Source organism: Lottia gigantea (genome assembly GCF_000327385.1).
Source record: "Lottia gigantea unplaced genomic scaffold LOTGIsca_73, whole genome shotgun sequence".
Taxonomy (NCBI): Eukaryota; Metazoa; Mollusca; class Gastropoda; family Lottiidae; genus Lottia; species Lottia gigantea.
Window position 1 is genome coordinate 175,951 of NW_008710453.1, and position 72,089 is coordinate 248,039.

At 34.3% G+C, this 72,089-nt stretch overlaps 4 protein-coding genes across 4 annotated transcripts; 1 reads left to right on the forward strand and 3 right to left on the reverse strand.

The window, feature by feature from the left end:
• Positions 1 to 3,721: 3,721 nt before the first annotated feature.
• Positions 3,722 to 6,859, reverse strand: LOTGIDRAFT_235983 (hypothetical protein; the record flags this gene model as incomplete). Its single annotated transcript, XM_009066062.1, has 7 exons — positions 3,722 to 3,750; positions 4,383 to 4,466; positions 4,801 to 4,875; positions 4,955 to 5,026; positions 5,646 to 5,720; positions 6,045 to 6,116; positions 6,736 to 6,859. 7 exons carry the CDS (start codon positions 6,857 to 6,859, stop codon positions 3,722 to 3,724), a joined length of 531 nt encoding a protein of 176 aa, XP_009064310.1.
• A 4,713-nt stretch (positions 6,860 to 11,572) lies between these two features.
• Positions 11,573 to 17,122, forward strand: LOTGIDRAFT_168178 (hypothetical protein; the record flags this gene model as incomplete). Its single annotated transcript, XM_009066063.1, has 8 exons — positions 11,573 to 11,704; positions 12,381 to 12,502; positions 13,263 to 13,326; positions 14,248 to 14,364; positions 14,732 to 14,792; positions 15,726 to 15,814; positions 16,532 to 16,642; positions 16,943 to 17,122. 8 exons carry the CDS (start codon positions 11,573 to 11,575, stop codon positions 17,120 to 17,122), a joined length of 876 nt encoding a protein of 291 aa, XP_009064311.1.
• A 668-nt stretch (positions 17,123 to 17,790) lies between these two features.
• On the reverse strand, positions 17,791 to 18,720 carry LOTGIDRAFT_74267 (hypothetical protein; the record flags this gene model as incomplete). The annotated part of the gene is made up of 1 exon (XM_009066040.1): positions 17,791 to 18,720. A coding segment is annotated over one exon (930 nt), but the record flags the coding sequence as incomplete, so codon positions are not given.
• A 6,219-nt stretch (positions 18,721 to 24,939) lies between these two features.
• Positions 24,940 to 43,190, reverse strand: LOTGIDRAFT_131225 (hypothetical protein; the record flags this gene model as incomplete). Its single annotated transcript, XM_009066064.1, has 15 exons — positions 24,940 to 25,119; positions 25,514 to 25,752; positions 26,100 to 26,281; positions 26,548 to 26,708; positions 27,023 to 27,243; positions 27,867 to 27,992; positions 28,285 to 28,462; positions 28,708 to 28,840; positions 29,234 to 29,448; positions 30,096 to 30,225; positions 31,102 to 31,288; positions 31,641 to 31,774; positions 32,227 to 32,343; positions 36,030 to 36,214; positions 42,981 to 43,190. 15 exons carry the CDS (start codon positions 43,188 to 43,190, stop codon positions 24,940 to 24,942), a joined length of 2,598 nt encoding a protein of 865 aa, XP_009064312.1.
• Between the last annotated feature and the right edge of the window lie 28,899 nt (positions 43,191 to 72,089).

Consider the following 72,089-nt stretch of genomic DNA (forward strand, 5'->3'; position numbering starts at 1 on the left):
AGAGAAATGGAGAAGGCATGTATGCGATGAAGTGTCCACAGGGGTATTGAGAAATGGAGAAGGCATGAATGCGATGAAGTGTCCGCAGGGGTATTGAGAAATGGAGAAGGCATGAATGCGATGAAGGTTAGACGGGGGTATTGAGAAATGGAGAAGGCATATATGCGATGAAGTTTAGGCGGGGTATTGAGAAATGGAGAAGGCGTGTATGCGATGAAGTGTTCACGGGGATATTGAGAAATGGAGAAGGCATGTATGCGATGAAATATGCGCGGGGGTATTGAGAAATGGAGAAGACATGTATGCGATGAAGTGTAGGCTGGATATTGAGAAATGGAATAGACATGTATACGATGAAGTGTCCGCGGGGGTATTGAGAAATGGAGAGGACATGTATGCGATGAAGTGTAGGCTGGATATTGAGAAATGGAGAAGGCATGTATACGATGAAGAGTAGGCGGGTTATTGGGCACACCTCCCTTCCCCAAACAATATACCATAACAAGTTACTTTAATTTATGATTTCTCTTTGGGGTTTCCTGTAATCCCTTTTATGTCGATAAATATAGCCCGAATGAGTAGAACGACTTAAAACTTATAAAGTTCAAAACATGTTTGCTGGACTAGAAATGACCCATTACCCATGTGTTAAAGGGACAGGTTCGCCATTACGGGGGTTGATTTGGGTCTTGATTATATATAAATAGTCTTCAGAAGTATTAGAAATCTAAAAAAATTGCATAATCCCTTATAAATAACTGAAACTAGGAATTTCTCTATCTATTCCCATTATGCCTTTTCTATATATGACAGTCTAAAGAAAAGACGAGTCGCAGATAATTTTGGACACACATGGATTTTCAAGCTCAAATTTTATGGTGAGCTGTGAACATTATTACTGATTCGCTTAGCTAAAAAAAACTCAGTTTCAGATAATAAGGTACGATTGGCCAAACAGATGGCGAACCTATCCCTTTAAAAAAAACATTGGTGACCTTGTACATTCACGAGATCCTGTCGGCTTATATAAATGGCCGTTTTGGACATGTAAACACCAGAATATATTTTGCTTGTTTCAGTTTGTATTATATTATTATATGTCTGTAAACGGCTAATACACAGTAATTCTATGCTAGCATCAAATCAGGTATACTTTCATTTTTCATTGTTCGGTGTGCTTTTTTTTATTGTTAGCTCATTAACACCTAGCGTCCCACAATTAGAACTTCAGTCATAATAATCACAAAATTCTCTCATTCAATTTTCTTTTTTTGATGCTTTGTGTTTTGATGACATATCTCCCTTTAATCTTTACTGCCTCATCTGTGCTTTTAAGGAAATGTTTTGGATAAACATTTACCTGAAAGAATGAGTGGAAATATGTTCCCATTTTTATGTAATTTTGTTTACCAACGCCAAGTCATTCCAAGAGTTGTAATTTTAATGATATACCTCTTCACTTTAAAAAAATATATCAATAAAACAAACTTTCCATCAGTTACCTTATTAACATTTCAGACGCCAAGGTCGACAGAATTTAAAAACAAAATCTCGAGATCTAAAGACGAGATGAAGCTCATAATTTGCCTTTTGTTGTTGGTTGGGTTAGTGATTGTTAACGCAAATGATTTTCCAAAAGGTCCTGCTGGTCGTCAGCGTCGTAATGTTGACTCTGTTGGTGATGTCGAACATGCAAAAGGTATGTTTCTATCAAATCATTTACATTGCTATACATCATTAAAGGAATACAACCTCTTAAAATGGATATAAAATTGAAGGTCTATAATTTGGTTATCAAGAGTATATCTTGGACTTACCAGGTACCATGCCTATAGAATAGAAATCTGTATGCTATAATGCATGCCCATTAAACTAAACAATTATTGAAACACGCCTCTAAGCTTCAAAAAGATTCGTTTACTGGATTATTACCCAGCTTTATGGATTTATTGGGTTATAGAGGGATTCCGTCGTATAGTTTTTCGGGTGCTTACACCACGTAAGTCCAGTGATAAACAAAGACTTATTTTGGCTAAGTTTAAAAATTCAATTTTTGACCAGTTAAATATATACTTTTAACTATGGCTACTGTAAATACCAAGTGACAAAATTAACAAAGTGTAATCATAATGTGCAAGAACTTTTCTAATTTTTTTTATACGTATCGGAGCTATTTATGTCTGCTATTTGCTTCATTTTCCGTTTGGAGTGTATCGGTGTCTTAAACCTTTTAGCAACAACAAAAAAGATCACATGTATTCGTTTGAAGCCATCGCGATTTAACAACGTTATAATGTATAGTTTATTAACAACAAAACGAGGTCGCCCATTGATCCGCCATTTCATATAAAAAGAATTAGATTAAGCTAACAAATTGTCTTTTGTTGTTGGTTGATTTAGGGACATTTAATACTGGTCCTCCTACTGGTCGTCGACGTCGTAATGTTGACTCTGTTGATGAAGAAGAGGCACAAGGTATGTTTCAAATCATGTACATTGTTTTATCAGGTGTAATTACCAGGAAAGGACACACCATTTTTCTAGTTTTTTTTCCTATGTGCGCGTTTTTATCTTTTTTATCAACGCTAAATAAGTATATGACAATCCGTGTTAATATCAATATTAATGATATTCTAAAAAATATAAAATATACAATGAAGCTAACATTTTGTTTTTTGTTGTCGGTTGGTTTAGCAGCTCTTAATGGTTATATGGTGTTCCTTTAATTTGTTAAAGCTATCATACTATAATAACGTTATTTTGTTTTTTTTTTGCAAAAACTTATGAAAACTATACACCAAAATCTAGAGAAATGTGCCCCATAACTGATCTGAGCGTTTTTATCGTACCTGAAGCCGACAAAATGATGTTGTACTTTCACTTAGTGATATAAGTAGCTTTTTAAAATATCTTCAAATTCGAAATTGTTATTTTTTCAGATACATTGACCTAGCCGAACAGATTCCGCTTGACAAATACACTACATCATACATTCTTTTGTTAGCTAATGCCACAGCATACATTCCTTTATCCATTTCTGACTTAGCTCAATTGTAGTTTGTTTAAATGATCGCTGAATTTGTTCTTCATTTAGATCTTTACTGAATATTATGTTGTTAGTTCAGATCATTGTTGAATTTATCATTCCTTCAGACGTTTGCTAAATACGCTATGTTATACTATAGTCATCTTTAGTGTAGTATTCACCTTTCACATGCAGATTGTTGTAAAAACATGAAAGTACTTGTGAATTTAAAAGAGAAGCCTGTGTTATGCATTATCCGGCAATATGGGACTTTTTTTTGTCTATATACTCAAGACTTGTAACAATTCGATGTATATATATAATTATATTATATTATTTTTGTTATAATAGTATAGTTTTGCCTACCACAAAATGTATAAATTTTCTAAAAAAAAAAAACTTTTGTGTTATTACTACCTTTGTGCTAGACCATCTTGTGAACCTACCCAATGAAATCACCAGAAATGGACAAAACTGGCTAAAGGCCAGTCATGTGGACTTAGTGTCCACTTAAGAGAGGGCATCTCTCATTTTATATCCTTTCATCGTTCATAGATGAATACATTTTTTCAATACGTTTCAAATGACTGATTTATTTTGGGGCGGAATAGATTTGGAAGAACTCTTTGGGAGAGGAATGGTCCGACTGAGGTTGAGAAGCAGTAATTAAATTAAAGAAAACCATCGACAGGTCTTTCACACATAGGCTACCAACCCTCGCACATCTAAAATACAAATACGACATGTATGGTATAAGTATATTTATTCAAATACATCAAGTAAATTCTGTTCACCTTGGTCAATGGAATATATCTGAAAAATAATTTTTTTTAATTTAAATAGATGTTTTATGACGTCACTAATAATATAACCAAGGACCTAAGAGATAATGACGATATGAAATATCAAGAACCACACACGTCTACCTGAAATTTGAAAAGGTGCAAATCGATGCTATCAGTATCCCAAATGATTACAAACAATTTAGAAAACTTCTTTTTAATCGAAGGTCGTGATAAAACGTTATGCCACTTTAATAGTTTGACTGACATGTAGATGTTTGTGGAATTATAGATCACACTAGTTGCGGCGCGGGGGTACACATAGGGGTTTCAGATTACATAATTATGTGGGATCGCTGTTGAACCACCATAGGCGAAGGCTTTTTTGGGTCGAGTTAATACTTTCACTTCATATTACTGTTTCAGGACAGTATCCTATTTATTCATGTCACCAGGTAAGTCCATTAATAAATATAAAGGGCATGTTTGGGGCTTCGAATTTTATAATTCTATGTCCATTCTTAGGGGTAGTATTAATGCTGTAAAATAATGTGCATGATTTGATTGAAACATACCTTGTGCCAATTCTTCATCAACAGAGCCAACATTACGACGTCGACGACCAGGAGGTCTTAGATCAACATTTGCGTTTACAGCCGCTAAACCAACCAACAACAAAGACAAATTATAAGCGTCAGCTCATATTTTATATCATAATAAGAGAAGACTGTAACATTTTTTAATAAATTGATAAAGTTAGTTTGTTAGTTAGCTTTAATAATATAAAATCTTTCTTGGTTTCAAGGAAAAAGATACTGATACACACTGAATGAGAAATTAAAAGGTGCGAATTCAAGCTTTAAATGCCCACGATACACATCCAAAAACTAGAAAAATTCTTGCGTATTTCTTTGGTATACTGTCCTACTTTGGAAACTACATCTGATATAGTTAAAACTCTAAAACAATGTACATGATTTGATTGAAACATACCTTGTGCCAATTCTTCATCAACAGAGTCAACATTACGACGGCGGCCTGCATTAGGAGGACTAGCATTAAATGTCACTAAACAAAACAACAACAAAGACAAATTATAAGCGTCAGCTCATATTTTATATCATAATAAGAGAAAATTGTAACATACCTTGTGCCAATTCTTCGTCAACAGAGTCAACATTACGACGTCGACCACTAGGAGGAGCAACATTAAATGTAACTAAACCAACCAATAACAAGACAAATTGTAAGACTGAGCTCATATTTTATATGATAATAAGATAAGATAATACTTTAATTGATAAATCTAATAAGTTTTGAATGATAGTTTTAATAACATAAAATCATTCTTGTTTTAAAGTGGCATGTTCGCTATCTGTTTATCATGTCCCTTTTGGGTTAAAGATACCGATGACATCCGAACAAAAAATTGTGCAAATGAGAAGCTATAAACGCCGCTGATACAAATACAAAAACTGAAAAGTTCTTGTGCCTATCTCTAATTATATTGATCTATCTTGGTATTTACATATTACATAGTTAAACTACCTCTCAGCTAGGATAACCAAAAAATACTTGTTTCAAAATGAGTCTATATTCGTAAGTGGAGTTACCTGGTGTTATAGTTATACAATAAATCTATAAAACTAAGTAATAGTCCATTAAACTAAGTAATTCTTAAAAATGCTTCTTATCGTTTAGTCATTTCACCAGGTAACTCCTAAATGAATATATATTGGCCATGTTTGAGACTTTAAATTTTGTAATTTTATGTCCAATTTAAAAGGTAGTATTCCTTTAATGCTGTAAACAATTTATATGATTTGATTGAAACATACCTTGTGCCAATTCTTCATCAACAGAGTCAACATTACGACGGCGGCCTCCATTAGGAGGACTAGCATTAAATGTCACTAAACAAAACAACAACAAAGACAAATTGTAAGCGTCAGCTCATATTTTATATCATAATAAGAGAAGATTGTAACATTTTTCATAAATTGACAAATTTAAAAAGTTAAGCACCTTAGCTTTAACAATGTAAAATCATTTTTTTTAGTAAGGAAAAAAGTAAACACCGAATGAGAAATCAAAATGATGCGAATAGAAGCTTTAAATGCCCACGATACACCTACAAAAACTATAAAAATGTTTCTAGTATATTGTCCTATCTTGGTATTAACACATGATTTAAGTTAAAACTCTAAAACAATGTACATGATTTGATTGAAACATACCTTGTGCCAATTCTTCGTCAACAGAGTCAACATTACGACGTCGACCACCAGGAGGAGCAACATTAAATGTAACTAAACCAACCAATAACAAGACAAATTGTAAGACTGAGCTCATATTTTATATCATAATAAGATAAGATAATACTTTAATTGATAAATCTAATAAGTTTTGAATGATAGTTTTAATAACATAAAATCATTCTTGTTTTAAAGTGGCATGTTCGCTATCTGTTTATCATGTCCCTTTTGGGTTAAAGATACCGATGACATCCGAACTAAAAATTGTGCAAATGAGAAGCTATAAACGCCGCTGATACAAATACAAAAACTGAAAAGTTCTTGTGCCTATCTCTAATTATATTGATCTATCTTGGTATTTACATATTACATAGTTAAACTACCTCTCAGCTAGGATAACCAAAAAATACTTGTTTCAAAATGAGTCTATATTCGTAAGTGGAGTTACCTGGTGTTATAGTTATACAATAAATCTATAAAACTAAGTAATAGTCCATTAAACTAAGTAATTCTTAAAAATGCTTCTTATCGTTTAGTCATTTCACCAGGTAACTCCTAAATGAATATATATTGGTCATGTTTTAGACTTTAAATTTTGTAATTTTATGTCCAATTTAAAAGGTAGTATTCCTTTAATGCTGTAAACAATTTATATGATTTGATTGAAACATACCTTGTGCCAATTCTTCATCAACAGAGCCAACATTACGACGTCGACGACCAGGAGGTCGTAGATCAACATTGGCGTTAACAACCGCTAAACCAACCAACAATAAAAGACAAATTGTTACCTTCATCCCGAGATTTTGTATTTAATTATGTCGACCTTGGCGTCTGAAATGTTAATAAGGTGACTGATGAAAAGGTACTCTTGTGGGTACAGTTTACTTTAATTGACATTTTTTTTATTTGAATTGGGGTAAGATTAAAAATAGTACTTTGAAAGTATTTAAATGAATTGATTAAATAAAGAAAAATATCCACTTAGGCACATATTAAGTTATATATGTTACATTTTAACTGACAAAACTTTATATCATTTTTCTCAGACACGGTCTTTCTAGACTATCAATACCTGTCTACTTGTTTAAAGGGACAGATGCGCCATTTTTTTTACTTATAATACTTTTTTAGCTAAGTCAATCAGTTAGGTTCACAGCTCACCGTCGACATTTAAATCCACGTGTGTCCAGAATTATCCGCGTTGAAAGTTTAAAAGACGAGCAGTATTTTCTTGAAACACTGCCAAATATAGAAAAGACATCTATAGAAATACCAAAATAAATTCTTAGTTTGAGATATTTTTAAAAGAATAATGCGATTTTCATACATTTCTAGTACTTCTGGAGACTATTTAAATAAATTCAAGACTAAAACAACCCCAAAAATGACACACATGTCCTTTTAGAAATAAAACAAGTAATCAAGTTAGTAAAGTAACATTAAACTAAATCAAAATAATAAAAAAAAATCACGGTTAATGTATAGAGATGACATCTACATCATAAAATTTTGAGCATTTTTAGAAACCTAAGTTGAATTTTTTCAAATAAGTTATCTAATCAGCATTTAGATTTTTATCCCAATCGGCACCAAAAATATACGTCCACTGTGTATAACCATAACGAATCTAATCAAATTAATTTGTTCAATGTCTAAATACATGAACCATATAGAAGTAAAAATCAGAAAACAATATCGTCTTACAACGTATGTAGGTTTGAAATCTACCATTCTACATTCTTTCGAAATCAATATCGTTTACATTTGTTATTATGAAATAGTTAGAGAAAAAAACTGCGAAAGAGATGAGAAAACGAGGAAAAAAAGCGAGAAAACTTGGAAAATAGCCAAAAAAAACACAAAAAAGGAACATTTTACTCTGCCACCTCAATTCCTATTTTATGGCCTCACGATTTCGATTTCACTGATAGCCAGTTTTTCCAAAAAAAAAAAAAAAAAAAAAAAAATCAAAATCAAATTAAGCTTATTGTGAAATAGAAGGTTTTACTAAAATTACGAATAAAAAAAAAAATCACGAAGCAAAGCACAATTATTAAAATCCAACGCAATCTGAAACAGTTTTGCATGTCATTACATTGCGTATAAGAATAAAATAGTACACAAAAGGGTGACTGTCATGAAAAACTAAAAGCATACCTGATTTGCTGCTTAGTTTACTTACTGGTAGTACCATTAATAGTGGTCATATATATAGGCGAAAAGAGACAATAACAAAATATTTTCACTATTCAAAAAATATAAACAGATAAGAGATTAGATCTACTGTATATACAGCCATAGTCTGTAGCATACAAATACAAACAGGACAATGGTTTGCATTAAAATGTAATAGTGGCTGCCAATCAAGATACGCCAACCTACCGAATATATCTAGAGCTGTCGTTAATATTTGTCGAATCGTATTTGTCCAGAACTTTGAGGATATAGTCCAACACCACCAATTCTTACAAAAACTGTTGCCTCTATCCATTCACAAGCTTCTTTTAATGTATTTTCAGTATTTTAGAAATTGAAAGTCCGTCCGACATATAGATAGGCCTACACACAAAATTTGATAAAATTCTGAGGTAAAGTGTGGCTTCTATCGCATATCACAGAACACTTTTGACATATTTTCTGTGTAGCAAGGCCTGGAACTCCTTGAAATTTTCTCGAATGATCCGCAATTTCGAATTATTCAAGATCTTATGGATATGATCTACCTTCGGTTGAAAACGTTGAGCTCTATTGCGTTCACAAGGTAATTGTGAACGGGTGAATGGACGGACGACAGCAATTAACGTCCACACCAGAATGTAGGTATATAAAGATGAAATACTGATAACTGACAAAAAATACAACGAAGAGTTCAATTTAAAATAAATGAATGCGTTTGAAAGGAAATAAAAGTCGCAAAATAATTTCCTTCTTACTTATTCGTTTATTTATTTGTATCTAACTATAGAACAATACAATCTATAAAATAAAATAAAAATATATAAAATGAAGATACCATCTGACGACAGCCCATTTGAACATTCATCCTTTTAACCTTAACCTTTTAACCTAACTCGGTGACGTCTGCTTTATCCAAACAAATTTCTATCCAGCGCTGGTTAAATGGCGATATTAAAAATAAAAGCAAAAAAAAAAAATAAAAAAATAACAAAACAATAAATAACAAAAAAATAACAAAAATGGATCGAAAGTTTAGTCTAATTTTGATTAGAATGGCTTTTTTCAAAACTCTTTTAGCTAAGCCAATCAGTAATAGTGTTCACAGCTCGGCGTCGAAATTTGAACCTTTAAATCCAAGGGTGTCTAGAATTATCCGCGATTGAATGTTAAAATGACGACTCGTCAATTTAAGATACTCTGTGATATATAGTAAAGACATATAGAAATAATGAGTAGAATTCCTAGTTTGTGATATTTTTAAAGGAATTATGCGATTGTCTTAAATTTCTAGTACTTCTGAAGACAATTTACGTATATTCAACGCCCCAAAATGGCACACATATCCGTTTAACAACACATGGTCAAAAGGTATGTCAATGACCGATCAACTAATAAAGGTGCATAGATAATTTTAACAGATATATTACCATTAGTTTTGTCTGGTGATAAATAGAAAGTATCATTTCAAAGCAATGGTCATCAAAGAGACAAATATTTATTTTACCGTTTATCAGCCAAAGCATCTTTTACCTTGTGTTCTTCTATCACAAAGACTATGACCTCAAATATTATCATGGACTAAAATGATCTTTGTGAAATATTTAACAAAATCCATTATCAAAGATGGGTTTCCTAATTTTTAGTGTCAACTATTTGATTAATTGGTGTTTGTAATGAATTATCATGTATTCTTAATCATATCATTATGTTCTTATTGCATATAATTAAGAGTTTTAACCAATCATAAATGCCCATGTCTGTACAGTCTGGATTAAAAAAAAGACTTTTTGAGCTTTCGCTCATTGGAATTCTGCTGGTAATTCTCTTCTAATTTAGCTAATTATGAATTAAACATGTGGGACGAATTGGTATTTTTCCAAGTCATTAGAATCCCTCTACTTTCTATTCATATAATTATTAGCATTTTCATTTTCATGATTGAAAATAAGGGAACCTATCTTTAATATTATACAAGAATAGTGGGTATACCCAGATCGCCTACCGTGGCGATGTAAGAATTTGGGGTGAGTTGCCTGTGTACAACCTCTTCAGTTAACATAATATCACATTTATATCTAAATTTTTCAAACAAAATATATTCATGTAACTATTTATTCGACCCTTCTCCAAGAAAGACAACGGTGGTGTCTTCGGTTCCATTTTTCAAAGTCTTGAATCATTCAATCAGCGTCAGTTGTTCCGGTTGTTTCCGTTCAAATTACGCAATGTATATTTTAATTAGTAAATGAAAGATAACAAAGTATGTCGACCGTTTGTGAATCTTTATTTATTTATTTATTATCATATAATAGCGGTTACTCTACGTAATATACATTAATATAACAACCAATAATTATTCATGAAATATTCCAGTTTTTGGTGAATTTTTGTTTTAGTTATGAAAACTATTCATACAAAACTATGTATGATTCTTACATGTAAATAACACACACGAACGTAGTTCACTGATATTTTGAATATCTTCCTCGACTTAACAAGTCGAACTTTAAAACAGGCTTTAATATTCTTATCGAGCTTTCAAATCACGTCATTTAAAGCCATTTCTAAGCCTTTAAATGTGATTTTAAGGCCTTGCTGGAACATAGCAACATTTGAAAAAAAATTCGACTCATTAAGTCGAAGTAGAGATTCAAATGGTCGTAAACTACGTTCGTGTGTGTTATTTCAAGTTAAGAAGCATGAATAGTTTCGCATGGAAATTTTTTTTCAGCCGCCTAAAAATCACTGCGCTATTCCAGCCAATCGAAATCAATCTTCATATTGGAGAGTATGCATTCAAAGTAGGTCAATTATTTTTCAATTTTATTTTAGCTTTGACCTGGTCCAAGTATTGAACAGATTTTCACTTAAGAGAAAGGAATGATTTTAACGAGATTTTTAACAAATTAATAAAAATTTTTATACTTAAAGGAACAAGTTCTACATATTGCGGGGTTGATTTGGGTCTTGGATATATGTAAGTAAACGTACTAGAAATGAACAAAAATCGCATAATTCCTTCAAAATATCTCAAAATAGGAATTTCTCTTTCTATTTCTATAGATGCCTTTTCTATATATAGCAGAGTCTCAAAAAATGACGAGTTGTCATTTTAACTTTTAAATTCGGATGATTCTGGACACACATGGATAATAACAGTAAGCTGCGAATATTATAACTGATTGGCCTAGCTAATAATTTTTATTCTCGTTTCTGAGACTGAGGTACAATTTGTCAAATGGGTGGCGAATCTGTCCCTTTAAGTGACCTATATCGAATGACATTTCGAGTCTTCTCGAGTCATTTTATCTTACATTACACACTAAATAATGATTGTGTCGGCCCTACACACAGCAGTTGATGAAAATGAAAATTTAAAGAAGATTGGAGATAAACTTATTGCGGCGTTCGATTCTATTGGATTCTGTTATATTATAAATCATGGAATACCACAAGATTTGGTAAGCACGTCTATACATTTCTTCATATATCGTGTTTATTGAAGTTCACTCAACCTCCGAGAGCATGTCTAAAATCCTGTTCAATTCTGTCTTACATCAATCTATGACGTTGCTTAAGGCAATGCTTCGCAACCTCAGTGAGGTTATTCCTCCCTGGAAGAGTTTTTTTCAAATCTTTTCCTCCGCGAAATAAATCAGCCATTTTGAAACATATTTCACTCCAAAAATGTTTTCAACGATTAATTATGATATAATATCATACTCTACATATCGAGATCATTCAATGTGACCTTGGCGTTTACTAACAGAGATAACATTATTAGGCAATAACATAAATTATATCAAATTTAAATTATATTACATTATTCTTATATGAACCTGACAATTTAGTGCAGTTCTGGCATCATGACAAATGTTTTTAATAAAAATCTTTTAAATAGTATACCCAATTGAATGTACAACCAGCTATCCAAAAGTGAACTGTTTCGAAAGCATCGGGAGAGCTCTAGCTTCTAGTCGTTTGGCTAGGATGTTTGGTTAATCCACGTTATAGATCTATCAACAAATGGAAGGCTTGTGACCAGCCATTAACAGACAGTGTAGGACGTAAAACTTAATTCCATTTCATTCATAAGATGCGAAATCTAACAACATTCTTTATATTACACTATTTCAGATTGATCAGATGTTTGGAGTCTCAAAAATATTTTTTGATTTACCAACAGAAGCGAAATTGAAATGTAGTCGTCCTAAAGACATTGCTGACAACAATGGATATGTAGAGATGGGACGAGAAAGGTATTCTAGACATGCATTGAAAAAAACTCTAAATGGACTGGCCCTATTTATAAGTTTTTTTGCTTTGGTGGATATATGATCTCGGTCAAAGTGCAAATTCCCACAGATCTTAAAAAATGCCATCTTCTCTTAATTTAGTTTAACGGGGTTTAAATGTAAACGGGAGTCCGTTAATCCAGTAAGAAATGAAATGAAATGAATGGAGTTTTACGTCCTACTTTCCTGCACCATGTGGGCTAATGAAGACGTAATCCAGTAGGAGACACTGCCATGACGTTTGTCCAAAAACTAAACATACGTTAACCTGGCGACACAGAAACCATTTCAAACATCAAATTTGAGAATTGCTGTATTAAATAATATATGACATGACTTTTGGACAGAATATTTCGAAGTACGGAATCTGCAACTCTTTACTTTCGGAAGTACGTATTATGAGAAATTATTGCTGATTGCCAGTATAGTGCTCGAAGGATTCAAAAATACTTACGTGACCGGTTAATAATCTTTTTTGGTTGTTTGTGACTTAATATTTAGATATATTTTAAGTTGAAACTTTCACAAAAGGTAAAGGACATTTTCTTCTGCATGTTTGTATTTAATTTTATGTATTTCACGCTCCAAACCACAAAAACGGAATGCCACTTTAAAGCGAACCATGCCCACGAAACTGTGTCTGATACTTATCCCCGTAGTTATTGTTCGAAAAGTTATAACAGTTAAATAATGTGTGGACTTGACGGTTGTTGATTAATTTCAGTTTAAATCCAGAACGACCAAGTGATCTGAAAGAAATTTTTAACTTTACACCAAATTATGCTGAGGTAAATGATAAATAAGATAACTAAAGTTGCGTTTCGACGTGTTTCCCTCGTTGTCCTCAGGCACATAAAGAAGTGATGGGCAAACTATATATACATTAAAGGTTTCGCCATTCTTTTTGACCAATCATACTTTAATTTGAATAATGTGAATTTTTTAGCTAAGTCAATCAGTAATAGTGGTTAAAGCTCATTGTCGAAATTTGAGCCTTCAAATCCATATAGGTCAAGAATTATCTGCGTTTGAATGTGAAAATGACGACTCGTCATGTTCAGATACTCTGTGATATATAAAATAGACATATATAGAAAAACTGAGTAAAATTCATAATTTGAGATATTTTTGGATGAATTGTGCGATTTTCGTATATTTCTAGTACTTCTGAAGACAATTTACATATTTTCAAAACTCAAACCTCCTTAAATGGCCCCAACTGTCCCTTTAATGGCTCAAGGAAGATTTGGGAAACACCTGATTGTTTTTCCATAAAGCTGTGTCTATATCTCCTTCTCACTATTGTTAAATGCCATTTAAAGACTTTAAATGTTGCTTTGTTTGTTCGCTTTATATTCATTATAAATATTTGAAAACAAAATGTAAACTTGACAACTTGTCTGGAAATGCATGTAGTTGTGTTTAACAATAACATGACCAACATCCAGGAAAGTTCGACTTCATTCGGCAACTTATCCATCTAAATTACATTACCCAAACACAACAATGACGTTTGTAGAAATTACACCAGAGCACTGCGTGATCCTCGAATACGCAAAAATGCACTGGCACTGGTTGAATTGCATGTCGGGCTTGTTTAAAACATTTCAATCCAATCATTTATATTGTGTTGTTTTTTTTTATCTACGGTGTTTTCTAACCTTCTTAAAGTTTTTTTGAGTCTTCAGTTTATATTTTTCTTATTATAGTTTTGGCCAACTAAAGAAGTTCCCGATATGAAAGATATATTAAACAAATTTTATGATGAATGTAAACAGATAGCTTTTCGTATACTTGATGTTTTTACATTAGGTTTAAAACTCGAGGTAAGTCTTGACTAATTCTAAAGAGTTTGCAAAAATGTTTCAGTAAGTTTCATTTCGAAATGCTCCTTTAGACCACATAAGTTTCTCGATGTAAATTTCGATTTGTAGTATCATATTTTCTGAACACAATTGTCCCTGTGTTTTCGATTATTCGAATATATCGTTCGGTTTCCATGGTATTTGCGATAGTGGCGTCAAAATCTGGTTAAGTATTTATTTTCGAAAATACCAAATGCATCACATGGAGATCCTTATCACTGCAAATAGAATTTATAAATGTCCCTTAAAACTTGTCATCAGATGGTCGAATTAATCTTTTTATTCAAAACGTCTATTGGAACTATTGGCTTATATGTTTTTTTTTTAGGATAGAAACTTTCTTCGAAATAGTCATAAAAACATTGATTGTGATGGGAACTTTTACTACTGTAAGATCTTTGTGGTATCCACCATTACCAACAGACGGTAGTAAGTACACATATCTTTTGCTGAGTTGGTCAGAGTCAGACCAGCATCCTTAAAGTCCTATCAAAATTGCCTGATAAATTAACAGTGGCTCAACTAGATGATTGGGGTCCGTGGACTTCTGTTGACTGGAGCCTCCTCCGCCAGTCAATTTTGTATAAGGGTCCTCATTATAGGCAGTCATAGCTGACATAGGGCCTCATTTTCTTCAATAAGGACATAAAATTACCTCAGCATAAGTTGTGGACCATTTTATGTTAACCTTTTAGATCAGTGGTTCCTATCCTATTTCCGGCTTCACACCCCTGGAGCAATCATCTCAGACCTTTCACGCCCCCAAAAATATGCATCATCCACATTCTCAGTATGTAATGATGTGAGGAGCGCTCTCGATTCCAAATAAATTCTTCTCCTACACCAGTTTTCCACACCACTGACACCCGAGTCCCACGCCCGTAGGGGGTGAAAACATCCCAGGTTGGGAACCGCGGTTTTAGATACATACTTTAATTTGTATTATCTCAAGAATGTACGATTGGGAGCCCATGGATTTGGTACAGACAGTCCCTATGGTAGGTGAGCCACAGTAAATTAAGTTTAAAATCGAGGTAGGCGTAGCTTCGGGATTTTGATTGCTAACTTGGAGGTCAAGGTAATATTGTTTCTCTGTCAGTGATGCAACTTGGAGATGCTGATGTGTTTAAAGAGCGGCCATAAACTGAGGTTCTGTGTGGTACAGGTTGTGTACGTTAAGGATCCCTTGACAAATCGAAATAGAAAAAAAAAAGAAAATGCTAATACCGGTGTCAGGAGAATAGACATAGGACATAAAACTATTTCAAATGTATATCTGAATTAGTTAACTGTAACATATTATCGACTGATATTTGTTTCAGGTATAAAACCAGGCCAAGTTCGTTGTGGAGAACATAGTGATTTTGGGACATTGACGTTATTGTTTCAAGATGGTATCGGGGGTTTAGAGGTAAAGAACTTTATTGGTTCTTACAAATCCTTAAACATTGGATAAAGTGCTCAATGGATGGCAACTATATACATTTTCTAAGTTAGATTTGGACCTTGAATATATGAAAATAGTCTTCAGAAGTACTATAATTGGATGCAAATCGCGTAATCGCTTCAAATAATATACTTGATATCAGTTTGTCATTCTTGTAAAAGATGTGTCTCTTAACACAGACACATTTCGATTTCGATCTACGGTTTAGGACTCTCATTGATTTGCTCATCTTTCCGACATTAACATATTGATTGAAAATGAATTGGGAACATGCAGCTTCGCCATCTCTTTAACTAAGCGAATGTGGGTCTCAGAAACGGGAATTGTTTAGCTAAATTAAACAGTAATAGTGTTCATAGCTCACATTCGAACTTTGAGCCTTCAATCCATGTGTGTCCAGAATTATCTGCGTTTGGAAGTTAAAAAGACCACTCGTCTTTTCTCGAAACTCTGTCTGTCATATATAGAAAAGACGTATATAGTAATAGAAAGTGAAATTCCTAGTTTGAGGTATATAATGGAATTATCCATTTATAGTATTATTTCAAGATGAGAATATCTAATTTTTATTTGTTGAACTTGAAAGCGAAACAATACACCAAGCTTTGTTTTTAATGCAAATGCTTTGTTTTGAGTTGTGTCATACCTGCTACTGAAATGACGTGTTCATAATTATTACAGGTTTGTAACAAGAATGGTGATTATATACCAGCTACTCCTGTACCTGGTGCTATTTGTGTTAATATTGGTGACTTGATGCAGAGATGGACAGCCGATAAACTCAAAGCTACTGTAAGATTACATACATTTTTCTGTCCAAAAGAGGAAACTCAAGGTTTCTAGTCGCTTAACGCTGTGGATGGTACACATCATCGTACCGGACTCGATCCAGGGTTCGATCCTAGCATTGACTATCAACTTCGATAACACTTTCGTTTTCTATTATTATCTAACAAGTTTGCAATCGAGGTCCCGTTCCGTTGACATCATTTTGAACCAATCAAGCGTGTTATGCAGAACCTCGTTAATGTTTGTTTATGATGAGTTGTGCTTCAGATTTTAAGACAAAACGTTATCATTCTCTCATTTCAGAAACATTGGGTGCTAATTCCTGAAACTGAAGTTTTGAAAAATACGGGAAGACAGTCTATAGTATTTTTTATCGATACCGACGATGATTTTGTCATCAAGTGCTTGGATGGATCGGATAAGTATAAACCTTTCTCAACATTTGATTATCTGAATGAGAAAATTGCAATAGCATACCAATGAATATCGATCAATTTAATGTGCATGTGACGAAACCTTATCTATATTCTGCGAAATAAATTATGATAAATTTGAATAAATAAAATATTTGTTAAGCCATTTTGATGTGCATATTAAATATCAATTTTGTTGTCTATCAGATATCAATTTGCTGATGTATTATATATCAGTTTTGCTGCTGTATCAGATTTCAATCTTAATTTTGTATCAGACATAACTTGATTGCAAGTGTCATAACAGATATTTTTACATGTGTTTCAGATATCAATTTGTTTTGTGTGTACAAGATATCAATTTGGTGCGTGTGTAACCCGGTATCAATCTGATGGGTCCGTACCCGATATCGATCAGTTGTTGGTATAAGATATCAATTTGTTGTGGGTTTAAGATATCAATTTATTGTGTGTACCAGATATTAATTTAAGCCCCGGGTCCATAATGAATTTTTTTTATTGAGTATTATACAGATGGTAAGTAAGGGAGATAACAACGTAAACAAATTCACTTTAATCTTCCTCTTGTATAGAAATGTTCTGAAAGAATTCTCTAGTTTCACTCTGGATTGCCTTTTCTGTAAAGAACAACCTATCTTCCTCCGTAAACCTTGCTCCCTTGGATAAAAGTAATTGTATTTTGTCAATTGGTGTTATTTCTGAAAGACAGCAGGAAAACAAAGGTGTGAACCCAAAATTGTTCTCATAGTTCACCGACAGTCCTTCACCAACAAAATACTTCACTAGATCCAGCTGACACCACCGACACGTGAAGTGCAGAAGCGTCTCTGCTTGGTCGTCCGTGTCCATGATGTTCCCTCCTTTTCTGATGAGATGTTCCAATATTTCCATCTGAAACACCTCCGATTTACAACAATATGAAAGTGTATTTTGATGCCAAAAATCAATATCATTTATTCTAAGTTTCCGAGATAAAAGATACTCAACGAATTCCAGGTTTTGGGATCCACATGCAACGTGCAATAGACTTCGTTGGTGAATATCTTTATCATATAAATCGCCACCATTATCCTCCAAATATTTCAGTTTCTCGAAAGCTTGCACCTTAGATTCACAAGTATAGTGTAAAGGAGTTCGGCCATTATCGTCTTTAGAATTCACATTAAGTCCGTTCTGAACCAAAAACTGAACACAAGCTAAATTACCCCATTGAGAAAATGAATGAAGAACTCCTACGTTGAAAAAATTAACTGCTTCAACATCAACACTAACTGAAACCAGATATTTAAGAATTCCCAATGGGTCTACGGGATTAATGCTGCAACAGTGAAGTGGAGTTTCTCCAGTTAACGTTGTACTGTTGACATCCAAATCTTGGCTGTAAAGATATTTGACGGTTTCCAGTGGACTAGCTGAACATGCTATATGTAGAAGAGTTTCACCTTGGTCGATTCTTAAATCCCCCCCATTAAGGCACAAATATTTAAGTTTTTCGATATGATTTCCTTTTGAACTACAGCAATAATACAACGGTGTATGTCCATCTTTGTCTATGTCACAAGGTAGCAATCCACACTCGACTAGCCATTTGATCATGTCTAGAGACCCATACTCGCATGCAATATGCAGAAGACTCCTTTCTGTATCGTCCTTAACAAGGATATTCCCTCCGGCATTAGCTATCAATTTCAGTTTCTTCAATGGATCGACAGAAGATTTACAGCATTCGAACAGTTCTTCCATGCCAAATTCGTCTATAGGTTTAAGCTTATTGTTTATCATAAAATCCAGAACTTTTACAGGCTTTGACTTGCATACTTCCAGTAAATTTTCTGTATCGTCTGAAAAATCCTCCACTAGGGCACCACAATCGAGTACGACCCTATCTGTATCATCTGGCAGGTCGGTAGACAACAATGCTTTACACAGTGGCGTTTCGACTACCACTTTAACGTCTTCTTCAGCGTCCTGTGTGTCCATTTCTGGACCTAGGTTATCCTTTTCTCTCATTTTCGATAACTTTTCTTATCGTAACCGTAAGAAATGTAAGCTCGTGAACTTTGATAATGATAGTGTCCAGTCCTTTTATAGCCAATTACTAGTAGTTCACAGTCAATTAAAGATATGGTTCTCTTATCTGTACAGTGTGTTATGCGAAAAGCACACATAATATAATGGATGAATATAGCGAAAACCAACAGATTACTCACAACCCCCCTCCCCCCCCCCATCCCCCCTCCATCACCCCTCCTCTCTTATTCCATTCCGACCAAGAATCCTGATTTTTTCGTCTGTAATTCTGAAAACTACAGTTTTCATGTTTTGGCCACTCTCCAAAAAAAAAAACAAAACTAAAAAAAAACACCAACCTATTTCTATGTCTATAACGAACGGCTTGTCGCCTAAATAATATACTCAGATAGAAGAATTGAATTTGTGAGAAAAAAAAAATTAATGAGGTACGTATCCATCTTCAAATGACGTCACATAGAGTATCAAGATAATAATGTTATCAGAAAAGTTAAACGTAATTTGACCAAATTGATACAGTTAAATGGATCATATTGAGTAAATGCGAACCTAAAACAAGGTGAATACCTTTGTGAACTTAAAACCTGCTATGATATGGTGTGTTCATGATGGTTTTCATGGAATATGCCTATTCCATAAACTCATAATTTTGATATATCTAGTAGTATTATTAGTTTATCTGACGATAGTTTGATTATACCAAGTATTTTTGCATTCGTGAACTCAACCGCAGAATGGCTCATTGTCTGGTAGTAGCAATCATCGAGGTGACGATAAAGAATACTTGTCGGAGTGAAAAAAATTGAAAAAAGTCCTAGATTCCCTGATGCCGATTAATTTGTTATTTCATATTCACCAATTTTAAAAGTTATCATATACTTAATTATGTAACATGACGTAGACGTAGATATTAAGTCACAAGAATATCAGCCTGATGTATCGTATCAATGGTAATATAATCTGACTAACACACATTTGACAAATCAAGCTATAGGTACACGATGGTAATTGATTTGTATCAAGTGCAGAGAAGTCGTTTCGTTACATACCTTATCAGTCCAGTTTCATTGATGATTACTAATAAATAGGTTAAACCGTGAATTAGACATTATTGTCCTTACTGCGCTTGATTATTGAAAACTGTTGTAAACTATAAGGCATTCAATAACATCATTCTAACAATGTAAATTATTACGAACGTTTAATGCCTTGACTTCATTGGGCTCTTTTCTTGTTTTACTGATTGTTGTAAGTGCTGCGATGTTACTGGATTGCATGCTATCGAATACAACCAATCAGAGACCTCGACAGACGGTCGGTAAACAATGAGTCACAATGTCATAAAGCCTTTATGTCGAGAGATCTAATTGGCCGTATTCGCTAGCGTATCATCCAATCAAATTGCTGTATTTCACAACACAAGAAACGAACCCAATGCACTCAAGGTATTACACGAAGACAAAATAAACATCTCTTTATGTTTTCAACGGGCATATATATGCAGAAAACTATTTACTGAACTACACCATATTTTTCACGAATGTCAATAAAGAAAGAAAAAGAAAAAGCCAAAAGAAATACAAGGTATTCTGTTTAGTATAAATTTATTATACAATTCAATAAAACGTGACGGCTGATAACAATTGCATTAATATCTGTACAAATAATGAGCAATGACAGGAAAGCAGCAGAATATCAAGAAACATGAGACATATAATTATGCTGAAAATGAAGACACAAAAGAAGACATATTATGTAGATAGGGATATATCGCCGAAGGACAGCATAACCAATTTATATAAATAGCGAAATAATGGAAGCAGACGAGGTTTTCAAACTGTTGAATGACCCAAAAACAATCAACAAAGTTCAGACTTGCCAGCATGTTTCAAAGTCCAGTATTTAAAGCATAAAAGATCGATCAATCGTTCGATGTTAAGTATCATAGTAGTTCTCAATCAAATACTACATGAACATATACTTCTAGCATTCGACCATTCTCGGCAAATTCCGTAAAATGAAATCAGCGAATGGACAAGATTTGTTGAAAGTCTGTTTCTAGATCATGTCTTAACTGAGACTTGTGCTGAAACTTACGTTTCTTTTTTATCCCGAACCCAGCATTTTAAAAGAATTAAATAGGATACAAAAAGGGAAGGCATTCAGAATCTTACTATGTGGCTACATTTTTAACTATGAATCTTACTATCGGACTACACTTTTGAACAATGAATCTTACTATCGGACTACACTTTTGAACAATGAATCTTACTATGTGGCTACATTTTGAACAATGAATTTTACTATCGGACTACAATTTTGAACAATGAATCTTACTATGGGACTACAATTTTGAACAATGAATCTTACTATCGGACTATAATTTTGAACAATGAATCTTACTATGGGACTAGAATTTTGAACAATGAATCTTACTATGGGATTAGAATTTTGAACAATGAATCTTACTATCGGACTATAATCTTGAACAATGAATCTTACTATCGGACTATAATTTTGAACAATGAATCTTACTATGGGATTAGAATTTTGAACAATGAATCTTACTATCGGACTATAATTTTGAACAATGAATCTTACTATCGGACTATAATTTTGAACAATGAATCGTACTATGGGACTAGAATTCTGAACTATGAATCTTACTATCGGACTAAAATTTTGACCATGAATCTTACTATGGGATTACAATTTTGACCATGAATCTTACTATGGGACTACAATTTTAACTATGAATCTTACTGTGGGACTACAATTTAACTATAAATCTTTCTATGGGACTACAATTTTGACCATGAATCTTACTATAGGACTACAATTTTGACCATGAATCTTACTATGGGACTACAATTTTAACCATGAATCTTACTAAGGGAGTACAATTTTGAACTATGAATCTTACAGTAGGGGTACATTTTTAAACTATGAATCCTTCTAGTTCTACGGGATTACATTTTTACCTGAATCTCACTGTATTGTAACATTTTTAATGCTACAAGTCCATACTCACTTATTCTACGGATTATAATTTATGAGTAATATTTTATGAATCTTTCACACTTGCATAGATGGTTCAGCAAAACACATTTTTGCATGATATAGATGATAATTACTAATTTTATAAAGCAAATGTATATGATTACATATGCGAGTCAAAAAATTAAAAACATGATCAATCTTCTGAAAGAAATAACGAAAAGTTAGAATTTTCAAAGAGTTAACCGTAGTAAATACTGTTATTTTAACCAATAATATAGCACTTCACAATGACTTTGTGTCAAGTGTACGTTTTTGATATACCTTTATAAATACTAGCTTAAATCGCAATTTTCACCAAACTTCATCCGAAGATTTAAAGTCGGTATCAGAGACTAGAGCGTTGTCTGTCACTTAAAACCTTTTTGTGACTGTTTCGTATCGGGGCATTTGGCCATCTCTAAAGTATCACTTTCCAATAAACGTCGAAAACCAAAAATATTCTTGCTCAAGATCATAAATATTGTTAGAAATCTCGCCCTTTAAGAAATATACGCTTTTAATGCTGTTGGTTCATTGGTGGACTGACCATATGAAATGTACGATTTCGATAGTAATCATAATGTCTAAAACGATCTAACCACAAAACAACATGGAAGCACAAATATGCTTTTGATTACAGCAATTGGAAATGGCTGAATGTAAGAAAGGAATGCTCTTTAGATTTTTTCTACAAACATAGCCTACCTATGCAACTTACAATTAAATACATAAATACAATACAACCCGTATTTTAATCTTTTGTAGTTTTATGATGAACATGAAATTAAATATGTATTATGTAAATACAGTTGTTTAAATACAATTTTAAACAATAAACAAGTAAATTAGCTGAAACCGTTATTAAGTCATTGCAATGAACATTCCACAGTTGGTTCTAGCAAGCATCAGGCAAATTTTAAGCAGCTGAAGGTCATTATAAAAGTAAAATTTATAAAAGTCGACCAAAATCGTTAAGGGAAATGTTAGTACAATGTAAGCAAATTTTGCATATTTGTTTAAAACACTACAAGTAATTGGTCAGTAACTAAGGTAAATTGTTTAAAAATTGTTAGTAAAATTCTACATATTTCGTTATAACAAATATAAACAAGATTTTGTAGCGTCGAACGAGTTCTATCATGTGTCCACGTTAAAATGAACATATTAACGATCTTTCTTTTCATTTCAGCAGGTGCCATCAAAATAAATAGAATCCTATAATTTACTTGTTCATGTCTAATATAATCACCAAAATGGTGCTAAATGAGGGTTTGAAAAATATGATAGATAAAAATTCAAAAACAAAACAAATCAACCGTAATATCAATTCTTTCGGCAAAATACGACATTACACTCTTTTAAATATCAATGACATAGTATGTAGAACACAATCCATTTGGCAGATTTGACAGCAGAAATTGGGACGCAGGATGGGAAGCTTATGGGAGGTCGTCTTAACCAATCCAAATAAGCTATGAAAATCCTCCATTTATATTTCATTTCAAAACTTTAGTAAATTTGAAATATAACCTATCGTCAAAGCTATGCATATTTGAATACGGAAATTTCATGAAAGTCATAAAGTCCTCTTCTTGTTTCAAGCTTTAGTTCCACAAATCTTAGTTACGAACTCCATTTCTTACGCTACGCCACTAATAAGTTGTGGTCATGGAAGTAAAGTAGATGTTGAAGGGAGCACAACTTATATAAATCATACGACGAGAATACTTCATAAATAAACCAAGTACTAACGATCTGAACCGCAAAACGAAACCCGAAATCCAAAACAACATTTGTAGCAGCTAATGAACTTTTCACATGGGAAAGAATATCAATCATAAGTGAGTATTTCTATGTGATTACCCACAGTGTTGTGTATTGAGTTTCCAGAGACTTCATATCATATTCCAACTACAATCGAATGATTCATAATCAGATTTGTCCGATCAATAATATTCAACAGGGTCCATCCCTCATAAAAGTGTCCGTTCAATTCTTTTATATAGTACAGTTCACGCGGAAAACCGTAAACACTGCTTTTTCGGGTTGTATCTCCTCAACATGATAAAAAATCCGCGCAGGGAATTTCTTTCGACCTTTTCAAACCATCACACAAAAACCTGAATAAATCTTTGCCTAAATAATATGCTGCTACTCTTCTTCAGTAGAAAACATTTCCATAAATCACAAAAGCACACAATGACATTTCTTATAAACATCGTTATATCAACACTACATGGACTGAATTCGATACTTTGAAAAACGGACAAAAAATATCAGAAGATACTCTCGTGCTCTGGTTCATTTTTTACCCCAACGTAAAATTTACCCTCGTGATAGCGTTGTTTGTTCGATTGTGCGGCTTCAACGTCGTCATATTCACTAATACTTATAGCGTTTGTATAACTCGGCGATCGCCGTAAAATTGCCCGTCTGCGAGGCGTAATGCACCCTTCACTACGAGTGTCTTCGGTTTCTTTAGATAGAAGTCTTTCCGAGGATCCACCCTCTTTTTCTTTCAGAAGTTTATCTAAAGATTTCCTCCGTGGAATACCATTGGGTTGACGTAAATTAACACTCACTGGATTATATCTCCAAACGTTATTTCCACTATCTATTTTTGTGCCATTTGCACTATAACAGAATAAAAAAAGGGTTAATGAATAAACACGATCATTGCAAACAAATTTAAAGGAACGGGAACATACCAGGAATAAATGTCTAGGGCAAAACGTCTTTTAGGAGCCTTGACTTGCAATCCACATCAAAGACCTCTGTCTATTCATACCTCTGTTGTTATAAACAAAATACATACCTCTTATCTTCTAATCTATCTATTTTTAATAAAGCTAAATCTAACTCGTGTTTAATTTTCCATAGCTGAGTTTCACAGAGCGGATCTTTACAGCGTCGTTTACGATGAGACTGTATAGCTTCTAATACTGATTGTTCAAATGTTAACGATTTACCCATACTCTGTAACAAAGGAAATTTCATAAGTCAAAAATAGACTTACGCCCCCTTTTCATCAGTAAAAGAAATAAATACCCGATTGTAATGGAGCCTTTGTAGTAGCTCATTATCAATATTTCCACTATTGCACACTGTATAGTATGTGTAGTTCATGCATCGGCACATTGGCATTTCGCCCTATTGTACCGAAAAATTGCTTTCTTTCGTGAGACCATCTGATCCGAATCTGGAAAGTGGAAAGATCCGATTACCAAGGTATTCATCCTTCCCTGATTCTTAAAAGTACTTAAAATACTATTCCTATATTCGGCCATTAATGCACTACAGATGAGGAAGGTTGCCCTTCTTGTTAGTGTAAGAAGTTCTCGTTCGGAAGGAAAAAATGTTATTCACTTACCAAACTAACTAAAGTACAACAACCACATTTATCCCACTTCTTTAATTTACTTCTTCCAAACCGAAAATAACAATGTTCTAATCCCAATAAAATAGCACCTAGCATCATACCTAAAGCCAACAATATAAATGCACTAGTAAAATTTAAAATTCCTAAAGTATGACTTTTGATTCCTTTTCTCTTTTTCTTCTTATTGCAGGCGCCTGATAACCAGTATTTTTGCAACCGTTCCATCTCACCTGCAACGAGATCGATTTAACAAAAATTATTAGCCAGTGTTGATTGGATGAAAAAAAGGGCTATGCTCTTAGCGATGTAATATAAATAAAAATTTTTTTGTCATATTTCGGTTAAAATTTACTTTCTTCATGTTCAATTTACAGATCGCAATTTCCCCGTGTTAGCTTTGCCAGATATGGCTACTGTCGGTGGCATCAAAGTCTGACAATCGACATCTATTAGGCCCATCTGATGACTCACTAATGCAGCAAGCGGCATATCATATACAGCTGCTACGCTCAAAATTGCAAGTAAGGAAGGTAGGGGTGTGGATATAATCGAGAAAGTTGGTCACGAAACTACATACCCATGTCTTGCAGTTGTAACAAAACTTTATTGATTTTATCTTTCCATGGTGATCCATAAGGAAAAGCAATACCATAACCTGTCATAGCATACCATTTACCAACAGTGATCAGTCTACAACCTTTGTCTTTACCAGCTAAATATTCTAATACCGTAGCATCATAAATAAAAGCCTGAATTTCTCTGAAAAAAACAATATTCAATTTTCTGCTCAAAACTGTAATTGCAGTAAACGTCCATTTAAAATACTATACTGACAAAATATGAAAAAACCAATATTGACCAATAGGCGCAAAGGGCGCAAAATGATTTCAAAATCAATGGGTACCATTTCCATTTGGTCAGGAACATGATTCCACTCCACCATTGTTCTTGTGTGGCTTATGATATTTGCGTAACTCCGACGTATACAGTCTGAGTTCACTTAACATATTTCTTAAGGTACTCACTGTTTCTTTAAAGCCATGATGCCATCTTCAACTGTTGGTACATTATAGCGTTTCATATAGGCATACATATCTGGGTGGTTCTTTTTGATGTTGGTTTCTGTACTTCCACTGGGTATGGTTGCATATTTAAATGGTGGCTTGAGGGCATGTGGATTCTTCAGCTGTTCAAAATACAAGGTGCAGCATTAGCATCTTGAAGTAACAGTGAGCACAAATTTTACACGGAATATTTATATAATAGTCGCAATGAAAAGTGGTAAAAGTCGTAAATTCAGATAATGGTATGAGGGCATGCAAGCCGACACCGGGTCAACTCTCGAGATTCTCTTACCATGACGAGACTTCAAATCTACGGCACTTGCAGACGAGACTACTGACTGAGCTATACCACTGCCGCAGTGGATTCACTGCACTATAAGCTGCATATGGATGGCTCGATGGATGATCAAGATCGACTTGTTTCTTTAAGACTTACCCTATAGTCTTGAATACCAGATAAATCATAATATTCTTCTTTGGTTATCATAAATGCTGCAAGATTGGCAGTATAGCTGGCCAGGAAGACTAATGCGAACAGAGCCCACATATTGGCAAGGAATCGACTGGACACACCTCGTGGTGTATCCGTCGAAACAGCAGCACTGAATAACATGGCCCATATTAACCAGAAAGATCGGAACAAGGAAAACTTGTGTTCTGAAATGAAACAAAAAGCATTTCTTACATTTTACACCCTTCAGATTAGTGTACTGACGTTTATGCTATTAATAAAATGAAACAAGTGACTTTGATTTCTTCGCTAAAAGCCATCAAGTCTTAATATAGGAATGTCAACCTCCATTTCCATCAGCAGTATGAGATGAGCTCATGTAAAAAAAAAATCTAAATCACAAATAAAAACAAAGCCACTAACAGTCACTTGCAGTATGAGATCATCCTAATATATAGGAAGGCTATATGCACATTATAGATTTTAGCTTGTGGTCCAGAGGGTCCACCATTAGCGTCATCCGCTATTCTTGATTCAATTGTAGACAATTCATGTACCATGTATGCAACCCTCTATACCCATAAGGATTATCTTGATATAATGCAAGTACAATTAGGATAAGACAGACTTAAGACATATTATCATAGCTCTGAATGACATAATCCGCATCCGTTGACAGAGACACACTTATTCGTTCGACAAAGCATCAATGAGGCCATGTCTTCACTGAAAGTGCACACCAATGAGACCACCTTTGCGCTAAAAATGCAACTGAAGAGCTGGTGGTCTCCCCTTACTTGATATCAGTCATAAGATTTACCTCAGTTACCTCGCAAAGTAGTTTGTCCTTGATTTAAACCGTATGGACTTAACCATTCAAATATGAATATCGATGCTCCAGTTGCGTGAACACTAAAGACCAGAATCAACGTCCAAGATGGGTAATCGTATGGTTCTGAAAAGACAGGATCGGACTTTAAAAGAAGCATCTACGCATTTTAAGGATATCAATTCAAGAGTTTGACCATTAGTAAAGTCTCTTCGCAGCGATGAACCTCTTTCTCATATCCATTTACAGTTTGATTGACTATAATGATAATGACCTACACAAAGATCTGGTAAGAAATTTGACTCAAGAGCTTCGAGAGTGTGAACATAATCTTCTATGTATTTCTTTAGACATTATTTGTAATGAACATCAGCATTAATATCAATTTCTTAAGTCAAAGAAATAAAAAAAGCCTTACCCAGAAAAGCCGTGGCAGATATAGCCCCTTCTCTTATAGCTACAATAATAGTGATACCAGTTTCTAAATACGGTACAGAGAAATCAACAATGGTATTTCTCTCTGGGTTGATCTTTAATGATGTTACCACCCAGTCTCCTTTCCCGTCAGCTAAAGCCTTTGGTAAACCATTCCATTTCTTTGTTTCCTGGAAACAGATTATAAAGGTAAATGAGGAGTTGGTTCACCAATTCACCAAATCAGACCTTCTCAGATCATAGTTCATTGAAGTGTGCTGTTCTTGACAGATTATCTGTAGCGTCTTGGTCTTCATATTTAGTAACGAACCCTCACATCCAATTCCCGACCACCAACAGCTTCTGAAGCAAATCCAGTAGGGGAATATTAACCATTTGATAAAGGCCAATTGGATAGAAGGCTTACCGGATTAAATGCACCCCATTGCCCATCTTCCACCTCTTTCAATTCATAATCAAAATCCAATTCTGTACTCAATATTCTCAATAAATCTATACTCAGACCAACACAGCATTTCATTATCGTATCATTGGATAATCTGCAAGGGAAGCACACAACAATGTAAAGATGATGATAATATTGCAATGTGCAGCACATATTTTGAGAATCTGATCTGATGTTAAACGAATGGAATATTAATATTGATCATATGATTTTGGCGAGTCGTGGAAAAGATTGACAGCCTGAGCCTGAGAGCCTGAGTTCTTTGATAGAACATTACACCTCCACTGAAATAGGAAGATATGGCGTTAACCAACACTGATTTACAATGACCATAATTTAAAATAGTGAAAGTACTAGTTCTAGTTAGTCTGATGTACATTTTTGATAGTTTTCAGGTTGGAAATCAACAGCGAGTCGTCCACAGCATCAAAATTCTTCTTTACTCTTGGGCGTTCGAGCAATTTTTGAATGAAGTAAAAACGTTTACCTATTTTTGTTTTCATCCCGTTCATATACATGACATGGTGCTTGGGATCTGCTGCATTCGCCATCTTTTGGTTCTTCATAAATGACGTAAGGATTTTCATGTAATGTTAACACCCTTACAAACTTCCGCTCTGGCTTACCACGAGGAGGCGCTGCAGCTTCACCAGGCCAAGTAATGTCTTTCATGATTAATCCCTTGTTTGTCCATGAACCAACCTAAAACGTTAAACAAAGTAGGTACGAATCGATTTGGCATTGTTTCTCACCCAAATTCTTCCTAATTGAAACATCGCCATCATTTATATTTGTGTACTGTGATCCAAAGGGAGTTTCGTGTTCGCAATCAATAGTTTTTTTTGCAGTTGTTGACATTGTGGAATTCTCGTTTCTACTAGATCTTCTTTTTTGTTTTTCAAAGCGGATTTTAATCTGTAGTCATGTCAATCAAATCTGCTGATGATTGTATTAGATGCAATAGTGAAGGTTACCTCTGTGTTTCTTGCGACTACAAATTAGTTTCGATTTTCACTAAAAGCATGCGTTTTTTGGAAAATCACAATATGAAAAAGACACTAAAGAGACAGTTCTGCTTCAAGCATTAGATAATCAGCCTTCAGACAATCTGCTATAAATCGGCGAATTTTTATTGGAACACTACAGCCGAAAAATGACCTTACATAACGGATATCAAGGAGAAGAGACCGAGTTTAACTCACAAAAAGAACCTTATACTTTATTTAAAATATGGTTTACCGGCTAGATACAGCTAATTTTAGAATCACGGCCCTCTTAGTAGCGAACAAACGCAGGTATTTAAAGTCATAATATGTCATTTCAAAATCTACCGATAGAAAATGTTGTACCTGCTCCCACATCCGCTTATTCCCATCTCTTCTCTGTATATTTAGAATTTGTAAATCTGTAGTCATCAATATACCCGATTCATTAAAAGATATACTTGGTGGACCAGCAACTGTAACATTCTTTAAATAACTGAAAAATAAAGTTTAGAATTTTAATATCCTTTCTACAGAAATAACACTTCACATTGTTGATATAAGACGTTAGAATTATCAGATTACGTTATCGATACCAAATATTTCTGATACAGGGTGTGGGTGATACGGTTGCTAGAAGAGACGGTGATACAAGACTCAAGTGATACAACTATATCGAGAGGTGGTGATATATATAGATGCTAGTGATACAACTGTTTAAAGAGATGGTAACAACTGTTACAACAAGTTCTTATACGTGATGGGTACAGCTGCTTCAAAATATGTCTGATTTAAGACGTTATTGACACAACTTGCGTCAGTGATACCACTGAAACAAGATATTTCTGAATCATGAGGTTGGTTAAACAACCGTTTCAAGAACTTGGGTAAACCACTGTAACAGGATATTTCTGAATCAAGATATCAGTGATAAAACTGTTTCAAGAACTTGGGTATACCACTGTAACAAGAAGTGTGTGTTACAAGACGTTAGTGATATAACTGTTACGGGAACTTGGGGATACAACTGTAACAAAATATATCTGAATCAAGACGGTAGTGATATTTTTAAGAACTTGAGAATACCATGTAACAAGAAGTTTGTGTTACAAAACGTGAGTGACGCAACTGTTTCATGAAATTTGATATTCCACTTAAAGTTTGTGATACAAGACGTTAGTGATATAACTGTTACAGGAACTTGGGCATACCACTGTTACAAAATATTTCTGAATCAAGACGGTAGTGATACCACTGTTTTAAGAACTTGAGATACCACTGTTGAAGAAACAAGGCTTTAATGATAAAACAAAGAAGTTCTTGATGGTACAAAATGCACGAAATGTCATTAAATTAAATATTAAAAACTTACTTGTAAAATACAGATCCATTTTTCCAGAACATTTTGCCAATTCCTTCACAACTCAAATTTGGTGACATTTTATATTTAGTATGTAATCCTCTGGTTGTGGCCAAGTTATTTAATGCGTTTATCCAAATGGTGGTACCCATCTTGATAGCTTCTATCATAGCTTCTTTACCATGATCATATGAGATACCTACAAAATGAACATACAGTTTTAAATTCTTTGATTACTTTGGAAATACTTCAGGAATTGTACAGAAAAGCAACACAAAGTTTTTTTAACAGAAAAAAGGGTATGGGGCAATCAATGCAGTGAAGCAATACAGGTCCCATCTTTGTGCATTTCGTGATAAAATGACAAGTATGGTATGCATTATACATTGTGAACATTTAAATACATGGAACCAGTTGAATTTCCACCCGTATGAATTCAAAATTCAAAAAAATAAAAAATCGTTTATTCCATCTCAAAAATAGTATTTCTTTACATACATGAAATCCATGTGTCTGCAGTATCTAGAAATTTGAACAGTAATCGTACTCACCCAAAAGCCCATAATGAAATGATCTTGGAGCATACGTTGCGGTTGGTATGGCTGTTTGACTCAATATCCATACAAATTCCTGTCCAGCTATTCCTAATTCATGAGCATAGTCCATGATATATTTTGATTCTAAACTGGAATATACAATATATTTGCGCCGATGCAAAATTATGTAAGTCTTGATTGGGTTCATGGAGACATACATGGGTAATATTTTTGCCAGATTATTAAGATAAACTTTCGATCTTATCTCTGCCACAATGCACAGAAGATTAATGACCTAAAAAAACTTATTTCCTTGTTATTCCAGCGATTCCAAATGTCCAAAAGCCAAATTAAAGACCCTATAAAAACCCTATTTCCCAACTTTGACCAAAAGTTGTTAATCTTTTCACCGGAGACGTTAAGAAATGTCTGAAAGATTGCTGATATCACAAAACACTACATTTTCTATTTTGTAAGGAGACCTCTCTACTACTTGGTGTGTGCATGGTTACCCCCATGTGGTAGGCTACTGATATTTCGGACTGATAACCAGGTATTTAAGGAATGAAATTTGACATGAAACGTTGTTACCATTTCTTACCTGTTTGCATGAAGTAATATAACGCGACTGTCAAATTTAGTTAACTGCGATAATGCTGCTTTCGATTCAGTGGCGTTTTTTGTATCCCTTAGAATTATATGAGTAACAACTTCGATTCTGAAATGAAAATGTGGATAACGACATCATATCAATACTTTATCCAAATAGCCAACTTATTATGCATGTACGGTAAACAAACACTATATTTATTTTAAACACGCATAATGCAATGTTTCAGATTATTAGATATAACATCGATTCATGATATGTTCGTGCCAGTGGCAGCCCCAAAAGCGACAGGCGGAGAGGGGAAGGAGTAGGTCAAAATATAATTTTCTTTACGTATTTATGTTTTGGTTCTGAACCGAACGTGCACAAGTATCTTAGCTCGATTATGTTATGTTACGTTAATTTGTTTTGTTATTTTATGTTAATATGTTTCTTGTTATTTTATGTTAATATGTTTCATGTTATTTTATGTTAAATTGTTTTGTTATGTTTTGTTAATTTGTTTTATGTTATGATAATTTGTTTTATGTTATGTTCTGTTCATTTGTTTTAAGTTATGTTCTGTTCATTTGTTTTATGTTATGTTCTGTTCATTTGTTTTATGTTATATGATTTCACTCTGTGTTACTGGTAATGTTATTTCACTTTGTGTTACTTTAATGTTATGTTAGCTCTGTAACAGGGGAATTTATTCCTAGATGATTGCAAGTAATTGGGCTGTGCAGATGTGTCAAACTGCACAATAAAACTTTGATGTCTTATTCAAATATTGAAATATCTTTAATAGAACCATTGGGACTATTACAATAGATTGCCATTAATATACATGACATTTATAACTGCAGTTATTTAAAAGAATACTACCCCTTGGACATAAAATGTAAAGTCTCAAACTTGGTCAATAAGTATATATATTCATCAGTTACCAGGTGCCATGACTAAAAAAGAGAATCTCTATATAAGACGATATCCATTAAACTAAATAATTATTGAAAAACGTTGCTAAGCATGTTTCAGAATTACTTAACGACATGTTACTTAGTTTTCTGGATTTATTGGATTATAGAAGGATTCTGTCGTATTCGTTTGACACCAAGTAATGCATCAACTGATGAGCAAAGACTCATTTTAACCAGTTTTTTTTTTGTCAAATTAGAGGTAGTATACCTTTAAATTGTAACTATGTTATGTAAACTGTACAAAAGGCCATCTGTTAATATGTTATTACAAATGTTTTTATTTCATAAAATAATGAATAAAGATATATTAAACATACATAATTTCATTATACTAGTAAAATGTTTAGATTAATGTCACCCCTACTATAATAGCTGTTCAGTACTTGTACGTTTTATTGCCTATGCACGTACATGAACTTAAGTTAAGTGCGCCTCCATATCGCACCCTCTGTAAACCGACATCCTCTTTAAACATGCATATATGAAAAGACGGGAACGTATGACTATATACTCTATATAATCATCGTTGGTAGTGCACCAACGCATTTATGTTAGTATATCATCGTTTATCTATAGCCGAGGTTTCGGGTAGCGACCCCATTCCAGACATCAGATCAACACCCTTCAAATTAAAAAATATGAGAAGAGTTCGGTATGCTTTGTTGTGTAGCAATAACATTCTTTTCACGGTCTTCATACTATTCTGCGACCCCAATAAAAATGCTTTGCGGCCCAGGGGTTGGGAATTCTAGGTCTTCTAGTCTTCTTACCCCATGTTGCTTCGCGTCGATACTGGTTTGTCCATGGTGATCTGAGCAGAAACAACCTGCTGAATTGATGGCTAGATTTTGATTACATATTTTCTGAGAGGTTTCATTTTTGGAAAGGAATCAACTTCACAATGTTAAAGGTATTGCGATCGTTTTCTTAATCCTTGACTACAATAGCGTCCTTTCTTGTATCAAGGAATGCAGCGATTTTATTGGATTATACTCTAGCAGATTACAACCAATCATAGCCCTCGACAGACAAACAGACTGTAAAAATTACAGCTTATTGCTTAAAGATTTTCAGTTGAGAACTCTTATTGGCTGTATTCGCTAACATACAATCAAACCAGAGCGCTTCACGTACAAACTTTCGAGATACAAGAAATGTGAAAACTGCAGTCAAGGTATAAGACGGATTTCGTATTAGCTTGACATTATATTGATAGAAAGAAATACGAGGAACAAATTTTGAATACTGTGAATAGATCCATTTTTCAAATACAAAAAGCAATTTACAGTATAGTTTGGTGAACTAAGTTTCCTTTCAATAAGTAAACACTGAAGTAGTTTATTGTTGTAATATTCATTTCGATGTATAGTCATAGGCATAGCTCTCAATATTTAAAGGGGGGAGTATCCACGCGAAAAATAGCCCTTATATTGGTCTACTTAATCGAACACTTAGTTTAGGTGGAATAGCAGGAATATTCCGATTGTAATTTACATAAAGTATTTAGAAAACCTCTTTACAATCCCTATACATATCCATATCCACTGTGAAATCAATGTCACCACACTTTTTATGGTGTTTTTGGTTGAGTAAGCATAAAATCTGTCAGATTTTCATGCCATTAGATTTTAAGCTGAATTCCACCAAATCAAAGATGACTAGTGTATCTAGCTCTGAAAATGCCGTTAGTCAGCTTATATCAACTAATATTACAAAATATTTTCCCTGTTAAAGTAGTACTCAATAGACTAAATGTAGCGATATAGAAATATAGAGATATCTCAAAAGAACCCTGATACATGTTGATTCTCACAGTCTGAAATAGGTCAGTTGTATAAAATTCACACAGCGTGAAACTCTGAGTAACCACATGTTTCAGGTCCTGTTTAAACATTTCTACAAATACTAATATGCAAACCAATTCTTTAGTAACGAGAAATATACGGCTAAGTCCCATGAGAGGAGAATAGTGGAGATATTCTAAATTAAAAAAGAATTATTTCCACAGCTTAAAACAATTAACCTACATCATTGTATTCGACCAACCAGAAAATGGATATTTTGATGAAATAAGCCTATTCAAACAACTACACGTTGTATAATTGTTCAACCAAAAACCGGTTAATGAACTTCAAACATGACTCATCAGAACGAGATTATGGAATCCATTGCTTGTTTGTTGTGACAAGTAATATATCCAGGTGAGTAACGGAATTGATCGGTTGACAGAATATTGTCTCCCACCTGAAGCCCCCCTCCCCCCCCCCACCAACCCCCACCCAAACATAGACATATACAACAGTAATACAATTCTTAATGAACTCAAAATTCATACATTCCCCATCTTATGACACGTTAGCTTTCATTAAGTCCTTTGTTGGTTTCTTCCGAAGCGACTCTTTCATAATCTTGTACAAGAGAACGACACAATACTTCAGTAATGATGCATTGCATATATTGTCTAAGATATCATAACACCTTCCGTTACCATAACCTAGTGAAGACAGTCTGAAAGAGCTCCATTGTGTTCAGGTGTTCAGGTGTTTTTTTAGAAATAAAATTCGACATCGTGTTCGTGTGTAATTAAGGAAAAACACAAAACATTCTAAATCAGAGTTGTTTTTGATAGCGTCCAGTAGCCATCGATTGAAATAAAATTGGTTTGTTGAAACTTTCTTTAATTATATGCAAGACAGGTGCCGGATTTTCATTTTGAATTGTGATACTGACAGGTTAAAATTGGGGTCCTTTAGCTGGAGAAGCAACTTATATTTCTTTCAGTTTTCAAGGAACATTACTTAAACTCACCTTGTTGGTTTGGTTCCATATGTGGACGTTGTCTGTTTGTTGGTGGATTTTGCTAAAGCTCGTAATGATGAGATGAAATCTAAATGACCCGCTGTTTTAGATGTAACTATAGAAAATAGGGTCCAGTTATATCTTTGTAACAATGAAAACATAGCTTTAGTTTGGTGATGAATGGTTGGCGCTATTTGTAAGGTTCTGGATTCTATTCGATTCTGAAAACAAAACAAAATGTTCACTATATTTACGGGGAATATAAAGGGGTTTTCTAAACTTATTATGTGTATCGAGGCCAACGATAGCATTATTTTGCATAATTCTAATTTTCAGTCTGTAATATCTGTCTGTGGTTTCTGCAATTTTACTTAAACTGAGTGTTTATGATGTAGTTATCGCACAGGCCTTCAGATATTTTAGCAGCTTTTGCAATAGCTCTTAAACAGTTTTCTGTAATTATTAAGGAACCACAGTAATCTGATAGATAATAGATAACTGAATAATGCAAAAAAGAAACCATTACAGGCACCAATACATATACAGTCCACAGCTTTTAACAGTTACTTTTCTGCACTATGTGGACTAATGAAGACGGTCAAAGCCATTCAGGGTACAATGAAGGAAATTTTCCCAAGACAGCGGCATTAGCCTGCTGTTTTTCAATTTCCAACTGTCGAGGGATCTTTAACGCACACAGCCTGTAGCACACAGGTCGTCGGTTTATTGTCCCATCTTTTTCCACAGGGGGAGACCGGAGCATCCATGAAAGCCTGATCATTGTGATGGAAGGTTTGACTAAGAATAAAAGTGATATTAGACAGTAGCTTATATCTAATTCTCTCGATTCAATTTTTTTCTTGACAAATACTCCTACCCTCTCAAATTACATACTCATTCAGACACACGTCTTTTCCTGCTATAACCAATGTCATCCCCCAGCAAAGTCGCACATTGGTCGTGGCAAGGCATGCAATTTCACATGTTCCTTTAGCAAAGGTACGATGATTATTCACATATAGCCGTTGCTTGCATCACCCCACATTCTCGTCATTGGAGACTAATAGTCTCCCTTTGCAGACCATACCTCACCATTCAACTATCATTCAGGAATCTCGTCATATTTGGAGTAAAAGGATGGTGATTGAATATGGCAGACTCGATAGAACCATTGGAAACTTGCTGGTTCGCACCAACACGCTTCTCGATCAGCGATCGATGTTAAACTTGACAGAAAAGTATTAACACGTTCCCTTAATATTCTCCCCATTTTCAGGTGGGATTTTCCCCGGTAATGATGAAATGGGAGGGGACATAATTCATTTGTGTAGTCGTACTTGCTTTGTCAAGTCATTGATTCGCAAGTCATTCGATTATATGTGAATATTATTCGAGGAGGCGTAAAGATTGAAGTTTTTTTTTTCATTCTTGCTCTGAAAACTATCAAAGCTATGACAACAACTCAACCATGAACATATATAGATTTAAAAGAAATTAAATTTGGTAATTTTGCGTCCGGTTATTCAAGCATTTTCCCATATGTTGTTTGAAAATAGCCATTTCAGTGCTTTGCAGCCAAGCTCAGTCTTTGCGGATTGTTCGGTCACTGTACACCCATAAGTAACGTACTTTATACAAATGCACGCCCAACGTTTGAGTTTAAGGTATTACAATTTATGCGTGCCAAATTCTTGAAAAATTTGATATTCTCTACAATGTAGCACGCACCCTTTGCACGCTTGTTCATAAAGACTTAAATCATCGAAGTACGTGTTATTGCTCAAACATATATCTCGCAAGTGTCAGTATGACTTAATAGCATGCCGATGACAGTTTAAAGAGCTTTCGTAATACTTCACGTAAATCAATCTGATTCTTATCATTCTTTTGAAAATTTTTCTTAACGAAATGTGGAAAGAAATTGAAATCCTATTTCCAGATATTTAAAACAATAAATCACCTGGTGACTGATCGTGGACAAAAGTGAAGTACGTTTCCACTAGAAAATTATACTTCTGTTTTAAAAGCAAGGCTAATACTTGCAATGTGAACTTTTCATATCACGTTAAATCATATAATATCATATCATTTAGTAAATTATACATCTGTTTTAAAGGCGAGGCGAATGCTGGCAATGATTATTTATCATATATCATATCATATCATATATTATTATATATCATATCATATCATATCATATCATATCATATCGAAAAAAGAAAGGAAATATTTTCAAGCCTTGCATCGGAAGACGGAAAATTCTGGAATTGTTTGGAATTTTTCTTAAAAGTGTCTGAAATTGCAGGAACCAGACATAGAACAGTTCATCGGATAATAATATCTATACATGTTCCTGATGAAAATGTTTGAAAACTAATTGCTTAGAAAGTAAAACATTCTCCGAAATATTATAAGGTTAATCTCTAAGATGCATATTGAGTCATCGACTATGACTGAATTTGTCAGTGGATTGTGATTTTAGACACTGAAGAAACTAATATGCTTTACTACACTGCTAAAAACAATAGTCGTTAAAGAGATTGTAAAGAGGTTTTCTAAATTTTGTTTGTGTATCGGAGACAATGATAACATCAATTGCAATTTTCAATCAGACGTCAGTGGTTCTCTCAATTCTACTAAAGAAAATGTTTTATAACGTCACCCCCACTATGTATTATGTGATACAAGCAAATTTCGCGAAGGTGAAGTCATAAAACACTTAATTTTATTGGAATCGCAGGAACTACAGACGTATGATTGAAAATTGGAATGGTACAAATCGTCCCCGATACGCATGGGAGATTTAGAAAACCTCTTTACAATCTCTTTAAGTGCAGCACTTGTAGCAAGAGAAAGTTTATGTAGTAGACGACAAAGTAACATCTGTTGTTACAGTCAATGGGTTGTCATTACAAATCAGTTGTAAGAAGTGTATTTATCTTGGATCATTGACAAGACTAGTGGCATTAAGTACTGATTACATTCAACATGTAGACCAACTTCACACATTTCTATTTCTTATTAATGTCTTCTGACTGTTGGACGAGTTGGAATCGAGAATTTACTGACTATAGACTTTTTACTTTAATCGGTAAAGCGTACTAATTACTTATTAAATTATATTGGTGAAATTTGGAATATCAGCTTTTAAATAGACTCGTTTCTTTACTGCCCAAAAAACTATTTGCTTTAATCGGTAAATCGTACTATAACCTATTAAATAATACTGATGTGATTTGAAATATCAGCTTTTAAATAGACTCAGATCGTTTCTTTACTCAGACACGACTATTTGTTTTAATCGCTAAATCGTACTAATTACCTATTAGATTGTGTGATTTGGAATACGAGCATAAAAATAGTCTGAAGGTGTGGACTCACGAACGGTCTTGGCCAGCGATGTTCGTCGCCAATTCGAATCTTGAGTAAAATTTCGCGTGTGCCCGTGCTTTTACGACAGGATTATCGCGTTCCCGACAAGATTTGTAATATCAAACAAGTTTGATAATTTCTCCGATAGTTTTATCTTCTGCAAGACAGATTGTCATCAGCCAATCAGATTCAATTTCCTTTCAATTGCATGTGATTATCGACATGGTGGCAAACGACCGACTGGAAATTTTACCTTCTCGTGTTCCCGTGCCGATTGGTGAATCTCTTGACAAGAATCTAATCGGTTCAAGACCATTCATGAGCCCACACCTTTAGAATGACTTTCAGAAAGACATAAAACATTTTGAAAGTTAATTTCAGCTGAGTTATTTAGGGTAATTTCAGTTGAGTTATTTAAGGTAATTTCAGTTAAGTTATTTAGGATAATTTCGGTTGAGTTATTAAGGGTAATTTCGGTTGAGTTATTAAGGGTAATTTCGGTTGAGTTATTTAGGATAATTTCGGTTGAGTTATTTACGTTTAGATTTTTAAGGGGGGAATTTAGACGTTTCACTTTAATCGGTTTATTACTTTGATTAATAGATTATGTTAAGGTATTTTGGAATATGAGCCATCAATAAATAGTCTTAAAATGACTTTTACAAGGAAAAACATTACTTTGAAGAACAATTTTCAGTTAAGATATTTAGGTTTAGAATTTTAAGGGTTGAACAAGTTTCTTTATACTGACGAAAGACGTTTTGGTGTAAATCGTATTTTACCGATTCGACTATTTTTATGTAAATTGAAATATCAGCTTCACAAAATATTAACAGTTTTAAAATGACTTCAGATACATGAAATAGTCATTTTGGAATTTGTTTTTGTAGATTGTATTTTTCAGTTAAAAGTTTAGATATTTTTGTTTAGATTTTTTAAAAGTGAGATTCGTTGCTGATTGGAATATCAGCTGCGAAATAAAAGTAATAGTCTTAGAATGACTTTGTTTTCAGATAAACGACAAACATTTGTTTTTATACAGAGTTATTTTCAGTTAAATGTTAACATATTTTCCTTTGGAATGTGAAATTACAAAAAAATATATTTCTATCAAAGCTATTCCATTGAAGCTGATTCTAATTCGCTTGCACATAATCTATCGATAATTTGAGGCCAGGTAGCCATATGAGCCAGATGTCAAAGTCAAAATGATATGGTCGTCTTAATACTTGCTATGCCAGCTTATAAGAGTTTAATTTTACCTTCCGGTTTCACTTTTTAGATTTAAAAGGAAGGTTATATGGCAGTATCTGAAAAAAAAGACGACGCGTCTTTTTAACTTTCAAACGCGGATAATTCTGGACTCAGATGGATTTGAAGGCTCAAATTTCGACGGTTTACTTTAGGTAACAGTTTCATCTAATTTACTTGTTCATTGTTTAGAACTGTATTTAAAGGGACAGATGCACCATTTGTTTTTTACCAACCACAGAAACGAGATTTGTTTTTTAGCTAAGCCAATCAGTAGTAGTAGTCATAGCTCACCGTCGAAATTTGATTGCCTTTAAAAATGTTGACGAATATTTTTATGCAATTGCGGGAGAATTTAAGTTCAATTCTGAATAGTATAATAAGAATAGCTGCAATAGAGCTATTTGAGAAAATTAAGAAGTATAGAGGACTATCTTTTTTTGTAGAGGACACGTGTTCTAGAACTAATCTGTACTGATTATAAACGTTTTATAGATCGACTGATTGTCAGTGAAATCTTAAATCGTCTTTAATACATTAAGTCTAGATGTCAGAAAAACAGACATCAGGAAGCCGAATTCAAGCACAAATACAATGGTTTCCATCCTACGTGATTTTAAATGTCACACAAATTAAAAATACTAATGATTTTCACTCTCTAGCTGTCAGAAAACATATATTTCAATGTGTATTTATAGATGTACCTTAAGTCTAAAATTTGGTGGCATCGAATAACTATAGAACTAGTAAGTTGGCTTCTAAATTCGCTTCCGTATTGTATTAATGGCAACATATTACAGAGAAATTTCGATACATAATTCATTAGACTACATTAGCAAGTCTTTATGACTGGCGGCGTATGAAGTGATCGAGAAGTCATTATCTTCCGAAGAAAGCATTATTAAAACGAAACCCAATCGCACCATAAAGATGACGTCAGTTCGCTTTTAAAGGGAGGTAACTATAATTCTAATATTCTATAATAATTTCCACGGTGGGTTAAAGGTTTAAAAAAAAATTCAAATTACAATATAAAATCTATATAACTGCTACTGTCCTAAATGATAAGACACATCCCGGTAGATCTGTATCCCTATATGGATTTTTCGTTTCGTTTCTGCAGGTGATTTTATTTCCATCTATTTCCATCGATATTGTTATACATGTCATGTTCAAGGATATACGATATGGAATACTCTGTTCACAAAACACTACATATTGATATCTGGGATATTTATTTATAAACTTGACTTGGACTCTTATCGCACACTGTCTCTTGCTAAGAGAATGGTATTTTTCAGATAGATACAATCAACTACTGTTGCGGCGTGGTTTCTCAACTCTGGAAATTTCTAAAATTATTACCGTGTACTTTAATTATCTGTAAAGACTCCAGATGTTTAAGGAAATGTTCGGAAGTATTGGTCTAATCAAATAAAGCATTAAAAATTCATGACATTTGTTGGAAACTCTAGACATTTTACAAAAAATATTACCAAACATTTTATTAAATCACAGGTTTTGAGCCATATTTAGATTAACACTGATAATGGACGTGTTATTCTGTAATCTAGTTAATAACATATTAATAGAAAGTGAGTGAAGACTGCAGAAGGAAAAAAAAATCCAGACTTTGGATAAAAGCAGAAAAGTCTGAAAACCACAAGAAAATATTTTAACAGCGACAGTCGGACAAAAAGAGATGTTTTCAACTTTTGAATATAGCCCGGGACACTTATGGTCTCTATTTGTATCATTCTGATTTCCGATTGGACATCTGTAGTTCATGTTTCTAAAGGGGTATCTCGTTTTATTTCCAGCTATACAAACCCCAGCCCCTCTGAACAGGATCACTTACTGCAAGCTGTATTGATCAGAATATTGTGTTAAAAAATATCCTACAAAATGAAGGTTTAATAATTTGAAACGACTGACGTAAATAGAGTTTGCAACCCTCAAGGGGGATAACTTAGTTTTTTTTAACAAATCTATTATTGCCCCATCACACCGAAAAAGGCGTTCTTACTGCGTTGCTACTGCGCAGGAAAATTGGGTCGAGCGTGTTTAATAAGTTCGGTATATGGGCGTGGGCCATTGTGCAATAGTCCCCATTGTGGCATAACTCGTAGTATGAGGTCGTCTGTAACTTTTAGGGACTTTGTCTCTAGTTTTCTTCACACTACCGAGACCTAGTATATTTCATTTCGCCGAAAGGCACATATTACTCTCCGACCACCCTACCTGCACCACCTGACAGGAAGAAACCGAGTTGAAAATTCCAAAGGTATTCCACAATTTTAACCCGAATATTAGTTAAATGTGTCTTACTCGTTGAACCACCAGACATAAATATAAATTTCTTACCGTTGATCCTCCAGAATCTTCAGCATCCCATGTTATAAGAGGTATTCCAAAATATACACCCAAACTTTTCACATACTGGCTAGCTGCAGGGCGTCGTCTTATAGACATAGGGTTATTGATATGTAATATAGTCGTAGTATTTGACGGAAAAATTTCATCACAAAACGATCCAAGAATTTCCTTTGGACTGTCTTGTTTGAGTAAAGTCATTGTCACTAGGGGGTGGAATGTGCGGAACACCGTTCGATACCGCCGATCACGTTTGAAGGACATTAATTTGGTCAATATTATCCGCTTAAATTCTTCAGACCACACGAAGTGATTTGGGACCAAGGCCTGAAGGTTGACCTGAATTCGAGCACAGCACGAACGACACAGAATGGATAAGAGGAATATCAGGAAGAGTAGGAAACGTTTTGGAGACATGGTTCCTGGAGTATTGGAATGAACAGCAGCTATGGTATCCTTTAGTAATCCAGCTGTTCAGTGTCGTTCTAAAGCCGTGTTATCCGTGAACACTATGACAAACACATTGAATAAACATTCACTTAATTTTCACATATATAATTGCTGATTAAATCTCACAAATCAATAAATTCCATAGAAGGTTGCAAGTAAATAGGTAAAATTTAGAAGCATTATGCCGGTACACCTCCTCGCTGATATCCAGAATGGACTTTGAAGGAACTTAATTGTTGGCAGTCTTGAACGAACTCATCACCGTTCTCACACATACATCCATTATGATCAAAGGAATAATAATAGTGCAACAATATCTTTAACAATTTCCCCATGGACACATGATGTCACAACGTCACAGCTTTATGTGGGCAAAATCATCTGTTGGCAGACGTGCTTGTCATCACATTTCTATTTATAGCCTGGTAAATGTCACCATAGGACTAGAGCTTCTGAAAAAGAGAGACACACATATATTTAACTATCAATACAATATATTGGAGAGCAGGTGATTTTCACCAATTTAATCTAGTATCTTCTCAAATTATTACTGTTTCTATTTGTTCAGCCTTAAGAAACGTTGGAAAATAATAAGAGACGAATATATTGAGCTTGTTTTGAAAAGGTTCACAGATGAAGATATAGATCATATGTCTGAAAAGGAAATAGGGCCACTGACATTTTCCATTTTTAGTTATTATTGTACTATAAAAATGTTACTTAGACGACTGTTTTTTTTAGTCCGAAATGTGTTTGCCTTTACCCAGCCTTTTGTAGAATGACATTGGATGATCTAAGACAATAATTATGCAAGTTGTTTTGAAATTTTTTAGGGGGGTTGAAGGGAATTTCCGCATCCCCGAAGGTGAAATATAAGCCACTTTCTGTACCCCAAAACATTCACATCTATAGTTGATAGTAAAGATGTATGATTTGGCAGATGATATTTCTCTTAAAATCCTCCAGTTTACCAATGATACGTTTATGGCCTCATTAAACATTTAACAAAAAATATGTATCTATGTATCCCTTATAAATGACTGGAACAATAAAAGCTATATTTGATAGTGTCACGGACGAAACCGCTTTTAATAGATCAATATTTTGTTGCGACCAAATAACAAAAAGATAAGAATTTAATACATAAATTCCAATTTTTTTTTAACTAACATGTCAAGAGATGATTTATTACGACAAAATTTTAATATATTTTTTAATTAAGTAGAAATTTGATACCAAATGCATCTGATGATATCAATATTTTGGCAATTTCTTTCTAATATATAGACAATAATATACCATTAATCAACTGACCAGGATTTATTCTTATTGCTTTTTTTTATCCATTTGCATGAAATTCATTTCGTGATTGCATTCGGGCGTATGAATTATTGTTTACGTGCATTTCGGCATGAGTACGCAAGGCACAATTAAGGGGTTGAATTAGGTTATGTGAATGGCGCTAAAGAGGAGAGGAGAGGAAGATGAGAGGAGAGTAGACTTGTGTTGGCAGTGGCGTATTTTGGCTGTAATTTTTGTGCCATTAAAAATGAAATCCTGAAAGCCATAGACGCATTGGTAATGAATAATATACAACATTTGACATTATGCAGATCATTTGAATGAATGCAAGAATAATACACGTTACACTTGTAAAAAACGAATAGCATCCCGTTTAGCTTAATTGCCAATAGCTTTTCAACTAAAGTGTCAAATTTAACAATAATTGAAATTCCATTATTCAGAATTTATACCAATAGTATCAAGTTTAATTAACAATATTCATATCAGATCAATAACAATTTCCATGGTTCACTGGTTACATTCTATATTTATTAAGGTTCGGTATAACTGACAATTTATCATTTCCAATGAGTTCACAGTATTTTAATTTCAATTTTTAAATAATGTGGTGATGAATGAGTTTTGAAATCCAGATCATTTTATTTTGACGCTTGCTGACCAGTCTGAAGATTTGGTGCGATCCCATCTTTGGTCAAGGAAGTACGAGGTTTTAGGAGTTAGCAAAATCGGATAGAGCACTGGAAATTTCGTATGTTATTTGACTGGTCACGTCAATCAAATGTTGGTCGTAGGATCTAATGGATGTGTGAAATTGAATAAGTTAGTCGAGCGAGCTGTAAATGGGTGCGGATAATCCTGGAAAGATCAATGTCAAGAGGTTTGGTCAAATACTAGCTAGTAGAAACTAAGTAGTTTTAGAAACGAGAATTTTTTAGCTTAGCTTATGAGTAATAGTGTTCAAAGCTCAACGTCAAAATTTAAGCCTTCAAATCCACGTGTGTCCAAAATTATCCGCGTTTGAATGTTAAAATCATATACCGCTCGTCATTTCTTGAAACTCTGCCATATATATAAAAGTGAAATTCTTATTTTGAGATATTTTTGAACGAAATTTGCGATTTTCGTGCATTTAAAGTACTTCTGAATACTTTTTACTTACATTAAAGACCGACATCAACCCCAGAATATAGCGAAACTTTAACGATCGATCGCCCGAATATCAATTTTCATAAAAATCCAATCACAACCGTACTCTCTATCACGTTTACAGGCCATTTGTTAAAAATGTTGGACAAATCATGCAATATTGTGTTAAACTAACTTCCCACAGATCTCATCAATATACATAATAATCATTTCGTCTAAATCAGATAAGTGGTTGCCTAGCAAGATACGCCCTAATAAATTGTCAGTATTTCGACCCTTTGTCGCATAGAACACAAATTCGAATTTTTCCAAATCTCGTAAATATAACCTTCACACCTAATCGATTAAATCGAATAAAACAAATCTGTGCCCTCGAGCGTGTTTACTAGCCACATTTTACATTGTCAAGGGCTATAACTCCATTAACCTTTGTCGAATCGTACCCAAATTCGAACTTGTCCAAGATATTGTTGACATGAACCTTCACACCAAATTTGATAAATATCAGATAAAAGCTGTGGCGAATCGCTAATTTAGGATTGTGGACGGACGGACAGTTTGATGGCAATATACATCTAGAACAGAATGTGGGCGTCTAACAACTGAATCTCCGTCGTGTTTACCAGCAATTGTGGAAGAAACGGATGGGCGGACAGGGCTGGCACCAAAAACATCTAAGACATTATAATTTGGACATATACAAAGGACATGCCATACAAATCTATGTAGTCTAAAAGAGATTTGTAAAATTTAGATGTCTATAGACATGACGACACAATGTTTAAATAATCTGTTAATAATGAAATTAGGAACAATTTCAATTAAATTAGTGAAAACCAATCGATAGAAATTAAATAAGATAGCTGGAGACATAACACAATATCAGTTTTAGACAAGAAACATACACATTTATTTGAGCATTTGAAGAGAGTACTTTTCGCAGTGACGGTTCAATTTCGCTATCCGAGTGTATAAAGGTCATTTTTGGATTTTATATACACACGACTGAATTAAAGAGACAGATTCGCCACCCGTTTGACCAACCGTACGTTTATATCAGAAACGGGAATTTTCAGCTTATAGCTAACCAGTAATAATGTTCACAGCTCACCTTCGCATTTTGAGCCTTCAAATCATTGCGTGTTTAGAAATTCGCGTTTGGCGATTATCGTATATTTCTAGTTCTCCTGGAGATCAATTATTCAAGACCCTAATTAATCTCCGAAAATGGCAAATCTTTAACTATACACCAGGACAGATTTTCATTAGGTTTTAAAGGAGGTTACAAAACCTTAAAGAACTATTCGTAACTAAGCCGAAAATCCAATATGACACTTAATAAACAAAGTAGAAGAAGACATTCATTGTAACAAATGAAAATGTTAATTATTCCCCTTAGGTTGCAAATATATTTAAAAGAATCCACAAGAGCAATTTCTGTAAGCTGCCATCAAGTACACCCCACCCCTCCAACTGAATTCAATGGACTTCCAAGTCAGACTGAAGCGTTCAGTCGTATTGTTGAGACAATAAAACAGAAGCCTTGCTCGGAAGATTCAACCACAGATAAAAATCAAAAGGCAGTTCACGGTAGACTGTCCTAGCAATTTAAAAAATGTACTTACGGCAATTGAATGAATAATACTGATAGAAACAGACCTACCAGAACTGTAGTAATTTATATCTTATATAGTCCAGTTCTGTTTTAATATTTCTATATCTATGTATACAGTTAGCTGTAATAATGTATATAGATAAATGGCTATTGTCAATTTACCATCAGTGGAAATGTATAGAATGATGCAGCTGTCACCATCCTTGCCAATAAAATGACTGAATATCATCAATTTCATTTATATTAATTTATCTATTCATCTGTAAAAAAAAAATGCAATTAAAAAGGCCAACCAAAATATGAGATATTCATTTCTACTATCTTTTTATATATCTATATATGTCATTTTATATATTAGCAACTTGCCGAGCTATATTTCTTGAATTTGTCAGTCTCCTTCTTAATATCTGCGACGAAAAAATCCGTAGTTGTGCTGTGGTTTATAAAAGCTTTACGACAAAATAGGAAGTGATCTGGCACGTTTGATCGAAAAACGGGTGTATACTCTGGTGATGATCTGACCATTTATAGTGACCAAGCTTAAAGGTCAACCAATTCCGGTCATTCTGGTCGCTCGCCTTAACGTTCCTGTAGGCTACGTTTGCAGGATCCGCAAGAATTACCCCAGTGCCATGAAACAACACGTCAAGATAATACGATGCCGTCAAAAGATGGGCTGACTTGGCAAAAGCGTCTAGTCGTTAGGATGGGACAATAAACCGAGGCCCTGTGTGTTACAGACTGTGCACGTTAAAGATCCCTCGACAGTTAAAATTCGAAAAGAACAGGCTAGTGCCGCTGTCCTGGCAAAATTTTGCTCATTGCACCCTGCACTCCCGCCTTCATTAGCCCACATGGTGCATAAAAGTAGGACGTAAAACTCCATTCATTTCATTTCCTCAACACGTCCAAAACTATCATAAGCTACCGTGTTAGACTTCAGTAGGTTAAGGACTGGGATAAATAAATATTTTTGATTCTTCACGTGATTTTTAATGGAATTAAAAGTTGGTAGCGGCTTCGGATTCGTTTCTGATTAACTTCAACTGTAAGTTAAATATTGGAACTGACTGCGAGAATGTCGATGGCTCTGGACTGATTAAAAGGTTTCTTCAGGAGTAAAGGAGTACAGACTATAATGGTTTCCGTTTGTTTTAATATTTAAAAGTTTGTATTTGACAAAAAATATAATTCAAACGAAACCCAAGATAAACGTTCAATTGTCTTTTAAATTATTCGAAACCCCGCAATTTACAAAATATAATACAAAACATGTGCCATTAGTTTGGTTTCACGTAGCGATTTAGATTTCATAATTTTTTCCGAGTAATTATATGGCTTTCGCTAGATGGATAGTAGAAGCTTTTCTGATAGAGAAAAAAGACCCTTAAAGGTCTGATAAAAAAAAAGTTTCATTGCAATATATAATCAGAAGAAATGTTAAACCATTCTCTTTATGTAGATAAAGCCACTTCGTCATTTCATAAAGAACAAAGATATATAGGGGAATCAGATGAAAATTATATGGTGTTAATGTATCACATCGTACATTATAATGTTAAATCTACGTCTTTTGTAGCGCCGTAGAGAATACATTTTCATCATTTATGACGGGAAAAACTTGTCTAATGTAAATTTCGGATAACCTCCGATACCAATCAAAGGTTTTTCAGGGAATACATATTTCATCCTATGTAAACTAGTGTCCAAAAGAAACGATACCACCTGTTTGCAACAACATAAAAGAAAAACTAAACAATGCAGAAGTTTAGGATTGGTGTTATGCTTTTGAGAAATCCTTTCACAACATCTGTACAAAAATTTCATTTCAATAAAATCTGTACAACCAATATGACAAGCCTTTAAAGATGGGTGGGGTCGAAAAAAGAACATTTCGTTAGAGCACTGATCACAGAAACAACGGGAAATGTCACACCACACGTCACAAAGTCAAGTCAGTAGCGGGTATGTCCACCGTGAGCATCAATACATGCCAGAACACGCCTACGGACTGATGCCGTCAAACGTCTGATGTCGTTGGGAGTGATGCGTTGCCATTCCTCGAGGAGACATCGTTCCAAGTCCTGGACGTTGACTGGAGGCACATGGCGACGTCGGATTTGCCGATCGAGGTGGTCCCATAAGTGCTCGATGGGATTCATGTCCGCGAACATGCGGGCCATGGCAAAACCTGTACGTTGGCGTTGGCAAGGAAGTTCTGTGTCAATCTTGCTGTGTGTGGCCTTGCATTGTCATGTTGGAAAAGGAGTCCACGAGGCTGTTGCTGAATAAAGGGCACCACAACAGGCCGTAGGATGTCATCAATATAACGCTGTGCATTCAGGTTTCCACGAATTACGACAAGCCTCGTTTTGACGTCACCACATATGCCACCCCAAACCATTAACCCTCCACCTCCAAACGGCCGGACCTATTGGATACAGTTAGGCGCCAAACGTTCACCAAATCGTCGGTTTACAAGCTGCCGTCCATCGTTTTTGAAGATGAGGAATCTGCTCTCATCAGAGAACATAAAACGTGCCCAGACCCGCCGTTGCCAACGTCGAACTCGCCTGGCCCAGATCAGTCTGTTGTTCCGGTGTCGAGGCGTCAGGAGCGGTCCGCGGTAGGGATGACGTGGCTGGATACCATACTGCCGTAGTCTCCTGTAGACGGTCTGTCGACAGATCCTGTGTCCCAGTGCTGTAGTCGCCGTGGACGTCGCTGTTACGGTGCGGTTCCTCAGGTGTAATACCCGGATATAACGATCTTCAAGGGGCGTGGTTACTCATGGTCTTCCACTCCTGGGCCTGTCTGACGTCTGACCTGTCTGACGTAACCGCTGCATCAACCTGGTGATAGTGATGCGTGCGCAGCCCAACCTTCTGGCGACGTCGACGTGTGTCGCTCCTTGTTGGACCATTCCAACGGCTCTCTCTCTCTCGATGGCTGTCAAACGTGGCATATCTTGTGTTCTTTTTGTTGTTGTGATATCAACTTGTCTGATCAGCCGTTTTATACAGTTTTTATGCACGTGCAGAACATGCTAGAGAGGGAAATGTCACTTTCACGAAATTTACGTTTTTTCCCGGAAGTGATCACGTGTTCCCGGTATTTTTTATCGACTATGCTGTGTTTGGGATGTGCAATACGAATTGGCATGTTTTCATATTAGACAATTCACTTAGTAAAAAACAATTTTGAAAATAAGTTGGTATCGTTTCTTTTGGACACTAGTTTATTACGACACAAAAATGCATATTTATGAAAAACTCTCCCGACGCCCGGTACCAATCTATGGTATGATTATATGCATGTGATTATATCAATCACGTGGTTTCTCTAACTCGTCTAGGTATGTCTATGGCAGAGCCTCGAGAAATGACGAGTCGTCATTTTGACATTCAATTACACATATTTCCGAACACACATTGATTCGAAGGCTCAAATTTCGGCGATGAGCTTGTGATCACTCTTACAGATTAGCTTAATTTAAAAAAAAATTATAGTTGTTTCGACATGCGTCAAATATGATTCCATATGTGCGTTAAAAGTATGCGTTATCTGTCTTTTGACGCACGGACTTCTAGACAGATGCTTTGGTGCATAAAAAAGACAGGGAATCCCCACAAATACGTCACATTTGGGAGATCTACGCGCGGAAAGGCGTCCGGATGTGTCAAAAATCGCTACACCCGGCAATTTTTTTTTTATGCATGGCGGAGACCATTTGACATGTATGGAATCACACTCTCTTAAACCAACCATTTTGATTTTTAACGCATGACGGATGACGCATGGCGGATCCGCATGACGGGTATATGGAATCTTAACTTTAATCAAGGATTCCAAAGAGAAGTAGCTTTAAAGTACCATTCAATATCTATCCCCGAGCATGTATTATTAATCTATTATGACCACTGTAGTGGAATATATCTTCTTAAATGAACAATTATCAGAATAGGACCCGAGGGTTAACGCAATAATTGTGTATCAATAATAACTATGAGTTTTATTATTCTTTTTTGTAAATAGGAATATTGTATATAAGTATAATTATTATCGTCTTTATCACATTACTCGATTACTCTTTACTGTACGTTATTACCATTGCCTTCTTACTTAACGGTTACTTACTAAGGAAGGGTTTAAGAGGTTTAATTCCGGCATAGGAGAATCCGCCTTGTCAGTGATGCAGGTGGCTGACATGTAATAGAAAATAAACTGATACTTTTTTGCTGTAGACGATGTTCGTTTCAAAATCGACAGTAACAAAACCTAACAATGTTAATGTATTGACACAATTTCCCTCATTCCACACCGCATGGTGTTTCATAAGAAACATTACATTACAATTCCATTAACGAATTAACATTGGGTTGGAAATCGAAGTGGTAAAAATAAAAGCTTTTAGTATCCCCGATACACCCACAAAATTCAGAAAACTCCCTCTGAGTCTCTTAAATATGGATCAATTTCATTCATGAGCAAATGCATCACATTTAACATCTTCAGTTGACGAAACAGAATTCTAAGATATTTACAATGTGTGCCAAGTAATAAAATGTCCAGACCTCATTAACGAGTTGTCCAGTTGTGAATTATATTTCATCGTGAAAGTTGGATAACGCCAAGCATCTGTAAATGCAAATTGTTACTTAAGATCGTGCCACGTTTATCGCAATAAAACTTGTCATTCTATAGCTCTGCTATTACTAGCTAGAATAAGCGAATATATACCTTTGGAATATATTTATCAGTATATTTGTAGATATTAAAGAGATATTTCGTCTAAAACTTTGATAAAGCTTCATTTAAGCTGTCAGATTGTCTTTTAAGGCGTCTTATTGGTTTCAAATTTAAAAAAAAAACGAAATTGCGAAAGTGTTTTTAGTTTATAAAGGCTGCCATAAATAAATTTGTGTTTAATAACCCTGTTCTCGAGGAAAACTTTTTGACAAAAGTCCAAATTTATTAATATCAGTAATCAATACACTTCAGGTTGTTAACAACCAACTTTAAACTGTCGGCAAATCAGCCCTTGCGATTTACTTACATTAGAGACGTATATGTCGTAGGAATTTTCTTCTGAAAAGTGATATGGACAGTCCTTTGAGCATGACTGTATCCCATAAACAATGAATGTAGGAGTAACGATTGTTAACTATTCCAACCAGACATTGCCACATAACGGGTCACTCATACCATTAACATAACATTCCCATGAGCATGCATAAAATGAATACTGTGTAATTTTATTTTCCAATATCTGTTGTGTCCAGACATAATGACAGCCAATTTGGGCGCATCTGGTAAGAATAGCTATATAAATACATCAATAACAAGTGCTGTCGTGGAATCTTATATCCATTTATTTCTTTACTTTGACGAAGTAGACTCTTTAGAAACAATTTTATGGTCTGTGAGCACAAATATTGGACGTTTTATCATATTTGTGAAGTAATTTGTGGCGAGCGACGAGGAAGCATTCGGATCTGAAATTAGCAAGAAGCGGTAACTGTATATCTTCAATGGTCACTTTGTCAGACAAATCTTAAGCCAGCTAATTCAATATCTTATGTTCGATTTACCAAGTTTGATCCGAAAGTTTACGCTCATTTGAGGACACCGTCTAGACTTTTGTTCATTAATGTATCCTTTACCCTTACTCTATCTTCTAGACCGAAACAACTCCCTCTATTCTAGATTATGTTGACAATTGTCGGCAAGTGTAGAGACAGAAAAAAGGCACTGTTTAATGGGGATTTTCGCACCTCCGTAGATGCAGGGGTTATAAGCCTATTTATTTTACATTTGATCTGCCATATCCAGATATTTTCGGAAAGATGGATATTTTTGTAGTTTAGTCACATTATGATTTCACTTACACCATTTATGTCAGGTCTGTGGTTCCATGAATTTTTTTTAATGAAACTAATATCTCGTCAGTCATTTAAAACTGAATGCGCAACCAAAAGTGCAAGGTTCACATAGTCACGTGATATTAACAAAACGAATGTAACGTTGATGCAAAAGCACTAATTTGCGGTCATCACAAAGGTAATTTAATATAATATGTTTTAAAAAAAGTACTTTCGGTTATTTTGAAAATCCCCATAAAACAGGGCCTGACTCTAGCCGACAACTGTCAAAATTGCTATCAGAGACTGAAATAGAGGCAGATGTTTCGGACTATCTAGCTTCTGGCTTGAACATGAATTTATCTTTAATATATTAGTCTAGTGTAATTAGTCATAAAAACTGACAAAATCCAGCTTCTTCTTATGACATGGTATATTGACCGACATAGCGATATTAAACTCCAGTTTATTTATGTTATTTTCTGAGTCGTATGACAGACTGTCTGATAATACTAAAACTACTTATTTTCTGTACAAACGTCATCCCTAACCTTTTAGATTCTATAGAGTTGACCAACTTGAAATTTAAATCATTAAACCACCTTTGAAAAATAAAAAGGAGGTGACGACACTCACTTACACCGCCAAAAAAGGCGAATTAGGAAGAGCAAAAAACTCTCTTTCCATTATCAAAAATGCTTTCAACCTACAAAAAATCACATTATGCCCCTTTAAAATCGGGGAATGGATGCCAGATATGACTAAATCCTCTTATTATTGTAAAGTTAATTTTTTTTTCCATTAATGTCGGTATATGGAGTAATCGTTGTTTTAAGATTGGGTTTTAACCTTTATTAAATCAACAGAAGTTTAAAACAGCTTAATTCAGTTAATGAAAAATTGGATCAAATTTTCTTTCCGTTTTTTTATTTTTGATATTTACACTTTAATTAGGATCTAACAACAGCCCTCTTTAACGTTGACCTAACCTGATATACACAGCGTCACAAAATGACAACGTTGGAATTTTTTGGTTAAAGCAGACGTCATCGAGTTCTGTCAAAAGATTAATTTCACCAAGTTCGAGAGGGTTGTCGTTAGACCCTAACTGAAGTGGCTATATTAAAAATGAAAACTAAAAAAACACAGAACGAAAGTTTGGTCTAATATTGATTAGATTGCAAATTGGCGAATACTGCCACTTTAGTAACTCAAGCTTACTATTTTATTTAAGTTACATCCGAAATCAATATTCATAGCTATCCAGGTAGGTTGGTCATATTGAACCACGCAAGCGTCACCTCCGCCTGTTGTCGCTGAATACACAAAAATCACGAAAAAATTAAATCAATATCAGGTCACGTGAGGCGGTGACGTAAATCTGAGACTTTAGACTTAATTTTTTTCATCTCAAGGGAAACAACTTACTAGCTAGAATCTTAAAATTTGAGAAGTAGATCAAAATGAACTTTCAGATATTTATTCTTACAAAGGGTAAATATGAATACGATAAGAACGTGAGGCTTCTATATTAAAATCATAAGAAACAGAACTGTAACTTAAACTTAAATATCGAAAATATAGTAAACCAAATATAACTTTCTGGCTTTTGAACCAAAATAACGTTCTAGGCTTCTCATTTGAAAATATAAAATCAGAAATAACAATCTAGTCTCTCAACTTAAATAACGGGAGCCGCGGTGGCTCAGTGAGTTAGACGCTTGCTCGAGGGTTCAATCCCGGCATAGGTCGAGATAATACCTTCGGATTTTTCAACCCGGTTTCCCCCTGTCAGTGATGCAGGTACGAGGGGCTGACACGAAAAAAGCGCCTAGTCGTTCGGATGGGACAATAAACCGAGGCCCCGTGTGCTACAGGCTGTGCACGTTAAAGATCCCTCGACAGTTGGAAATCGAAAAAGAGCAGGCTAATGCCGCTGTCCTGGCAAAATTTCCCTCATTGCACCCTGCATGGCGTCGCCCGTCTTCATTAGCCCACATGGTGCAGAAAAGTAGGACGTAAAACTCCATTCATTTCATTTCAACTTAAATAACCTTCTAAGCTTCTGATTTGAAAACTTAAAATCAGAAACAATGATATAGTCTCTCAACCATGACAACGTTCTAAGTTTCTAAATGGAAAATAAAATAACAAAAATAACCAAAGTAAACGTTATATTATTATGCTGTCAGCCATAATAACGTTCTAGGCTTCTAAATTGAAAATATAAAAACACAACGTTCTAAGCTCTCGACCAAAATAAGTGTTGTAAGCTTCTAAATGGTCAATAAAATACGTTTTAGGCATCTGAAATTTAAATTATGTAAAATATAAAACCACCAATGGTTTCTGAAATATATAACTGAAGTTTAGTATTTTCTAAATTCAAAATATAGTGTCTCTACAAACGAACGTTTTTACTTAACTACCAGAGCAGTACCAAACCGTCCAATTGATCCAGATCTTTCTATCAACTACCACGACCACCAACAACTACCTTGTCTACGATAACATCATCTACCATCAAGAATCTACTACCAGCTACTACGACTACCAACAACTACCTAGTCCGTGATATTCGCTTCAGCATCTAGTACCAACCAACAACCAAACAGTAGTTTTCAAATATCAAACCATCAGTACTTGCAATCGATCCAGATCCTACTACCAACTTCCACGACTACCAACAACGACCTAGTCTGCGATATCGTATTACATGTCTACAATATAGTAAGTCATACCAATAACGTATGACATGTCTACAATATAGTAAGTCATACCAGTAACGTTTGTATGTCTACAATATTGTATGTCATACCAATAACGTTTTACATATCTACAATATTGTAAGTCATACTAATAAAGTTTTATATGTCTACAATATTGTAAGTCATACCAATAACGTTTTATATGTCTACAATATTGTAAGTCATACCAATAACGTTTTAAATGCCTACAATATTGTAAGTCATACTAATAAAGTTTTAAATGTCTACAATATTGTAAGTCATACCAATAACGTTTTACATTTCTACAATATTGTAAGTCATACCAATAACGTTTTACATTTCTACAATATTGTAAGTCATACCAATAACGTTTTACATGTCTACAATATTGTAAGTCATACTAATAAAGTTTTACATGTCTACAATATAGTAAGTCCTATCAATAACGTTTGTATGTCTACAATATTGTATGTCATACCAATAACGTTTGTATGTCTACAATATTGTAAGTCCTATCAATAACGTTTGTATGTCTACAATATTGTAAGTCATACCAATAACGTTTGTATGTCTACAATATTGTAAGTCATACCAGTAACGTTTGTATGTCTACAATATTGTAAGTCATACCAATAACGTTTGTATGTCTACAATATATTGTAAGTCCTATCAATAACGTTTTACATTTCTACAATATTGTAAGTCCTATCAATAACGTTTTACATTTCTACAATATTGTAAGTCCTATCAATAACGTTTTACATGTCTACAATATTGTAAGTCATACCAATAACGTTTTACATTTCTACAATATTGTAAGTCCTATCAATAACGTTTTACATGTGTACAATATTGTAAGTCATACCAATAACGTTTTACATTTCTACAATATTGTAAGTCCTATCAATAACGTTTTACATTTCTACAATATTGTAAGTCATACCAATAACGTTTATATTTGTGCAATATATTAAGTCAAACCATGACCTACTAAATTTTACTGGAAATAAAATAAATGTTAGTGATAATAGAAGAAGTCAAAAACATGGCTAAATCTTAAATAAGACGAGTGATTTGATCAATGTTAGGAAAGCATTGTTTGACAAGTTAATTATTGTTTTATCTCCGATCATCTTGCTTCACAGAACATTCGTGTGAAATCTTCGATAGTTTGTCGTATCATCGGTTCAATATCGCTAACATTACTAACAGTGATAGGAAAAAATTAACCTTCTTTTCTGATCCTCGGAATTAATACCATCTCTGCGGACTGATTTTTTCAAATTAACAATCGATGCGGTTATGAACCTTTTTGTGCACATTTAAAAGATCGCGGAAATCAAGATATCAATGTTACACGCCTTCTACTATTCGACTATCACTTTTTGCTTACTTCCTTTATATGAAATATCAACTATTATTTCAGTTCATAGATTTACTCTTTGGGTTAATAAATATTTCAACCGCTGAAACATTGAATGTATTTGGAATTTGATCTTAGAGTCAGGAATTGCAGTCCGACGAGTGTGATTCTGTGAAATTTCTTAGAGGAAAGTGTGTTTATGTTAAATATAAAATCATCGAACCTTAAATTATTTGGACAAAAAGACTTTCTGGATGTCTTGTATTTGAAAACTGGACTGGATTTTGGTTAAATTACAAAATGCAATTCAGATCCGCTGTGGTAGGACAGTTATACCATTTCACTTCAAGGTAGTTTAGGCGATGTACAATATAAACGAAAATACCATTTGACTTGACAATGCTTTATTGGAATTTCAGTGGTAATACATGTTAAGCGCGAAAACAGAAGCTATACATGTCTCCGATTCGCATATAAAAGCAAGAACAAATTTTTTTTTGAATCTCTAAGAAATTATTCAATGTTTTATCTTAAACTGCATCACGAGTTTTTCTCAATAATAAAGATATCTAACTTTTCATATAAACCATTGACACTGAGTGGCACAACAGCAACCAATGTAATAAAAGTATACAACAATCTTTGTAATTTTCAAACGAAAAGACAAGTTGAGACAGATTATCTCCAATCTTGGTCTTACTCGACAAGATCCAGTTGTGATAAAAGTGTATGTATTTAGTCTATAGTTTTATTCTGAATGCTATTTCTATGAAAATGATGTGCTTTATTCAATGTTTTAAATGAAAATCAGTTGTGCTACGAGGTTTTACGCAGGTAATGGATATAAGAGATGAAACACAAAACATGAGTTCTCTTGGATATTGTGAAAATTGCACTGCACTATAATACAAATGACACTACATATTTTTTAAAAGCGTCCTGAACAATTCAACTTCAACTCTGCCTTAGAGTATTCTTGAAAATCTTGAAAGGTTCAAAATTGTTGTAAACCTTGGATACCTTCATAAGTCAGAACACTTTGTTTGCAGTTACGAATAAGTCTTAGAAACGGGGTTATTTTTTTAGCCAAGCTATTCAGTAAAAGTGTTCACAGCCCGATGTCGAGCCTTCAAATCTTGCCCCGCTTGACAGTTAAAATGACGATTCGTCATTTCTTGAGATTCCGCAACATTTAGAAAAGACATATACGCTCGTAGAAAGTAAAGTTTGTAGTTCGAGGTATATTTGAAGCGATTATCCGATTTTCGTGCATACATATATTCAAGATCCAAATCGTCCCCCCCCCCCCCCCGAAACATGAATGATGAAAGCATTGTCATGTAATCATTTGAGCGCTCTTATTTACGAGCTTATTTTTCAATAACAAAACAATTTTAGAGAACACATAACAACTGTTGGCCTATTGGCACGATGTTGTTATAATTAAGAAATGTTTTGAGTTAATGGGTGACATGAGGGCGATGAAAGATAATTTACAGTTATTTTTGTGTGAATCTGATGTTTTTCTATTATTATCAATAGATCATCTAATCTACTGTCATTAAGAATATAAGAAGTTCTTAATGCCACTGTTATTTGTTCGAGTAGAAAAAAGTACTTCTTGTATTCTAGTCGGTAATGGATTTTCTCTTCCATGCCGAGTTTGAAAGTGAGAATCTTTTTACTTCTGATTCATTTGGCTTTCTTTTTGACAATTCATTTGAACAAAATAAATGTCCTTCTCTAATACAATTACATTAAAACAAATTCTTTTTTTTCTCTACAAAGCGAACGAGATTGAAGTGATGCAGCCTCAATAAAATGTAATGGGTTTGTAATGGAACTATCGCATGCGAAAATTACAATATATTTATATTAAGCTTGTTGTCAAGTGACAAATGCATGTTTCCAGTCTTTGATATCCCATTAAAATACAACAAAAACTAACAAATTCGATTGGGAATTGTCGATACTATTACGTTGACAAACAATTACATCAGTTTGCGTTCAAATTGTCAAAATGAAAATGGTCGTAGATACACAATGAATGTTATTTTCAAGGATTAGGTGGGTTTGTTAAGAAAATCTTCGAACCTAATCTATAAAATTTGGTCACTAAGTGGCGAACAAATTATCTCAACCACCTGATAGATCTCGATATCAGTTGTATGTCACAGTTATCAGAATCAAAACCAAGTTGGACTCTAAAATAATTTGAAAAAAAATATAGTTTTGAACTTTAATCAGTCGTCACTTCCGTTATTGCATATCTCATGTGACATTTTAATTAGTCTCGATTGATAAGAGCTCATCGATACGATTTGCATGTAGAAGTCTTACCAGGACAGTTCTGTATATCTACAGTAGTAAATAAAACCCACTCTAAAGACAACAAGAACCTTATGATCAAAATTGTTTGTACTGTGATGTTCACACACCAAGGTCGATTTCAGCACGTGGATAGCCTTAATTTAGTATTCAACTTGAATAATTAGTATTCGAGTTAGAAAATCACTATTTCCATGAATTATTTAAATTGATTCAGGTCAAAATTCCCAATACGAGTGTTCTAGACCATGACGGTGATATGGAAGAATTATAGTAATACATATGTTTCAACCTCTCCACAACTTAGAGTTTTTTTTATTGACAAAAGTAAATGCTGTGTAATGTGCAATGAAGGACATTTGCAGTGAAAGCTGTAGCAGCATTTCTATTGTATTTAAAGTGTAATTAGACACTTCTAGAAAATAAAATATGAATTTTCACCGCACGTTTTTGCTGGGATGAACAAAGAGGGTCACGGGGCGTGTATTCTGCCAGTGGCGTTTCTCCGATGAGATCAGCAGGGAGGGTGCATTCCCCAGAATAGAGGCTCTCCCGGCCTTGGTCCCCACTCTCTTACCATTTATGATTTTAAGTTTATGCCAGGACAGTTTTAGCTGCATTGACCTTTATTCCATTTCCAATTGTCGAGGGGTCTTTTACGTGTGTCACCTATAGCGCTGATGGTACAGTTATTCCCAATGGGATTTTAGTGGCTTTATAAGAAGCAAAATTAAATTAAACAATATCTATAAATGAAGAAGAATTCTTTTACCCTTTTCCAACTTAATAACATAGAATCTGATGTAAATTATTCTCTGTGAATACAATATAACGAAATAAATTGTATGTTAGAGACGTTTGTTAGCTCGTATTGTGTTTCATCTACGAAAGAAATCAATAAAATTATTCCCTATTGCATGACAAAACAATGCATTTTGATTTGTATTAAGACAACATTTTAATATTTATTCATGTATGAGCAAAATTTATCGTGATCAAAGATTTCTTGTGCCCAGAAAGTGTCAAAATATGATTCGAGTGGAAATTATATTGTTAATATAGAATAGACACTAGTTAAGTAGAAGTAAGAAATGGTATAAAAAACATAATAGTTTTATTCAGATACACAAAATTTATATCGCCAGACTTTCCATTTCAAACCGATGCTGATCTCAATTCTTGGGTTTCTTTTAGCTTGAAATGTGAAGTCACATAGAATTAGTCAGAAGTAGTCATTATAAAATGTTAAACTAAGGACAGTGAAGTCACGTTGAAAGAGAAAGAACTATGTAGTCACACTTAAAATGTGACCATAGAAGTCACAGTCATGGTTTGAATAGTCTAATCTACGTAGTCCCATTGAATCGGCAAGATCAGTTTAGTCACATTGAAAAAGAGAGAACTATGAAGTCACAGTTATGGTTGAATAGTCTGTGAAGTAACATTGAATTGACCAGAACAGTGAAGCCAAGGTGCAATAGAAAAGACTATGACGACCAAATTAAACTGAAAAAAGCCACACAGTGAAATCTCACTGAAATAGAAAAATATTTCTAAAAACGAATCTAACAATATCAAATAGCAATATCAAATCAAAGAATAAATACGGTGATATTAAAAATATATCTCAAATAAATTCTCATGATTTTCATTTCACTGTGAACAAAATGACAGCATGCAGCCATGTCTTTAAATATACAAATAAGCTTGTCATTTTTATAAATCACGCACTTAAAATTGAATTTGAACGGTTTTTTTTTTCACGTATTTAACAGTCTACGGAATTGAATTTGATTTTTTTTTTTAAAAATCGGGGACATAATTCAAATTGTCAGACGTTCTATTTAAAAAACATATTGAAACAGAAATTGAATATTCCATTCTAATCTGGAACGAAAATGGTTCGGTAATAAGTCTAACTTGACACCCAGACGGACATGCTATATTGGAATATATTACGATGATCCATTACGGCATTAGCAAGATTTCCAGCTACCAATTATTTTCGATTATCATGCCGGCCTGTATAGCATCAATCTCAATACAATATAGCATCAATCTCAATACAATATACCATCGAGACCAAAAACAGAGATCGTGTGTTGTAGAAAGACTGTGTGGGCTGTAATGAAATGAATTAAAACCGCCTTACTTTTCTGTATCTCATCGGGCTCATGAGGACGGGCAACGCCATGAAGTGTGCAATGAGAGAAATTTTGCCAATACAGCGGCATTGTTCTATTCTTTTTCGATTTCGATCGTCGATGGATCTTTAACAATCACAACCTGTAGCACACTGAGCCTAGGTTTACTTCCCATGCAATCAACTAGACGACTTTTAATGTCAGCCCCTCTGTCCCTCATCACTGACAGGGGGAAACCCCGTTTGAAAAGTCCGATGGTAATCTTGATTGTGCCCCGCACTTAAAAAATATGATGCGGCGCTTAGTAGAACATTCTCTTTCCTGGGCCAATTTTTTGGTGGGAACTACGAAGTACTCTTTTTTATTATGCTGGTAGTTGATGGGGAGACAGAACTTCCTAACAAACGCCAATATTAGTATGCAATTTCGCTTTATCGTGGTATCTTTCGGTATAATAAACTATTCAGCTAGCATTTTTACACAGCTAAATCCCATGAAGTTACATTTTTTCCACTCATTTTGATCCTTAAAGCATTTACAGGTCATAGATTCTAAAATTTTAAAAACTTAACTAAGCAGTCTTATGTCAGTCTGTGGTCAAACTACAATACACTTGAATTTCCAGTGTCATTAAGAAAGACATAAATGGAATTTTAACCACTAGCTTCGTTCAATCGATAATATGTCTCTATGGTCAGTGTTGTCATACAATTCCATTTGAAAGTATGTCAGATAGCTGTCAAAAAACTTATTCTATGACAATTTCAGTTAGCGAATATGTCATAAAACAAAAGGCAAAACTTTTTTTCCATAGAAGTGTTCCCATTTACGTCGCTTCGAAACGTTTGGTTTTGCTATTGTCGTTTTCCATTAAATGAAGTGAAATGAAGCATTATGCCTTACATTTTTGCTCCTTATTGGGTTTACTCAGTGTGTAATGGGGCTCATTTATCAGGATCGATCAATCCAGTTATCTTAAGGAACGTAGCACACGGGGCCTCGATTTATAGTCTCGATCAAGGAGACGGTTAATATTGCTTTAATTTGGGTTTCGCATTAGCAGCAAGGAACTGGGCCTACGTTTTATTGTTTAAAATAACGTCATTAGAACGTGACTGTGGTTCAAAAAAACTTGTTCGATTACAATGGGACGAAAAATGTCAAGGAAAAGAATTTGTAATTTACAGGGACAGGTGCCCTATTTTTGACTAATCATACTTCAGTCTCAGAAACGGGAATTCTTTAGTTTAGCTTATCCACTTAGTTATAGTGTTCACAGCTCACCATCGAAATTTGAGCCTTCAAATCCATTTGAATTATCCGCGTTGAATGTTAAAATGACAACTCAATTTAACATACTCTGTAATATATAGAAAAGACATATATAGAAACAGTGAATAAAATTCCTAGTTTGCAGTATTTTAAAGGAATTATGGAATTCTCGTACATTTCCAGTATTTCTGAAGACCACTTACATATATTCAAGGCACAATCAACCACCGAAAGGCCGCACTATCCTTTTAAGTAGATTGGGAACTAAGGATATGTGTGATATTAGAAGAAAAGAGTGGCCCGTTCGAATGACCATACAACTACTCATTTCAGCGTATTGTCGTTACTTTGGGCATTTTGAAACTAATTTAATATGCTTTCACAAATCCCTCAAAATATACTAATCAGTTGTCCTTACTCATTTTCGTAGCTTGACCATTTCAAGTTTCACCGACATATTCCGAACCCCCTTCCTTCTTCAACCAGACAATTCGACTGAAATATTAGATAGACGTAAGTATTCGTTATCGTTGGCATACGTGAAGTAATATACCAAACAATAGCCATTTATACATGCCAAACGTCTATTGTATCTTAGATTAGCGATCAATCTGTTACATAGCCTAAAGGTTACATAAGAGTCATGTTTCAAGAATGTCTGTATACTTTCACAGATTCGTGTACTTGTAACAAATGTTCAATTGTGTGGGAATTCGTTGCATGCAAGAACTTTGTCATATACGCCGTAAACTGTAAAGCATTACCAGCCTCGATTGACATTGTCGAAATGAAAACATAAGTTTGCAAAAGCGGTCGACATAGGCAACATCTTTGAGCATCTGGATTTTTTACAGTTGCTAGACACTGGCGACAGACATCATAAGGGATTCCGACAGCTCAGCCTAACGACTAGACCCTATTATGTAAGTGCATGATAAACTCGTGGCAACTGCGATTTTGCAGTCGTCAGGTCGAATAAATTGTCCTAGTGGTTGCTTGCAGTCGAGCTTCTCATATATTTAGTCTCACTGAACACTTACCATAACTGGTCTATTGTTCGTCGACTTCATATACATGTATTATTATTTGATAGAAATGAAGAGATGTGTTTTGTTTCTACCACACATGTCGTTTCAACACTTGTTCACCACCATCTAAATCTGTGATCATAACAGATGCCAGATGTTTTGTTTTGTGTACGCTATCGTACAGAAGTCTGAAGAAAACACACACAAAATATCAGCGCTAACATATTTTCTATTCCTCTTCAGAACGACAAATCCGGCCCAATCCGTTCCTTGAAAATGAAATTGGATACTGTCACGGTTAGTGCCAGACACAACATTTCAGATTTAAGAAAGTTGTACGCTAGTATTCGGAATATCCATTATGTTACAACCCCAATTTTTGCACATATTTACAATACAAAAATGACCGTTGCTTTAAACGACCCAATAGTGGATCATAGCAACTCAAAGACAAAGTGATATTTAATGTCTGGATCTATACGTGACTATGTGCCATCAGTATATCACGTCCGTAAAACGAGAGGGTCAGTTTTGTCGAGATATATCCAACTCTACTATCAGTGATAATTTGTTAACAGACGAACTGTTTCATAATATTTAAATAGGTAATTATATAAATATTTGTCTGTATAATTATCAACTCATCTGTACGATCACACCCCTACTTATCTTAGTCTGTATATAACTTCAGTCAAGTGCCAATGTAAGAAAGAAAATATTTTTTTAGAAATTCTCTTAATACTAGCTGATTACAAAATTGTGTTAGTAGAAGAAGTATCAAGCCAATTATTAGGTCAACAGCCACGGGAATCCTACTAGTTAAATATCAACCCAGAGTGTTTTGCCGAATGTGAATCCCGAGTAAAAGAAAAGAGGACTCAATCGTTCCTCAGACATCATCTGAGAGCATGAGTTTTTATCGACTACCAGCAACTTGTGACATCTGCGAGAATCTGATCAATGGTTTGATATATTTGATAGTTCTTGCCAGTTGCCATGTTCAACTTTGAAGCAAATTAAATTAGTCGTTGACCTAATCTGCTCCAATCAGGTCCAGTGCGATCAGATACGATAGACAGTCGTTCCGAACCTCAAGTGAGCAAATGCGAAGACACCAAATTACAACGCAGAGCAATATTAAGATAACAACCACATGATCTAGCACAGTCAGCGAAATCATCTCTGAATTTCATTTTCCTATCAATTGAATTCAGTGAATTGAATTTACGCCATACTTTACTGTTATTGTGTGGGCTAAATTAAGGTTGTTTAAAATGAGGAAACGTTTGCGAGAACGATGATATTAAACGACTTTTTTTGATAATAATGCAGCTCTCGAGGGAGCTTAAATTTGCACAATCTCCATCACATCGAAGTGAAGTTTCTTCTCCCGAAAGACTAGAAGTTTGTTCCATGTCAGCCGCTCCAACCTGCATTACTGACAAGGTGAAACGTTAAATTTGCTCTTTAAAATGTCAAATTCTATATAAAACTTCCAATTTAAAATTATTTTCAATTCAATAAAAGCGATTTATGCGAATTGGCAGGAATTTCTATAGACAACATAAAAACAAATCTGATAATGCATCGACAAAATAATGATGTAGGAAATGTTAGACAAAATAAATATGAACGATAGCCAACCATTTTTAATCAAATGGCAAATATCTAGCATGTAACAATACAGACAGGGAACGAAGTTCAGTACGCTTTATGGTATTTTAATAGCCTGTTTAGACGTCGCTCGTTCATATTAGCTTTTTATTTTAGAACACAGACTGGATGATTTTCGAAATTCTTGATTAAATAACCTTTTGTGCTTTTGATTCAAATCGAAAGCTTGACACTAGTAATGTTAAAGGGGCACCTTCACTATCCATTCAACCAATCATACCTTAGTTTCAGGAACAGGAATATTTTTTAGCTTACATAATCAGTAATAGTATTCACAGCTCATCGTGGAAATTTAAGCATTCAAATCCACTTGTAACCATAATTATTCACGTCTGAAAGTTCAAATTCGACTTGAATTTTAGTGAGACTATGCCATATATACAAAACACAGATCAGAATAGACTTTGAAATTTCAATTAGAGGTATATTTGAAGGGATTATGCGATTTTCGTGCGTTTTAGTACTTCTTAAGACTATTAAAGCACAATAAAGGTCCAAATCAATCCCCGAAAATGCCGACTGTTCCCCTTTAACCTTACGGAATCAAGATATTCGGATAAACAGGCAAAGAAAAAACAGATTTCTTACAGATGCATAAAAACAATTAAACAAAAATTACAACTAAGACTCTCCGTTTTCTAAAAACTGGTCTTTGGACTAACTTCTTGACACTGATATTTCCAGGATTATCAATATCTATTTACTGCTGGATCGACTTGCATCCAAAGGAAACCTTGTCGGATTTTCGTTGTTTGATTGAAATTTGAACCGCCGATTGTCACATTATCTATGTAATAAGTAAGTTGAACTATTTTCCAATTTGAAAATACTATCAGGTCAGGTATACTGAAAAGATATCATCTCATTCTACCGTCAAATGAGAGTGGGCTAATGTTTCGATAATAGAAATATAAACTGTATGTAAGTACGTGGTTTTATTGAATTAAAGATATTCTGTCTGTCGTCTGCTCCATGGTCATAATGTGTTAACAATAATGGTTTTGGAATTATCTGTTTCCGTCTACATCTGCGAGCACGGAAAATGAGTTTTCTTTAGTAATACTCCAGTCACTAGTACAACAGAGGTTGTATTAAAGAGATTGTAAAAAGGTTTTCTAATTTTTTAAGGTGTCAATCAGACGTCTGTGGTTCCTCCAATTTCTCTAAAATCATGTATTTTATGACATCACTAATCGCGAAGGGCTTGATATTATGATAAAGCATATTTTGCGATTAGTGACGTCAACAACCACTTAGTTTTAGTGAAATTGCATAAACCACATACGTCCGATCCAAAATTGATATGGTGCAAATTGATGCTATCAGTGTCCCTCATACCCTTAAAAAATTAGGAAAACCTCCTTACAATTCCTTTAATTCTTTCACGACAATATGTTAGCTACTTTCGACAACATTCGATACAAACGAAACAATAGCAATTTAATTAAATTATGACATACGATTAGTGCAATTTTCTACAGAATACATTATGATACATTGCCACTTTAAACTTTGATGCAAAAACTTTTGAACGGCAAGGTTTTCCTGATTAATTAGCAATAAAACTCTCATAAATCTTAAAAAGGCTCTGCGAATAAAAAATGGTTAAGAAAATTACTGAAATATAAGACAAGACTGCTAAAGAAAACCTTTAAAATTATGAAAAATGAAAATATTTGCTTACCTTAGTAAGTGAAATCCATTTAGAGGAATAATAATTCGAGATAAGTTAAACTATTCGTGTCGTGCTATTTAACACCCAACAATTGTTTCCTTTATCGATTTCTTAAAGTCATGAACCTTCCTAACTAGGGAATCAGCGAAATTCCACCACATTGGCGAGTAAATAAGTACATTTCGAGACCAAAAGTTAACCTGAGGGCGTTTAATTCTGACAATAATAGAGGCAATAGAAGCACGTATATATAAAGTACTAACGTATTCTAGTCTCATCTCAACTAACAGCACTGTTTTATTGGTACGAGTTACTAATTGAAAACAGTGCCGGGTTAAAGAAACATAGTTAACCTGAATTACACCTATAAAGATTGAATGCGAGCAAGAGGTAGTTTATGTTTCCGAGTTCATCTCGTAAATTAATTACGAATGGGACAACATTTTAAACGAGAATTTAAGAGAAATTAAACGATTGCACGAGTGACTTCCGTTGAATAAAAATAAAGTCAGATATAACTAACAAATGCAGGAAAATGAAAAAAAATTTTGTATTGGTGTTCCTAAAACCAAAACACAAAAACATTTAAATTCCAAAAAACACTTTAGTAATTGGGTATTTTGGGGGAATTGCTAAAGCAACGCTGTTTGTAGAGCGTTATTGTTACAAAATACTCTATATAATATAATGAAATTCCGCTTTGAAGTTATTATAAATTATACCATGTCTGAAATGCATCTCGCTCTACATATAGACTTGGACGGGTCATATTAACCAGTTAATTTTCAGCCGCACTGAAACGCAGCAAGGCAGATGTTAAGATATATGTGTACCAAAACTTACAGCGCCGCCAGCCAAACTGCGAATATTTGCGATCTTACGGCGACGAAAAATGCACTAGGTTGCGTTCAAACACGATGAAAACTAGAGAAATATTACAACCTTAAAAACAGTCGACCTCATACCGCAATTTATGCGACCATATTGCGTTTAACGTTTTTGCAGCGACTTTTCCATGCGTATAGTGCGCTTTTATAAGGCTCAAGGAGATGTAACAACGCTCGTCTGACAACCTTCTCGATTCCTGTAATAATGTGCTTTAAGACAATTCGCCTAATCGTAAATGGCAAAACATGGAGTTTTCGAATAAAAAGAAAAAATGAAACCTATAGCATTATTACGGAGCCCCTAAGGCGCAATTGTAAACATATTTATTTATTATTTCGTTCGTTTGCCCGAAAATATGTGTCACAAGGCACCAAATCAATTCAATATTTGGAAAATTTTCTTGAGAACCCTATCTCAGACGGTCCGTAAGGGGCTTGCGTCTATGACGCCTCGACAGTATTGCTGCACTTTGAATTAAACCTTGACAGTTGTCCCCCCATGAAATAATATAATATAAGTATATGTAGTAACATGATTCTATAACAGGGTCACTTACAGTTGATCAACATAACATTATTAGCGTAATAATAAACTATATGCCCGTCTATATACCATAATTTAGCTCCGCACCCCCCCCCCCCCCCCGCACCCCCTTCTTGAACAAGAATTATCATATAAGTAGTCAAATGGTTCTATAACTAGATTTTACAGGGTCAAATACTTTCAGTTAATTAACATAACATCACTAGAGTAATCAACACTGCAGGTATCATTCCAGGTAACTCACTAACGTCTTTGCTGAGTTCTTTTATAGTCGTTTTGGCAACAATTTATAACTAGCAGTATTATTTCTATTCTATTCTTTGTAAAAACTGTCTTTGATGTTCTATATATACCTTCTATTTTTAGTATAAGCAGTCCATGCTTACTCTTTTCGAAACACCTGATGGTACTTTTCGTTTGAGGAGCCCAATTTTTTACAATTATTTCTCCTGATTTTGTCAGCTGTTTTCGAGTATTTGCATTTACGTATTTTTTACTCCTACCTAGTTTTAGAAATTTTGTTGTTTAGTCTTGTTTGATTTCAATTGCAGTTATTCTAGTCACTTTTTAGAATGCAAATTTGACTTATAGTTCCTCAACAATTAAGGAAAAACATACTAAGGAATTACGGGTATTTAAATGAAGACAAAGGGATGTAACTTGCTAAATAATTGCAACAACTGATCAACAGTTCACAATTTCAACTAACCATCACAGAATGAAAATCTGGTGTCTTTTTCGCCTACAAAATTGGTTAAAATCCGGTATTAAAACATATGAAATAATACTGACCTGTACTTTTCAATTCAATTTTCAAAACTAGTCCTATTAAAACCAATAAAGAGTTGCGCATTTAATTTTACATCGTCTTTACAATGTCAAAATATTACGAACTGCGTCTAATCCTTTGACATCATTGGGCACTTTTCTTGCATCGATTTGATGGGAATGTACGCTAGAGAATACATCAATCAGGGTCCCCGAGAGAACGATTTGTAAACATTATGGCTCATGGTTTATAGTCTTTCTGTCTGGTCTCTAATTGGCTGTAATCACTAGCATACAATCCAATCGAATCGCTGCATTTGCGAACAGTGCCTACAGATGTTAAGTTATAAGATGCAGTTCGTAATAGTTTAACATTTTGAAGGTGCTATTCCATTTGTTAATCCTGTGTTTTCTGTGACTTCTCTAACTTACTTCGCCAAGAAAATGTTTAAATACACTTTAACTGCAGAAAAGCATAAAAATAAGAATCCAATATCCGTTCGTAAATACCGAATTAAGATTTTTAACTCAAGAACTCTCTTACAAATGTGCTAAATTGAAGTTTTCAACTTGATTCGTAATGAGTGTTATTCAATTATAATGCTAAACACTTATTACACATCATTGCGTGTGAATAGTCATCTATCTGGAAATGTTCCGCTAGACTAATTAAAGCACAGTTATGAACTAAAATGATGTTAAGAATGCCTTAGTGACCATTGAATACTCGATTCTGGCATTTCCAAATTCAATTAAATAATCAAATTTCTAGATAATTCGACAGGAAATTATCCCCCATGCATTGAAAACATGCAATTCTTGTAAACATTTAGATATGGAAATCACTACAGATATCGTTTTGTATCAAACTTAATTTAAATCTGTGATTTTTATCTTAAAAATAGCCGATAACATCAGACTGAAATGAAACACGAGAGGGAATACATCTGACTTCAAATTTAAATCTCCAATTTAAATTGAGGTTATATTTTAATGGAAATTAGATGATATGCATGATGTTAGTACAAATCCATCAAATTTCCAGACATGGTGGAACGAAATGCCTTTATCAATAATTTGTTGAAACATGCTAGCTTTATCTCGTGGGATTCTAGGAAGTTTATCAACAAAATAAATGATAAACTATCATCTGTAATGATTTGGTTTAAATCCCCGCCATGCAATAACATGCACCAAATCTTTTCAACAAAAGAACCAACCGTGTATTCTATATGGATTCACGCTCTGTTTTTACCACAAAACCTCTGTTAAATCAAATGAAATGAAGTTCACTTTCTTGACTTTGATAGGGTTAATGATGATGGACGATGTCACACAGTGTTCTAAACGAACGTGCCCTATTCAGATTTTCATTTCATTTTATCTTTAATCTTTTTGAAATGAAAAAAAATTGACTTTGTGATCCCGAAAGAGCTTCTAAAATCTCAGCGTAGATCTCGGGACAAATATGAATCGATCAAGAATTGTGCCCTAAAGAGAGTTTCATTTTGAAATAGTGCAATGAAATTGCGTTCACCTTTTTGATTATGACAAGGTGTAAACGCCTTGAAGTGTGCATCAAGGGACACAGAATAGATATATCAAGTCTTTTCAACCAAACGAAGAACAAACTTTTTGGGAATTTCATTTCAAAAAACCTCTTTTAAATGGGATATATCGATTTGACAAATCAAGTCGGGGTGTTCTTAATGGTTGAGCATGAAATTAAACTTTTAGCTTAGAAATATTTTCCAATGATTTTCGCCCTCAGTAAATCATTCAAATTTACTTTGCCCAAAGGCTTGATAAACAACATTTGTCCACTCGTTTAATTAATACTATTTTAATACTGTAAGTTTTTCGCGTGTTTTCGATATATAAGGCTCTAGGGTTACTAATGGTTTAGTTTACAGGTGAAACAAGGTGGCTAATACATCCCAGATGTTGAAAGGCAATAAAAAGTAGTTGAAATCTCATTAGCCGACAGAGATAACATAAAGATTTAGACATAGCAATGTTAAAGATATGCTAGGCACTTAACTCATTTGTGTAACATTAATGTATCGGACTCAATGAATTCTTGAGGCTAAGTGAACCAAACAAAACCTGGGTTAAGCCAGCCGTAGTGGCGACTGCAGAAATTGAAAAAGTTCGAACCCATTCTAAGGGAGAGGGGGCTGTTGTATTCTCCTTGTGGCCAATTTTAAAACTTAAGAGTAATAAGAGCTTAGAAGGAAACAGTCAGCATTTTCGGGTATTGAATTTGTTCTTTATTGTGCGTGCTTTAACAGTCTTAAATAGTCTCTTCAAA